Source organism: Pongo abelii, chromosome 5 (assembly GCF_028885655.2).
Source record: "Pongo abelii isolate AG06213 chromosome 5, NHGRI_mPonAbe1-v2.0_pri, whole genome shotgun sequence".
Lineage (NCBI taxonomy): Eukaryota > Metazoa > Chordata > Mammalia > Primates > Hominidae > Pongo > Pongo abelii.
The window spans coordinates 142,298,052-142,370,140 of record NC_071990.2 but is presented as its reverse complement, the minus strand read 5'-3'; the positions used below and the strand labels follow the sequence as shown (position 1 = coordinate 142,370,140).

At 34.5% G+C, this 72,089-nt stretch overlaps 1 long non-coding RNA gene across 1 annotated transcript; it reads left to right on the top strand.

The window, feature by feature from the left end:
* Nucleotides 1-16,072: 16,072 nt before the first annotated feature.
* LOC134761562 (uncharacterized) lies at nt 16,073-61,188 on the top strand. Its single transcript, XR_010140362.1, has 2 exons — nt 16,073-16,302; nt 58,066-61,188. It is a non-coding gene; the product is annotated as an uncharacterized LOC134761562 (long non-coding RNA).
* Nucleotides 61,189-72,089: the final 10,901 nt, after the last annotated feature.

Genomic DNA, 72,089 nt, shown 5'->3' with positions numbered 1-72,089 from the left:
TAGCCAGAATGGACAAAAAAAAAAAAAAAGCAAAGAGGATCGTGTGGGAAGGATCTATGGACCAGACCTGAGGATAGCACATACCATCTTTCTCTTGTATAGAACTCAGTTTCAGGCCACATGGATGCTGGGAAATAGAGACATCTGTGTGCATAGGTAGAAAATAACATAGTTCTAGTGAAGAGCCAGCAAGCCTGTGCACACCCTCAGATGTGTAAACTCACAGTCACATGTAGTAACTTTCTTACCTATCAACCAATATCTCATCTGATACCACCCAAGCCAACTCAAATAGTCACGACATCAGCTAATACCATCATTATCTGGTACTTAGGAAATTGAGCTCAGAGAGGTGAAGTGACTTGCAACAGTCAAAATGGAACTGACAGAAGCCACGGTAGAAGCTGTGCTCATAAACATATTTGGTTGAAGTAGGTACTCTGCCTCAGCTTACCTCCCTTCTTCCTTACCCAAACATGCTGTAGCAACCTTAGCATATCCCTGGAGTTTAAGGGCTATGCTGAAATAATGGCCATTCTGTGTCATCTCTGGTTAAATTTCTCCAAGCTGGCTCAGGACTCCCAAAAACCTCTCTTTCAGCAGGTAAAGCTCTCAAGACGTAAGATAGTATGGCAAGAAATCAGTAGGGATAGAAGAAATTATTTGGTTTCATCTTAAATGGTTATAGCATACTGCATCATTAAACTTTTACATGAATTTGTTTGGGATAGTTTTACTAATGGTAAAAATAATATCTTTACATTGAGCTAAATTTGCCTCCATTTAATTCCTATGGATTGTTTCCTAACTGAATTGCAGGGAAGAATAATGTAAGTGTATTTCTTCCAAGTTACAAATTTTTAAATATTTAAAAGTGACCATCTCACCCCAGTTTTCTGTTTTACACCAAATAATTACAGGTCCTTTGCCTGACTATTTTATGGCATCAGTTCTACAGCCTTTATCTTCCTCAATACCTTTTGAAAATATGGTACCTAGAAGGTAATTTAATTTCCCAGGTGTGCTCTGAGCGTTAGATTAGGAATGCCCTCCATTATGGACTATGCATTCTTCTTTATTTCTTTTTCTCCCACTGTGGGTCCCTCTGGGAAGGCATTGCTTTTTTTCGTCACAGAATTATTATTACTATTTCAACACTGAACTTCCTTTCTCATTATATGTTTTGCCCTGAATACTGTCTCCTACATATTGCTATTTCTACAACATCATTCACAGTAATGAGACCTATTTTTACTCATGTGGTTATTAAATCAGCTCCTGTTGTCTATAGGTTTGTATTTTCATCGTTAGTTCTGTATCCTAAATACTTCAAGTAAGCAATTCCATTTGCCCACAGTAATCAATATGCATTTAATATTTCATTGGTTTTTACCACTATCAGTTAACCACGATTTTGACTAACTAGTACTTCCTTAATTACAAGGTACTAAAAAAGATTTTTTTCTTAATCTTTGGCAACATCAATATCAGCATATTTGATTATGAATAACAATATATTTAAAGATAAAGATGACTTCCTGATTTAATGCTTGATTCAATTTCCTCTCTAGACCCAGGAGGGAGTTATTTAAGAGATCCCAATTAGGAATGATTTGAATTAATTGGAGCAACATAACGTACACACTGCATTGCATTCCCAATTAAGTTAGAAAGAGATGGAAGATATTCTGCTGACAGCATGTCTTTATTGGGCTAATAGTCATTATTTACGTATCATCAATTCTTTTTCTAATGTCAAGTATTTTGTTTCTTCCGAACACAAATAAGCATTATTAAGAAACAACAATACCAATGAATAATAAATTTAGTGAATAGGAATAAGATTGGAAAATGCAGCATAAATTGACGAATCCTCAAGTACCCAAATCTTTACTTCTGTCTGCACATAAAAATTAGATGTCAACACTATGTAGGATTTGGATGACTCCCTGGGGCCAATTCTGACCTCAGATAAAAGCTAAATTTATTGAGCCTTAATTGATTTCCATTTGATACTGAAGTTAAAATGTATCATGGAGCATGTGGAGATTCTTGAAGTGTTTAGAATATTCATAAAACTAAATTATTCTCAGAGGGAAAAATGCTTTAATAATGACACATTAGAATGGTAAGTATTCTTTTAGTAATAAGAATCATTGGCTCTTAATCATAAAATACTAGCTTCAAACTATTACACTATTTTTAAAAGATTGTTTTTATTGTGTTTAACATCAAGTTTTCCAATTTAATTCTAATTGTTGTTTGATGTTTTTATGTAATATGAACAAACATATGACTTGAATTAACAACATCAATGCTTTAAATCTCAGATTTGCTACTTGTTTTTGTGTGACAGTGTATAGGTCAGTTTAGCTTGTATGATTCTCATTTTATTCATGTGTAAATTTAAGAATATACCATTTCTTTCACCAAATGTTAGTTGCTGAATAAATGCATAGATGTGTGTGTGTGCACACACATGCATGTGCACAGAGGTTGGGGGACAGAGAAAAGAAAGGGAGAGATTGTTATTTTGTTTTGGATCAAAATATTTCTCCCAAGGGATGTTCTTTGCACAAAGGCAAATCCCTATATGTAAGTGGTAGAACACTTGAATAAGATACTCTGGTTTTATGGGAGAATTTTAATCAAATAATTTAATTTGATAATATGTGCCTATTGCATGTATATAGAATTAGATTAATCCCTCCTCCACGTGACCCCTCTGATTGAAGTCAATTCCAAATTCTAGCTGATACCTACAAAATGTAACTCAATGGATTTGAAAAAACTCATTTTAAAAGAAATCAATTAATTTTTTTTTTCAAAAATATATCTAGAGAGCCAAATTATCAGTTTGATCCTCCCATCAATTCACCAGTTGACTGGTTGTGGTTGTCAGTTATGCAGGCCTAGACTTAATTGAAGCTGAATATAGTGTTTTTCTGAAAGCGGAGGAAGCCATCCTGGATCCCAGAAGCTATTATAGTTTCATTACATGTAGTTTTGTGAGGCAAGTACCCAGACTAATGAAGTCTAATTTCCTGCAGATTAAAAAAGAGAAGTGATAAGATATCACTGATGTTAGGTAAAGAAATTCTGAATATAGCACATTTATTCTGTTAAATTACTCATGAACACATGAAAATGTGGTTGCAAGCTAGTAGGAGGGCCACTAGTATTTTCTTCCTTTGGGAGCTGTGGGGGTGTGGGAAATTCAAGAGCCCATTCTGTAATCTTAAAGCCTTTCAAGTAAAAACTCTGTGGGTGATCTCATTTCAAGATAAAGTTAAACTAATATCACAGGTCAAAACGTGCTAGCCAAGAAACCTAAAGAAAATATACAATTATCACTACCAGGAATGCATGTAATATTTGTAACCTAGAAAACCACTAAAGAAGAATGCTATTTGTATTGAGCTTAACATTGCATTCATTTTGAACAAATGAACAAATGTATGGGTATAGGTACCTTCATTCTAAAAAGATATCACACCTACAAATTTATAGCACTAGGAAATATCAGTAGAAAATCAGCTGTCAGTTTACTAGAAATATCAGGTAATTCAGACTGTCCAATGTTAAAATCAGTCTTAAAAAGCACATTATTGCTATCATAAACCATTAAAGGTGGTTTATAACCAGGGGAAAAATCCTTTAAAATCCTTCACTACTACAATTCACAAGCCATTGCTACAATTCACAACTCGTTTGTTAGAGTCTTAACCGCCCTCAGCTTTGCCTTGGGCCATTAACTAACAAACCAATCATTAACTGCTAGTAATGACCATTTTCCCAGGGATTATTGCTTAATTGAACTCTTGTGTGGGACCCATTATTTTCTGAGATGTCAAAATAACTATGCATTAAGACATTTTTCTGTAATAAAAGCACCTCCTGAAATAATCAATGTGAATGTCAGAGAATTAAATTGTTCAGTGTACACACTATTTAAAATACATTACTTTAATGAACAATTCTGATGTTTCGAGGGAACATTCTCATTTTTTCATTCTCCTGAGCATATCCATCATGTAACTTAGATGCAGAATTAATGTGTATTTTTCTTCAGTAAAACACACAATGTCAAGACATTTATATAAGTAAACTGTGTTATATATTCATCTGAGTAAGGCACATTTGATTATTAGCATTCTGCTCCTGAGAAACAAGGCAGGTTTGCTTGTCTGTTGCCATGGAAATAAATTAGGAAGGATAACCTGCCTGCTTATCAATTTTTATTAATGCAATCAGCCTACCTGCTTAACCCATAAGTAACAATAGCACATTTAAACTAAGCCAATAAAGCCCTGTAACTCTAGGGGTGCCAGTTAAAGTAAATAGGATAGAAAATTGCTGAAATAAAAAGTCTGAGTTATGTGTCATAGTTATGGGCCCCATTAATATTACAGGATAAAGAATGTTGCCATTGAGAGGGCTCTAATGGTGGAATTACCTTCAACTAACATTTACTGAGAGGAGGAGAGGCAACTGAGACAAGAAGTCAAGAGGTATGTAATAAAACACAATTGCCCTCCTACTGTATTGAAGCAGTTTATAGCTGTATGTGTTAAAATTTGAAACTAAAGGAATCCTAATTCAATGCTAGCCAAATAAACATGAAAAATATAGCATATGTTTGATTGTGATTATTTAACATGTGCTAGAATAAAGTTCACTGTCCTACAATATAAGAAGAACAAAGCTTTCTAAGCCAATCAATATCAAGTTACAAGGTCAAAAAATAGTTAACCTTTGAAATACAATATACTCATTTTTAAGTACTCCAGACCCATGTTTATTCATCACTGCAGGTCCAACTAAGCTTAGAAATAATTGATGTTTTCTCCCAGTAATTCAGACTGACTTGATCCTCAATGCCTACAAATTACTGAGATTTTACAAAGATTTTGCATTACTGTCAGGGAAATAGCAAATACACATACATTTATTTTCTGAAGTGGGAGAAAAATTACTTGAGTATCATTATCTAGTTACTAGATTAAGGAAACACTTCTCATAACAACAGAGGCAAAAATCTAATATTTATAAAATAATGTTTAAACTTTAGATGAGAATATATACTTTTAAAAAAGATCACTTAGTCATAAATTTTTATTTTTCATCTTCAGCTATATTCAGTTGCTCAGTTTACTATTCAGAAAACTGAAATTTAACGACTGATCATTATGACATTCACACAAGAGATTAATCATAAATGTGAGAATTAAATCAAGTTACTTCTTCTAATTTTGCAAAAACAAAAAAGTTTCTGTTGTAATTCATAGTTATTTGAGTTATAACATCTCATAGATAAATAATTTTTTATTTTTTTTGAGACAGAATCTCTCTCTGTCATCCAGGCTGGAGTGCAGTGGTGTGATCTCTGCTCACTGCAACCTCCACCTCTGGGCTCAAGGGATTCTCCTGCCTTAGCCTCCTGAGTAGCTGGGAGATAAAGAACTTTTTAAAAAATCATCTTATATTTACACTAATAAAAGCAGGTTATCAAATACAAAATCATCCTTTTTGTGGATCCCTATCTATCTAATCTGTGCAAAAAGATGGCTATGACATCTTTAACATTTAAAGGATAATGTGGGTAGACAGTTAATGTTTATTATCCATCAAGCCCAAGGTGAATCCTTAAATACACACTGTCCCATTTGTCTCTAAAATAAAACAAGGTGGTAAGATACATACATGGTATCAAGTTTATAGATATGAAATTATGTCTTAGAAATGATAAATGACATTCCAAAGTTTACAAATGGTAAATAGCAAAGACACAACTAGAACCACAGTTGATCTTATTAAAAGTAATGCAAAAAAAGCAATTACTTTTGCACCAACCAAATGTTTTGTAGGATATTAGATATGTAAGTCCCATTTCCTGACTACATTCCTAATGAATACACAATAATACTAGTGTCATATATTTTTGAAGATGTAATTTATGAAGAGATTGTGCTTGACAGAGTGGAAGTGATGGGAATTGAAAATATATCATAAACAGGATTTCTGTTATAATAAAAATATTAGCATCCAATGTAGATAAATATATGTGGTTAACCATGGTTATAGGCCTATAAATGAGTCTATCAAAAAAGTTACTTTTTTTCAGTTTCTTTTTACAAACATTTATATTTAGATGCAGATCACATGCCATGCTATTCATCCGTTTAATGTGTGCAATTCAATTTTTTTAGTGTTTTCACAAATATGCACAACTATCTTCAGTCAGTTATTGAATAATTTCATCACCTCAAAAAGAAACCCCACACCTTTATTCAACATTACCCTAGCTCCTCAAACCTAAGCAAACACTAATATGGATTCTGTCTCATAAATTTGGCTACTCTGGACATTGAATATAAATGACATCATATAATATGTATTATTTTGTGACTAGCTTCTTCCACTTGGTATAATCTTTTCAAGCTCCATTCATGCTATAATATATATTGTTATTCCATTGCAAGGATATACATATTTTTTACATTCATTGATCAACTGATAAATATTTATTTGGGTTGTTCCCATCTTTTCACTATTTGCAGTTCCCTGATGATTAATGACATGAAATACTTGCAAGTGCTTATTGGCTTTCATATATCTTCCACGGGGAAATTTCTATTTTGATCCTTTACCCATTTTTCATGAGATTTTTGACTTTTTTATTTACTTTATTGAGTTGTAATAGTTTTTAATATAGATAAAACTTTCAGATCAGATAAATGATTTGCAAATATTTTCCCATTCTGCGGGTTGCCTTCTCCCTTTCTTAATAATGTCTGTTGAATGGAATTCTATGCAGCCATGAAAAGAATGAGATCATGTCCTTTGCAAAGACATGGATGGAGCTAGAGGCCATTATCCTTAACAAACTAACACAGGAACAGAAAACCAAATACTGCATGTTCTTGATTATAAATGGGAGCTAACTTATGAGAACACACAGACACATAGAGGGGAACAACACACACTGGGGCCCCTCAAGGGTAGAGGCTGGGAGGAGGGTGAGGATCAGGAAAAATAAGTAATGGGTACTAGGCTTAATATCTGGGTGATGAAATAATTTGTATAACAAACCTGCATGACACAAGTTTACCTATATAACAAACCTGCACATGTATCCCTGAACTTAAAATAAAAGCTAAAGGAAAACAATGTCTGTTGAAACACAAATTTTTTTATTTTGATAAAGTTCAATTTATCAATTTATCAATTTTATTGGTTTCTCATCATTTTGTTTCATTTCTAAGAATGCACTGCCAAATCTAAGGTCAGGAAAATTTTACTCTGCTTTTCTTCTAAGAGTTCTATTGCTTTAGCTCTTAACATTTAGGTCATAGATTTAGTTTCAGTTAATTTTTTTATACAGTAGGAGGTAAGAGTATAACTTTATTATTTTGCATGTGACTATTCAGTTTTCTTAGTACAACTTGTTTTTTGTTTGTTTTGTTTGCTTGTTTGTTTTTATTAGAGACAAATTAGTGGTTCGTATCACTTGTTGAAAGACTTTTTCTCCATTGATGGAATTTGACACTTTTTCAGAAAATCAGTTGACCATAGACACATGGGTTTATTTGTAGAGTCTCAATTCTATTCCTTTGAACTACATGTCTGTCCTCATGACATTACCACACTGTCTTGATTACTGTTGCTGCATAGTAAGTTTTGAAATCAGGAAGTGTAAGTCATCCTATTATGTTCTTTTAAAAATTTGTTTATTTTGGGTCCCTGGCAATTTCATATAAATTTTAGAATCAATTTGTCCATTTCTACCAATCAATCCGTTGGAATTCTGACAGAGATTGAGTTAAATCTGCAGATCAAATTGAGGAATATTGATATCTTAACAATATTAAGTTTTCTGGTCCATAAACATTGGATTTTTTAAATTCATTTAGGTATTTAATTTTTTGAATAATGCTTTATAATTTTCAGAGTATAGCTGTTCTTCTTTTGTTAGCATATATCTGACAAGGAATTAATATCCAAAATATATTAGGGACTCACATAACTCCATAGCAAGAAAATAAGTAATTTTAAAATGGGCCTGTGATTTTTCTTTTCTTGCGAGGTCTTTATCTAATTTTTGTGTCAGGGTAATACTGAACTCATCGAATGAGCTGGGAAGTACTCCCTTCTATTCAACTTTTTAGAAGAGCCTGCAAAGATTTGGTATTAATTCTTTTTTAAATGTGTGGTGTAATTCAGCAGTGTAGTCAACTAGGCCTGAGCTTTCTTTGTGGACCTGTAGTGTTTTGATTATTAATTAAAAGCCTTCACTTAATATAGGTTAATTCAGATTATCTATTTCTTCTTGAGTGTTTTAAGCAATTCATTTTAAAATCAATTTAGCAAAGACAGAAGAAATATGCATTCATATTGTCTTTTATAATTATGTAATTGCCTTTACTAGGGTTCTTTGTTTTTTGTGTCAGTGTATGGATCTAAATTCCTGTCTGGGCTAACAGCCTGAGAAAAGTATTTTTAGTGATTCTCGTAAGGTGTCTATTTTAAAAACAAATTTTCTTAGTTTGTGATTATCGGGTAATATTTCTATTTCACTTTCATTTTTGAAATATAGCTTCAGACTTTTGGTTGACTGTGTGTATGACCACTTTGTATATGATATGCTATTGCACTGCCTTAGGCTTCCCTTGTTTCTAATGAGAAGTCAGTTGATAATCTTATTGGAGTTCTCTTGTAAGGGATGAGTTTTTATTTCGGGCTTTTCTTTTCTTCTCTTGGTGCTTTCAAGAGCTTGGCCAGGTGCGGTGACTCACGCCTGTAATCCCAGCACTTTCAGAGGCCAAGGTGGGCAGATCACCTGAGTTCAGGAGTTCCAGACCAGCCTGACAAACATGGAGAAACCCCGTCTCTTCTAAAAATACAAAATTAGCCAGGCGTGGTGGCACATTCCTATAATCCCAGCTACTCGGGAGGCTGAAGCAGGAGAATTGCTTGAACCTGGGAGGCAGAGATTGTGGTGAGCCGAGATCACACTATTGCACTCCAAGCCTGGGCAACAAGTGGGAAACTCTGTCTCAAAAAAAAAAAAAAATTTTTTTTTGTCTTTCGACATTTTTACTGTGATATGTTTGTGGATCACTTTGCATTTACTCTTCTCGGAGTTTGTTGAGCTCCAAGGATCTGTAGATTATTGTTTTTCAATAACTTTAGGAAGTTTTTAAGTGAGTTTTAAAATATTTTATGTGTTCTTTTCTTTCTCTTCTCCTTCTAGTACTCCCACTATGCTTATGCTAATGTGATGAATAATGTCCACATTTCCCAGACGCCCTCTGTTCATTCCTTTCTTCATTTTTCTGTTATTCAGATTGAATAATCTCTATCAGTCTAACTCCAAATTTGCTAATTATTTCTTCTGCCAGTTCACCTCTACTGCTGAGCTGTCTTTCTACATTTTTTCACTCAGTTATTATACTTTTCTAGTCCAGAATTTTTTACTTCTGTTTCATTTCTATTGCTCTATTGATACTTTCTATTTGATTAGATATTGTCCTCATATCTTCCTTGAATTCTTTAACCATGCCTTTCTTTCATTCTTTGAACACATTTATAATGGTGTTTTGAAGTCTATTACTGTTAAATCTGACATCTGTTTACTCTCATAGGCAGTTTTTGTTGCCTGCCATTTTTTTGTTTTTGCACGTCTCATTATATATTTCTTGTGATCTTTGGAAAGTGAACATTTTACAGAATACATTATAGCAACTCTGAGTAACCTTCTCCCAGGTTTATTTGTATTTGCTTATTGCTTATTTATTACTAGCTGGGTTTTTTTAGTGGCACCTACTCCTCTCCCCACTTAAACCTCTGATGTTATGCCTGTTATGCCTCATCAGGGCAGTTATGGATTGAATTGTGTCCCCTCAAAATGTATATGCTCATGCGCTAACCTCCAGTGCCTCAGAATGTGACTTTATTTGGAAACAGAGTCATTGCTGATGTAATTTTTAAGTTAGGATGAGGTAATAATGGAGTAGAATGGGCTCCTAATCCAGTGTGCCCAATGTCCTTATAAAAAGAGGAAATTGGCCAAGCATGTTGGCTCACACCTGTAATCCCAGCAATTTGGAAGGCCGAGGTGGGTGGATCACCTGAGGTCGGGAGTTCGAGACCACCCTGACCAACATAATGAAACCCCGTCTCTACTAAAAACTACAAAAAAATTAGCCAGACCTGGTGGTGGGCACCTGTAATCCTAACTACTCAGGAGGCTGAGGCAGGAGAATCGCTTGAGCCCAGGAGGTGGAGGTTGCAGTGAGCTGAGATCTCGCCGTTGCACTTGAGCCTGGGCGACAGAGCAAGATTCTGTCTCAAAAAAACAAAAACAAAAACAAAAAGAAACAAACAAAAAGGAAATCTGGAGACAGACCCCCACACTGGGAGAAAACCACAAGAAGATAAAGATAGGGATTATGGTGATGCTTCTACATGACAAGGAAGGTAAAAATGTCCAGCAAACAACCAGAAACTAGATGGGAAGCATGGAATACATTCTCATTCACAAACCACAAAGGAGATAACATTACTAACACCTTGATCTTGATCTTCTAGCCTCCAGAGCTGCAAGGCAATAAATTTCTGTTGTTTCAGTTTGTGTTACGTTGTTACGGCAGCTCTAGGAAAGTAATATAGGGCATAGCCTTGGTTATCTCATAGTCATTCTGGTATAACAGTGGTTTTGACAGCTCTCTTTGAACTCTTTCCTTGACCTCATTCAGCTGTTCTGTTCCAGTAATTGCCAGTTGATTGCTCTATAGTTTTCAGCAATATTCTGAATCATAGATTGATCCATAGACAAAGCCAATCAAGTTCAGGCTCCTTGGAAAGGACAATTTGTGAGATCACTGTTTGAGATTTTATTTTTTCTGATCCCAAGTGGGCTCCTCCCACTTATTTCTTTTTCTGGTTCTCTCAAAGTATCTGGCATAAAGTTTTGTCTATGTCAAATGAATCCAGTAATCTCTTCCCAATTTCCTTTCACTACAACCTCTCTTGCGTTTGAGAGCACTCTTAGACTTGAATTTCTCCACATTCTATTGCATGTAAAAAGAATTACTTTGAGAGAAGATTAAGAGCTATGTGTTCTAGGACATGCTTCTCTCCAGCCTCCAGGCAAAATCTCTGAGACACATCTCTGGGGTTTGATATGGAGACAGTGGTGTTCTTCACTCTGAGTGACACCTTGCTTTAGTAACTGAGTGTTCCATGGTGGAGAGTAGGGAAAGTAGCCTTAGATCTTCCTGCTAAGTCTTCTGATATGAAATCACTATCTTAGGAACAAAAGCAAGGGCCCCAGGATCTCAGTAGTGCCATGCCCAAGGTAGAGGTTATATCTCATAATTTAGAATGAATGGAAGAAACCACCATCATTTGGCTAAACTCATAGTCTCAGTAACATATAGCTGGGTTCAGGATGCAAAGTGCGCATGTCCTGCCTTTCCTAGGAAAATAATACTCTAACGGGAAGCTAGGGGAAGAGGTAGACCTTTATTTTTGGTTGCACCCATTTGGAGTTGACACAGATAGGAGACAGAGAATTACTGGGTAGAAGAGGGTGGTTCCCCAGCACAGGCCCAACCCTCAAGCCTGGATACCTGTAGCCCTAAAATGAGGATAGGCATTCCGTTTTCAAGCCCAAAAGCTGCCTTTGGCCTGCCATTCCCCCTATCCTGTACCCATATAAACCCCTGACCCCAGGCTCCAGAAGTAGAGAAGGAGATGAGCATATCAACAGAAGAATGGTGTGGCAGAGAGAAGAGAAGGGACATCTGAACACTGAGTGGACTTTGGCTGGGGATGGTCAGAGAGGAGATTGGCTGTTGACTAGCCAAACTCCAGCGGAAGACCATCTTCCCACTCCATCCCTCTTCCAGCTTCCCATCTAACACGCTGAGAGTCTCCTCCACCACTCAATAAAACCCCCGTATTCATCCTTCAAGTCCGTGTGACACAATTCTTCCGGGATACTGGACAAGAGCTCAGGATACAGAAAGCTGTCACACCGGCCCTCTGCCCTTTCAAAAAATGGTCCACTGAGCTGGTTAATACTTGAGCCATCCGTGGATGGCAAGGCTAAAAGGGTGAACTGTAACACATGCCCATTTGGGCTTCGGGAGTCACAGCCTCTCATACCTGGATGCTGCCATGGGGCTGAAGCCTAGGGGTGCTCACTCCAGCTCCTACACCAGCCCGTCTGTATGCTCCACCTCCTGTAAGGGGTTTGAGCAGCAGCAGCGACCTAACAGACAAGTCACAATCCTGTTGCATGTCCTCAGAGGGGAGTCAGGGAACTCTCCTCTTTCAGAGTGATGTTTCTATTTTGCTTAATATAAATGGATGAGTAGGAAGAAAGTCTCAGTTCCAATACCTCAATTCTCACTGTTCTTACAAAATGCTAGTAGATTTTCTTCCATAAATATCTTGTCTATATGTCCCTCATATCACTTCCTGAGACTTTAAATGATTGTTTTTAAGTAATTTTCACCATTTCTGCTGGAGTGTGGGTTGATGGAGCTCCTCATTCTGTCATACTGTAAATGCCTTTTAATATTTTTGAGTATGTGAAAAACACTAATAAAGATTAATACAAGACACCATGGGCTTGTGCTTTATCTTTTAAAGATTTTAAGTCAGCAGTTCTCAAGGAAAATGCTACCCTGGAAAGAAAATATAACCTTAAAGTCTGGCAACTGCTCTAGACTTATTCCTGAGATTTTCTTTCAAGGTAAGCCCAGGCTGTCTTAATTCACAGTAACCTATGCCTAGAGATTTAAAGCTCTGAAATTGACCTTTTAGCTTCCCATTTCCAAATTGTAATGTAATTTATTTGATACATCAAATAATTAAGTTTTGAATAGTTAAGTGGCCCATTTACTATACAATAAAGTATGGATTGTCTTGTTGTTTTATATGTTTGTTTGTTTATTTGCAGAAAGTAAAGAAAACCAAAGATAACACATTATTTCCTTGTAAAAATAATTTAATTGGAAAAAGGCTAATAGTTTTGCCAAATTTGGGGTTGGAGAATTTGATATGTTTAATCTAATATGCAGTAAATTAGAAGAATGGGAGCTATATCTTTTTTTTTTTTTAGGTTTAATGTTCTACTGGTTTTAAGAAATGAATCATTTAATTTGTTTTATGCGAATTATTACTTAAAAGTTTGAAAATGGGCCGGGTGCGGTGGCTCACGCCTGTAATCCCAGCACTTTGGGAGGCCGAGGCGGGCGGATCACAAGGTCAGGAGATCGAGACCATCCTGGCTAACATGGGGAAACCCCGTCTCTACTAAAAATGCAAAAACTTAGCCCGGCGTGGTGGCGGATGCCTGTAGTCCCAGCTACTTCGGAGGCTGAGGCAGGAGAATGGCATGAACCCGGGAGGCGGAGCTTGCAGTGAGCTGAGATCGCGCCACTGGACTCCAGCCTGGGCGACAGAGCGAGACTCCGTCTCAAAAAAAAAAAAAGTTTGAAAATGTTTATTGTGTTTTTCTAAAACCTACTTAACCAGGAACATTTATTTATACTCAAAGGATAAAACATCTATAATGTCATGTGAAATTTAAGCTCAGTTATTCTTATCATTTTAATTGCTCCTGAAAAAAATAGTAATTGTTAATTTTGAGGTGCATCGTTTTAGGCTGGAAGATAAAGTAGAAAATAAAGTGCAAAATAGCATCATAGATAATGCCTAGAATTAATTGGAAAGTACTAGGCAAGGGGCAGCAAGCAAATCAGTGGCAGAAAGCAAATTAGTGTTAATGACTTCTGTCAATACAGTTGACTTTTGGCTCCCACCACATCTGTGAGTGTGACTCATTCCACAATAATTGAATACAATGGCATTCCAACTATGTTTGAAATCTTTGACATTGGCTTAAGGAAGATTTTTCAGGAAAAGAGATTTTAGACTACTATTTTTGATACCAAGAAAAGAGAATGACTTTTGAAAATATAAGGTCTAGATAATGACATAAAATAATTTATAATAAATATTAATATTATTATGATTTGTATTAATTATACTTAATATGTATTGATATATACTATAATAAGCACTATATGTGATAGATACCAGATGTCAATTATTTTATGATGTATACAGTTTTTTAAATTTTAATGATAAGAAGATTAAGATCTACCAAGACTAAAGGGCCAAAGGCACACAATAGAGCATTCAAAGGCATGCAGACAGTTCAAGGCTTTGAGTGTGTGTACAATAAATATTTACATGATATTTTAATCTACCCTGAAGATACAGGTATAACTTATATCACCAAAAAAAACCAACATTCCATGTGGCATCTGTCAGCCAACGCAGAGGCAATAGAGGAATTTGTGTGTGTATGTGAGATTAAAAGGATGTTGAATAATTACTATTCTAATTTATAACATATTGCACTGTTGTGCTGCTTCATTTTAAGCCTATTTTTAAAATCATCTCATGATACATTTGACTTTCTCTCTTCATGAACTTAAAGAAATCTCTTTAAGTGATTTATGATAACCTAAGATTGGTTATGAAACACTATTCAATTTTACAGAATAATTAGCTTTCGAATTCTTAGACAAGATATATTCTGAAATATATCCAAATCGCCAGACTTTAAAAGGTAAGAATTATTATTTATATGCTTCTATGTTGATATATAAGATATAGTTTATCATATGTGAGAATCTTATGTAAATTTATTAGGTAATACATTCTGAATGTTCTGAGTACACAAAAGCAAGAGATCAATTAGTAATTTAAAAACAAGATGGTACCCAAGAACAGTGGACAGCAGAAGCACTTTAAGCAGAATAGTTTTATTTTTAGTAATTGTAAAAACATGTGACATCCAAGATGCTAATAAATGCAAGCATAAAATTAAAGCAAACACAATATTAACTCCCTTTTGCTACCTGAAGATGTTGTAAAGTTAAAAATAACTAAATCATAATTAATAGATGTCATTCAATAAGAAACCTGTCAATAACAAAACTCCACAAGAAGAAAACTGCAGAATTTCTAATTTCCTACAAATATTCGACATTTTAATTTCAGGTTCACTAGCTGAGTTACTAAATTCTAGGTAATCTTAGAAGATGGATTCTTAATAGCACAGACACACACATGCACACATGTATTACAATGTATAATAGCTATTATAATTATTACATATCTCTATATCTATTTACCTATCTATGTCTATCTCTAATAGACCCTCCATTGAAGGACTGGCAACTAAATACCTGTCTTGCCAGTACTCATTATTTAGGAATGTGTTACAGCAATGTGTCCTGATAGAAAAATCATTATCCTTATTTCAAAAATACAGTATCTTGAATACAGAAACAAATAGGTATCTAGGTAGAGGGTACAAACAAATACTCATGTGCATTTAAAACAGCATCCTAGTTTTCAAAAAAAATATCTATCTATCTATCTATCTATCTATCTATCTTACAGAGTCACCAAATCAGATACGTTGAAAATAAATGATACTATTTTCCAGGTTTCATAGAAAGCCTAGGGATATTTTTCAGAGAAAATGTAAATTTTATCTATTCTAAGAGCATTAGCAGTTTTTCTTATTGAGTTCAGAATACCTTATTGAGTATCTCTGAAGTTCTGAATTTAAGTACACAAGAATTCAATATTTTTCTACAGATATTGATTTTGTTTACAAAGATCTCCAGGAAGGAGCAGAGTGTTTGAATTTATGTTGCCATACTTGCTTTATCCTTTGCCAGTCAGTTTGCAGACATAGATAACAAGCTGGAGGTTAAAAAGCCTTAAAACAAACCCAGCTGTATAAATGATTATATGCATAATTTTGCATTATTGTTTTTATTTCTTTGATCAAAAATAGATGCAGAGTCTAGTCTTGTAGGAAATGAAAAGGAATGGGTGTGGTATCATAGTGATCTGAGTCTCTTTGCCATGCACACACTTGTATTCTGTGCCTTGATTTTTTGTTGTTGTGCAATGAAATGCTGCTTTTCCTCTCAAAGGTCATTAACAAATCCAATGAATGAGGGCATAGTAATGCATTTAGAGACCAAAAATGGAGCTAGAATTCAAGTACATATTTAGCTTTCTGAAACCCCCTCTGTCTGCTCTATCAACAATCACCAAAAGGAGACTGAACAGGAACTGCCTATCCTATTCCTACACTGAGCACAAATCAAGGTATTGGTGAATGAAATGATTGCTTAGAAAACTGAAAGCACTCATCTTTGACTGAATACAGCTTGATTTATTCATACATAATGTTTTAAGGTAGGAGTTGTGTTATTATTGATTTGTTGTTATTGACATAACCTACATCAAGTATAACAATAATTAATATTCTAAGTATTTCAGTGATATGAGAAAGTCTTATTAACTATTTGATATATAAGAATATTTTTAAAACCATGTAGAACTGTTATAAGATTTTTGCAAAATTATCCTGTCAGAAATGGTACTAAGATTTATCACCTGGCACTGTGTCTTACTGTGTTTCTAATAAGTTGTTTTGTGCACTATTTTTTAAGAATTTTCTGATAATGATTACTTTTGGAGAACTCTGTAAGTTATTATTTGTTATCTCATTTTCTTAGAGGTTTACATATAAATTTGCTATAGTTTGTTTTTTCACACATAGTATAAAAATATTATAGTTGCAGCATGGTACTTAATTTAATTCCATTCACTTTTTAATAAGCTATATTTGTACTCAAAAGGTATTTTTAGAAATGTGCTCACTAATATAATCTCTCATCTATAATTTCTACCATAAGGCAGCTAAAATTCTCTTTTGAGCAAGATAGATGTGCAAATTTAGTATTTTAATGAGGAAGTTTAAATTTATTTTCAAGAACACTTCACTTAGGCTAGGTTATTTTGAACATGTATAAATACAAGCACTCAATATTTTAAGTGGGAAACCACTACTTGCTTATAGTGCTGGGATGTAGATAGTCAGATTGAGTTTAAAAATAACCTTCCCTGAAGATCCTTTGATTAATTTATCCCAGAGCAAGTTTTCTTTACTGACCTTTGCATGAACTTCACTCACTGCTGTATGACCTCTGTTTTGCTTGTGCACAATATCTTTCTGTCCCTGGAGCTGGGCTGGTAAACACCAGGAGGAAGAGCATCCTCTCCTCCACGACCTAGTCTGAAGTCTTACTCTCTGGAGAAATACCTTGTTTCAGGGATGAGGATGCAATACTTCACCTAACCATTGTACATATGGCAGAATAACTAAAGCCTGTGATCTAACAATTGCTTCATCACTCACTTGCAGAATAGTTATGTGAAAAGATATCTTTCTCTCCCATCAATACTAATATTAGAATACAGTTTTCTATAATCAACAATTAAATATTTATCGAAAGTATGTAAGATGAAGATTAAAAATGTATATACATATGTAAAACAGTAAAAACATCTTTCATAAGGGAAGTATTATACCATGATTTTTCTGATTTCTGATGTCTTGTCACAAACACAAAAGAAATATATAGAAGTTGACAGATTATACTTAAGTTACAAAGACAGAGTATCCCCAGCGTGTATTGAAAATGATGGTTCATGTATGCCAACTGTCTACATGTATCAAAATAACATTGAATGTACCAATTAATAAAAGAAAAAAGAAAGACGAAACTGGGAGAATATAAAGACAAATTTTCCACATAAAATCTAGTGATGGGTTACAAAGATATTTTTATTTAAAGTATACATGCATTTTTACATACATATACACACACAGAAAGATTTATATATGTAATGTATAAGGATGACATTATTTTATTTCTAAGAGATGTTCATGTGAATTTAAGGTCTTGATTCCCTAGGGACACCAAATCCCAGATGAGCAAAATACAGGAGATATTTATTATAAAAATTACTTTTTAGGGCTAGATGAATTCCCCTTCCAATCAGCACTAGGTCATAAGCTATATTTTCAAATGTAGAGTTCACTGCTTATTTGCATTTGATTTCTCTCTCTAATAAAAAAGGAGAAATAGATACAAGTAAGACCAACTTCTTTTACGGTATCCACAAATCTTTACAACAATTATACATAATATTTGTAAGAATAAAAAATAATATTTTCTACTAGGACAATGTGCATTTCAGAGGGTTCCCCGTCATTTCCTACGATGAAAAATTTTAAATGCTTACAAACGTGGAGAGAATAATATGATAAAACATGGCCATGTACTGATAACCTAGCATTAACAATTGCCAAATTTGGGCTAATTTTATTTTATTTATATCCCTCCCACACTCCCTCAAATTATTTTGGACCCAATTCCATATATAATGTTATTTAATCCATAAATATTTCAGCATATATCTCAGAAATATTTCAAAGCAGCCACCATAATATTGCTTCAATAATAATTCTGCATCTGTTTGAAACAAATAAAAAGTTTAAAAATCTCAGCAAAGAAATAAAAGTTATAAGAAAATGAACAGACAGAAATTATAGAACTGAAAGAATATAATAACAGAAATAAAGAGGAGAAAAAACCTTTGGGGGGTGAGTTCCATAATAGAGTGTTGGTGACAGAATCACTGAACTTGAGAACTGATCAAAAGATTTCACTCAATTCAAACAACAGAGAGAAAGTATACTTTAAAGAAAAAAATGAACAAAGTATTACGGACATTGGGAATAATAATAAAATATCTTACATTCATAATATCAAAGTTCTAAAAAAGAAGAGAAAGAATGCATGGCTGAAAAATGTGTTAAAAAATAGCTGAAAAACCCCCATATTTGGCAAAAGACATGTACCTACAGATTCAAGAAGCTGAGCAAACTCCAAATACATTACACCCCCCAAAATTTACTCACACAGCATAATTAAACTGCTAAAAACTAAAGAGAAAGATAACATCATATAAGTAACCACAGAGCACATCACCTATCTGGGAATTCTGATTTGTATGATAATAAACTTCTCTTAAAGCATGAAGGCCAGAAATAATTGGCATTTTTTAGGTGTGAAGAAAGAGATCTGTCACCCATGAATTCTATATCTAACAAAAATATCCTTAAGAAATGAAAGAGAAATCAAGGCATTCTCAGACAAGGGTAAAATAATGCCTACTCTTTAAAAAGGGCTACAAAAACTCTCAGCAAATAGAAAAATATAAAAGAGTAAAGCTGAGAATTTAAAAAAATAGAAGGACAATTAAATATGTAACAATAAGGATATATATACTAGATTATCTTATTTCTCATGAACTTCTTAAGTCATATTTGGTGACTGAAGTAAAAAGCATAACACCATCTAATGTGGAGCTCAAAAACATAGAGGAAATACTTCAGACAATTACATAAGTGCAAAGAGAAAGAAACCTAAATATAAATAAAATTTAAATACTTAAATAGTCATACTTCAATATGAGTACGTTGTAATAAATTACATATGTATATTGTAATATCCAGAACAACCACTAAGAAAGCTATAAAAAGAGATCTAGTTTAAAGCAGTATAAATAAAATAAGAAAGAATCCAATGGGAAAGCAAAGAAAGAGAAACAGAATAATGATAATCCAGAAAGAACAGCAGACTCCTGGTTCCAAAATGGCAACATAGTAGCAATCTGGCTTCACTTCTTCTTCACAAAAAATAAAAAACAAATATACAGCACAGAGGTTATTGCCAGCAATATCCCAGAACTCAAACAGGAGGATGAAACAGTTCCTGGGGCCACAGACAAGTAAAAAAACTCCAAACAGATGGTAGAAGAATCTGACTTCCATATCCATTATGCACCCCCTTCCCCACAATCAGCCCTGCACTGAGTGTGTGGAAAAATTCTCCCCAACTCACAATTTCTATACTAGAAAAAGTGAGATCAAAGTGAAAATAAGTTTCTCTACCATCTTGAGTTCTCTGACAGGAGACCTGTCCCTGCCTCCACCCACAGGAAGCATTAAGAGTCCCTAAAGGAGAAAAATTTCTGAGAAAGCCAAAAATAAAGGGGAAGGGAAGGACTACGATTCACAATCCAGGAAACTGTGCTCTGTAACTCAGCCAAAGGAGATACCAAATCAGAGTGGCTGTTCAGCACCTCCACACTAGGGAGGTACACTTCATGGATCTTCTGGGCACAAATTCCTAGGCAGCTGTCCCACATTGCAGGGATATCCCCTTTGAGATCTGTTTATTTGAGATGGGCAGAGCTCTCATCCATTACTAGAGCTGAGGCAAACCAGGGCTTATGAAGTCATCTAGTGCTTAAAAGGGGGCAGAAACTAAGCTGGAAAGAAATTTTAAAATTAAAATGAACCTCTAAGCAATCATGTCAAAAAACAAAACAAAACAAAAACAAAAATGAACAAACAAACAAAAAAAAAACAGAGAAGATTGGAATAAATAACTAAACTTTCAATGGAAAGACATAGACATACATCTACAAGAAACAACACCAAACCAGGAACCATCACTCCTCAAACAGACAAAGCAAGGAACGAGTGATGGATACCAACAACATAGCAATATGTGAGCTCTCTAACCAAAAATTCAAAATAGCAGTTTTAAGAACACTCAGTAATCTCCAAGATAACACAGAAAAGCAAGTCAGATATTTATCAGAGACATTTAACAAAGACATTGAAATATAAAAAAAGGGCATATATTGGAACTGAGAAACATATTTGCTGAACTGAAAAATTCATAAACAACTCTTAACGGTAGACTCGATGAAGCAGAAAAAAGACTCAGTGAGCTCCAAGATCGGCTATTTGAAAATACACAGTCAGAGGAAAAAAGAAAAAAGAATGAAATGGAACAAATATGTACAAGATATAAAAAATTAGCTCAAAAGATCACTATAAAATGGTAAAGTGGTCAGTTCAGAAAGAAGATATAAATATCTCTGCACCCAACCCTGTATCACTCAAATCTATAAAGCAAACATCAACAAAACTAAAGGGAAATAAATACTGCCATAGCGTAACAGCAGAGGACTTCAACACCCCACTCTCAGTAATAAACAGATCATCCAGACATAAATCAACAAATAAATATCTATACACTAGACCAAATAGGGCTAATTGACATTAACAGAAATTTTCCCCCAGTTGTGGCAAAATACACATTATTTTCAGCAGCACATAAATAATTCTCCTGAATAGACCACAGACACATGGAAATTAAACAAAATGCTCTAAAATGACCAATGAGTTAGTAAAGAAATTATGAATAAAAATTTAAAATTTCTGAAACAAATGAAAATGAAAAAACAGCATACCAAAATCAATGAGATACAAATAAAGCAGTACTAAGAGGTAAGTTTACAGCAATAAATGCCTATATCAACAAAGTAGAACTACTTTAAATTATGTGATACTTTAAGTAAACTAAAGATATACCTCAAGAACTAGAAAAGCAAGAATAAAGCAAACCCAAAATTACTAGAAGGCAAGAAATAATACAGATCAAATCAGAAATAAATGAAATTAAAACTAAGGAACTATTACAAAAGATAAACAAAAAGTTGATTTTTTTGAAAAGGTAAACAAAATCAACAAACTTTTGACTAAACTAAATAAGAAAAAAGGGGAGAAGACTCAAACACATGAAACCAGAAACAGGGCCAGGCGCGGTGGCTCATGCCTGTAATCCCAACACTTTGGGAGGCCGAGACAGGCAGATCACAAGGTCAGAAGATCGAGACCATCCTGGCCAACACAGGGAAACCCTGTCTCTACTAAAAATACAAAAAAAATTAGCTCCATTCGCTTGTAGTTCCAGCTACTTGGGAGGCTGAGGCAGGAGAATCACTTTAACCCAGGAGGCAAAGATGGCAGTGAGCCAAGATCACGCCACTGCACTCCAGCCTGGTGACAGAGCTAGACTCCATCTCAAAAAAAAAAAAAAAAAAAAAATCAGAAACAGAAAAGGTGACAAAGCAACTGAGACCATAGAAATACAAAGAATAGAGAATGTTATGAATCACTGTATGCCAACAAATAAGAAAACCTAGAAGAAATGGATAAATGTCTGGACACACACAACCAACCAAGATGGAACCATGAAGAAATTGAAAACCTCAACAAACCACTAAACTGAAATGAGGTCAAAGCTGTAATAAAAAGTCTTTCATTCAAGAAAACCCCAGATCTGATGAATTCACTACTGAATTCTACCAAACTTTTAAAGAGCTAGTACAAATTCTACTCAACTGCATCAAAAAATCAGAAAGGGGGGAATACTTCCAAACCATTCTACGAGATCAGCATTACCCTGACACCCAAACCAGACAAAGAAACAACAAAAAAAGAAAACTACAGGCCAGTATCACTGATAAACACACATGCAAAAATTCTCAACAAAATAATAGCAAACCTAATTCAAGAACACATCAAAAGATTATTCACCACAATCAAGCATTATTCATTTCAGGGATGCAAGTATGGTTCAACATATGCAAATCAATAAACATGATACATCACATTATCAGAACCACAAAAAATAATCCTGTGATTATTTCAGTAGATGCTGAAAAAGCCCTTGATAAAATTCAGCATTTCCTTTAGAAAAAAACACTCAACCGGGTATAGAAAAAACATACATCAAAATAATAAAGGTCATATAGAACAAACACACAACCAACATCACAGTGAAAGAAAAAATTGAAAGACATCTCTCTAAAAAAACATGGCCACTTTCATCACTTTTATTCAACATAATACTGGAAATCCTGGCCAGGGAATTTAGGCAAGAGAAAGAAATAAAAGGCATTTAAATTGGAAAGGAAGAAGTCAAATTCACATTGTCTACAGATGACATAATCTTATATTTAGCAAAACCTAAAGACTCCATCAGAAAACTGTTAGAACTGAAATAAATTCAGCAAAGGTGCAGGATACTAAAATCAATATACAAAAATCAGTAGCATTTATATATGCTAACAATGAACAATCTATAAAAGAAATTAAGAAGTATATCCCATAGCTACAAAGAATATCAAGTATCCAGAAATAAATTTAACCATAGAAGTGAAAAATCTATACAAGAAAACCATAATAAACACTGATGAAAAAAATTGGAAACAACACAGAGAAAACATATTCCATGCTCACGAATTAAAATAATATTATCAAGATGGGAATACTATCCAAAGCAATTTATAGATTCTATGAATTTCTGTCCAAATACCAGTGATATTCTTCATAGAAATTAAAAAAACTTCAAATTTATATGGAACACAAAAGACCCTGGATAGCCAAAGCAATCCTGAGCAAAAAGAACAAAGCTGGAGGCATCACAATGCCTGACTTCAAAATGTACTACAAAGCTATAGCAACCTAAACAACATGGTACTGGCATAAAAATAGACAAATGGGCCAATGGAACAGACTAGAGAACCACAAATAAATCCATGCATTTACAGTCACATACTTTGCAAAAAAGTTGCCAAGAGCATATATTGGTGAAAAAGAGTCTCTTCAATAAGTGGTGTTGTGAAAACTGATATCCACATCTAGAAGAATGAAACTAGATTTCTATCTTTCACCACATATAAAAATCATACTCAAATGGATTAAAGACTTAAATATAAGACCCCAAACTATGAAACAACTAAAATAAAACATTGGGGAAACTCTTCAGGACAATGGCCTGGAAGGGTTTGTATGTAATACCTCAAAAGCACAGGCAACCAAAGCATAAATAGACCAATGGGATTATATCAAGTGAAGAAGCATCAACCCAGCAAAAGACACAACCAACAAAGTGGAGACACAGAATGAAGACACAATATTTGGAAACTATCTGACAAGGGATTACTAACTAGAATATGTGAGGAACCCAAACAATAGCAAAAAAACTGATCAAAAAATTGGCAAAGTATCTGAATAGACATTTCTCAAAAGAAGACATACAAATGGCCAACAGATATATTAAAAATGGTCAATATTACCAATGCAAATAAAAACCACATCTTACCCAGGTAAAATGGCTTTTATTTAAAACAGGGAATATCAAGCCTGAGCAACAGAGCCAGACACTGTCTCAAAAACAAAAAAACAACAACAAACAGGCTGGGTGTGGTGGCTTATGCCTGCAATCCCAGCACTTTGGGAGGCCTAGGTGGATGTATCATGAGGTCAAGACATCGAGACCATCCTGGCCAACATAGTGAAACCCTATCTCTACTAAAAATACAAGAATTAGCCGGGTATGGTGGCACAGGCCTGTAGTCCCAGCTACCTGGTAGGCTGAGGCAGGAGAATCGCTTGAAACCAGGAGGCAGAAGTTGCAGTGAGCCAAGATGGCGCCACTGCACTCCAGCCTGGCAACAGAGCGAGGCGAGACTCCATCTCAAAACAAACAAACCAACAAAACACAGAATAACAGATGCTGGTAAGAATGCAGACAAAAGGGAATCCTTGTACACTGTTGATGGAAATATAAACTGGTAGAGTCACTATGGAAAATAGTATGGAGGTACCTCCAAAAACTAAAAGTAGAACTACCACATGATTTTGCAACTCCACTCCTGAGTATATATCTAAAATAAAGAAAATCAACATATCAAAGATATATCTGCATTTCCATGCTTCCTGAAAAACTTCATAATAACCAAAATATGGAATGAACTAAAGTGCCTATCAGTGGATGAATGAATAAAGAAAATGGAATATATGCACACAATGGAATACTATTTAGCATTATAAAAGAATGAGATACTGTCATGTGCATCAATATGGATGGAAATGGAAATAATTATGTTAAATGAAACAAGCCAAGCACAAAAAGATACATATTGCATGTTTTCACTCATATGTGATATCTTAAAAAGTGGATCTCATGAAGAAAGAGAGAAAATTAATAGTTACCAGAAGCCAAAGAATGGTAGGGGGAGGGGAGGAGTTGAAGAGAGGCTGTTGATTAATGGGTAAAAATATATAGTCAGATAGAAAAAATAAGACCTAGTGTTGTATAGATTAGTTAGGAGATTATAGTTAACATTACTGTACATTTCAAAATAGCTAGAAGAAAATAATTCAAATATTCCTAGCATGAAGAAAAGATTAATATTTAAGGTGATGGATATCCTAATTACCCTGATTTGAACTTCATACATTATATGACTATATCAAATTATCATATGTATCTCCAAAATATGTACATGTATTATATATTGATATGGTTTTACTGTGTCCCCACCCAAAATCTCCTCTTGAGTTGTAATCCCCACATGTTGGGGACGGGACTTCTTGGGAGGTGATTAGATCATGGGGCAGTTCCTCCATGCTGTTCTCATGATAGTGGGTGAGTTCTCACAAGATCTGATGATTTTCTAAGGGGCTTTTCCCCCTTTGTTTGGCACTTCTTCTTGCTGCTGCCATGTGAAAAAAGATGTGTTTGCTTCCCCTTCTGCCATGATTGTAAGTTACCTGAGGCCTTCCCAGCTATGCAGAAGTGTGAGTCAATTAAACCTCTTTCCTTTCTAAATTACCCAGTCTCAGGTATGTCCTTATAGCAGCGTGAGAACTGACTAATATGTATATCAATAGAAAATAATAATAATAAAGAAAAAAACAGAAAACAAAAATGGATGATGTAATGTCTAACATATTAATCATTACTTAAAATTTTAATAGTCTAAATACAATAATTGAAAGAGAGATTAACAGTGGATTTATTTAAAACCCCAACTATATGCTATATATAAGAATGTACTGCAAATTTAATAATACAGGTAGACATAAATTATAAAAGCAAAAAAGACAGATAATGTGAACTTTAAAATGTACCAGTAGCTATATTAATCTCAGATAAAATAGACATCAGAGCAAATAAAATTACTAGAGACAAAAAGGGACATTACATGATAAAAAGATAAGTCCACAAGGAGACATAATGATCCTAAATGTGTATGTAACAAACAACAGAATTCATGAAACAAAATACACGAAATATAAACCAATATATATTAAAGAAGAAATAGTCAAATCCGTAATTATACTGAAGAATTCAACATCCCATTCTCAGCATTTGGTTAAAAAAACTAGCCAGAAAATTAGCAAAGATATGGAAGAAATGAATAACGCAATGAAACAATAGAATGTAAATCAAACAGTTTAGGCAATAGCAAGAGACTACACCTTCTTTCCAAGCACCTATGGAAAATGTACTAAAATACACCATATTCTGGGCCATAAAGCAACCTTAACAAACTTAAAAAAATTGAACTCATATGAAATGTTTCCTGACCATTATAGAGTCAAACTATAAATTAACTACAGAAATAAAACGAGAAGATCCTCAAACAGTTGGAAATTTAATAACACACTCTTAAGCAATCCATTGGTCAAAGAGGAGGTCACAAAAGAAATTTCTTTAAGATACATAGAAATGAATGAAAATATTATATATCAAAGTTTGTGGATCATAGCCAAAGCAATGCTGAGAGGGACATTTATAGCACTAAATATTTACATTTGAAACGAAGAAAAATCTTAAGTAATTTAAGTTTTTTTCCTCAGGATAATAGCAAAAGGAGAGCAAAATAAATCCAAATCAAACAGAAGGAAGAAAACAACAAAGAGCAGAAACAAAACGAAAACAGGAAAAGAATAGAAAAAGTTTAATGAAATCAAGAGTTGATTATTTAAAAACATCAACAAATTTACTAAACCGATGTTTTTAATTTTTTCCCTTTGATAACTTTGGTATTAACAAATTAATAAACTTATAGTAAGACTAACAAAAATAAAAAAGAAGACACACATCTCCAAGTTACCATGGAACCCAGTATGCTTGTCACAAACTAGATATAATAAGAGCTACCAAGCATTAAGGTTGGCTATGCACAGCAAAACCCCACCAACACATGAAGTGTTAGATACTAGTTTGGGCACCAGCAGTTCCCAAAGGCACAAGGACATCACATAAGAAAGTGACTCATATTCTCATACTCCTACTCCAGTTATGTTGCCTCCTTTCTTGCAACCAATGCCTAAAACCTCAAGTAGAGTTCTTTGTGACCTGTTGACTGAGGATCTGGAACACTGGGCCTGATTTGTATATGGTTCTACACAACCTACAGTCTCCATTCAGATTTGAATAGAAAAACACAATGGTTCTTATGAGAATTAGTCTTAAAAGACAGTGGTTATAGGAAAGTAACACAATGGACAGAAATATGCCATGAACTTGATAGTCCATTTTGCCTGAAAGTACAGATGGTTAGAGTTACGGCTCTATGCTATTCAGAGCAAGTATCTAATGGTTTGACTGAATAGCCTGAGATTTAGAAGAAACAGCAGAAAATGAGTGACAAGGGGAGGCTAGAGAGGAGCTATGTGCACAGGCATTTTTAAATAGTCAAAGAGGGGAAATATCTGTGTCCTTTGTAAATGGTCAAAAAAGTACAATATTTAAAAGTAGAATCTTAATTTTCAATTGGAGAAAATAATCTGTTCTGTGGACATTGGCGAGACTCTTTGCTCAGACACCTCTGTTCTTAAAGGTCTCATGACAAAATGGCATGGCAGTTGAAATGAGGGTTACACTTGGGCTCGGTAATGTGCACTTTATTTACTGGTCCTTCCACATTTCCCCTAACTCTGAAGCAGCTGGCCTGATAGAATGGTTGGAAAGTATTTTGAAGACTAAGTTATTACAACATCTAGATGACAACACATTGAAGGGCCTGGGTAGTATGATCCAAGATATATGCTAAATATTAGAAATTAATATATTTTACTATTTTTTCCTAGAAAAGATGTACAAGTCTGAAATCAAAAGACAAAATGAGAATATTTTCAGTCATTATTAACTCTAATAATCCACGAGCAAAACTTTGGCTTTTGTCCCTTCAAATTTGGGCCTTGCCGGTTCATAGGACTTATTCCCAAAAGGGCAATGCTTGCACCAGGACCACAGCAATGACTCCATTAAACTAAAATTTAAGACTTCACTTAACCACTTTATAATTATTATACCAGTGAATCAATAGGTAAAGAAGGTGGTTAATCTGAAGACTGTATAATTGATTGTGACTGTCAAGTGAAAATTGTATTACTTTTACAGAACTGGGAGACTAGAGTAGTTTGTAGCACAAGGAATATGCATAGCAATGTCTTAAAATTATTATATTCTATGAGAAAAGTTAACAGAAAATGACAACATTTCTTACAGGCAAGGAACTACTAATGTCATAGATCCTTAAGGAATAAAAGTTTTGCATTATTCCATTATTCCATGAACAGTTCAAATGATTTATATGGAAAAAGAAATAATGGAGTAGATATAAACTGGAAATTACAAATATCAAATACCACCCTATGACTCATTACTGAAATGAATCATAAGTATTTATTTTTCAATTTTATATTTATGTGTGTGTGTGTGTGTGTGCGTGCACACGCACACGTGCACAGGCACGTGTGCACAGTCAGTCCCCAATTGAGGATGGATACAGGGCTATCGTGGCTTTTATATTATGAAGGATAACTGTAGTAGGTGTGTATGATTTTGCCATTGTCTTCAGTTGGACAAGGAGTGGTATGGAATGCCGAATTGACAAGAAGTGGATGTGGCAGCTGTCTTAGCCCATTTAGTGTTGTTATGAAGGAATGTATGAGGCTGGGTAATTTACAAAGAAAAGGTGTATATTTGGCTGATGGTTCTGCAGAATGTACAAGAATCATGGCGCTGGCATCTGCTGAGTTTCTGGTGAGGCCCTCAAGCAGCTTCCACTCATGGTGAAAAGTGAAGGGGAACTGATGTGTCCAGAGATCCTATGTTGAGAGAGGAAATAACAGAGAGGGGAGGTGTCAGGCTCTTTTTATAAAACAGCATTTGAAGGAACCAAGAGAGCAAGAACTCACTCAGTATTCATCCTAATTTCTGCCACAGCCGCCCAACAATGATTGCAGGCCCTGAGCTAGAAAGAGAGGCATTAGGTTTCCTTACACTCTGCCCAGATTTTCCTCTACAGCACCACTCTCATGGCTAAACATGTGTGGCCTCAGGAGGACTGGTCAGTGACTTTGATCCTTGAACTCCCTATATTAAACCTTGGTTTCCATTTTTTCTCTATTTCTATAATCATTCCTTTGTTCCATAAGACTTACCATGGTTCAGTCTTCCTAACTGAACCTTGACTATTACAGCCTGATTTTGGAATTTCTGAGTTACTATTGCTCTTGCTGGAGACTCTGTGACACTTTGGGACAGAGCATAGGTGTGTAATTGACTGTGTGAGGCACAGCAGCGGCACACTTTTTGGAGACCAGTTTCTCTGTATACATTTAAAGTTCGTCCAAAAATTTATTCTTCTTAACTACTTATATTATACTGATGATAAATTGGTTGGGTACAAGCTGTCTGTTTTCTTTGTAGCTAAAACAGAATTGTATATAAAAGTACTCCTCAACTAGGTCATACACACATATTATGTATATACACACGTATTCATATATACATATATAAATATAGAGTTGAATGTTACCTTTTTCTAATGCTTTCTTAAGGTGAGAGACTTTTTTTATCAAAAATTGCTATAATGCTATTTGTACACTGTGTGAATCAACAACCATACTTAAAATATTTCCTCCAATATAAGGGTTAAAACAATGCTATTGGTATAGTTCTTTTTGACTTTACTGTCTTTAAGTTCACATAATAAATCTTAGATGACAGACTTCAAGTATTTATTAGATCATATATTTAATTTACCAGTAGTTGCTTGAATATAAAAAACTATTTGTCATGCACAAAATAGCAAAAGCAAACTCAATATGATGTTATTTTACATCTCTTAGAATGTTAAAGACTAGAAAGCTGAATATCATAGGGATATAGTAATCTTTTTGCATTCCTTGTAGGAAGGCAGGCTTGTGCATTCACTGGAGCAATCTGGCATCGGGTGATTAAATTAAATGTACCCATTTGTTGTGACATTGCAGTTCTTCTTTAGAGTATATATCCCAAAGAAAGTCTTACAGAGCTGTATCAAGGGACAGGTAGGAAGATGCTTGATTATTGCATCATTATTTGTGGTAGTAGAATGTTACAGGCAAACTGGGGAATTATTGCTTGAACTGTAGTAGGTAAAATGCAATAAATCCACACCTAGAGTATTATTCAGGACCTCGAAGCAACACAGTTACAAGCAACAAGGTTAACGCGCCCACAAGCACATGAAGAATGATAGATCTTAAAGGTATGGTGATGAATGGAGTAAGTAAGAGATATACTTAATAAGACATGTAAGACAATAGAATTTATGTAAATTAAAAATGCATATAAAACAATTCAAAATTTGTTTTAGCAATAAAGAAAACCAAATAAGTACACATTAAATGCATTAGAATGTTCCCTCTAAAGGGAGGGGAATAGGAGTAAATGAAAATAAATGTGTGATACAAGAAAGGGATTTTGAAGAGGCCAATAATGTTAATCTGCCATGACCAGAGAAGGGCTATTAAATCAGCCCCATGCAGTTATAGTCTTATAACTCACAGAAATATTAAAAAATATTTTAACAACTGATATAGCACAGCTATCAACCAATTAGAAGGTTAGCCACATGGGCACTCAGATAATCACAAAGAACACTGGCTATCAAAAACCAATATAGTCACAGTAGTGTGTACCAGCTAATAACAGTCATGCCTATAACCATAAAAGAAATTGAAACAGCACATCAACTATTGCATCAGAGAAAACAGATGTGTGTTCCAGCAACGTGCAAGTAAAAGAACATTTCAACCATAGAGAAAACTTCCAGAAAATAACAAAAAATAAAGTCCATAGATGAGTAAAATTATAGCCCAGTTTTCTCAGAATAAATAAAATATTTGAAAATATTATCAAACCAAACATACAAAGATATATATAAAAATATATATATAATATAAATATATATATATAAAAATATATATATATATAAAATGTAAACACATCAGGACCAAATTAGGTATCCAATGATGTAACTTTAAATTGATGAGTAAAATTAATTAATGTCATTATTCCATAAACAAATTAAATTCTGCAAAACATCTAATAATAGATAAACAGAGTATTAAAAACTTAGTATGTGCACTTTAAAAATATCAAGAAACCAGGAACAGGAGAGAACTTCCTTAACTTTAAAATACACTGTATAAAAATACCCAATAGTAAATCCAATATAGGTGGTCCCTGACCTACAATGTTGCTATTTATGACTTTTGGCACATACAGTGGTGCACATGCATTATGCATTTAGTGGAAACTATACTTGGGGTACCCATACAACAATTCTATTTTTCAATTTTTAGTACGTTATTCAGTAAATACATAAAATATTTAACACTTTACTATAAAATAGGCTTTTCTTTAGATGATTTTGCCCAAGTGTGAGTTAATGTAAGTGTTCTGGGCACACTGAAGGTAGGCTAGGCTAAGTTATGATATTTATCAGGTCATGTGTAACAAATGCATTTTGACTTGCAGTATTTGCAACTTATGATAAGTTTATCAGGATATAACCCCATCATAAGATGAAGAGCATCTGTATATTTAATTGTGAAATGTCGAGAGAATTCCCTTTGTGACTGAGAAAAGACAAGGATGTCTTCAATTCACACTTCTATTCAAAACTGTACTAAAAATTTCAAACAGTTACAGAAGATAAGAAAAACATAAAGCGTAAGTATTTGAATGAAGAGACAAAGTTATGCTATTATAATATTTAAAAACACAAACAGATGTTCATCAGAGTCAAAGACAAAAAAAAAAGTAAATTACAGACAAGTATTACTGATAAACATAGATGCAGAAATCCTCAACAAAATACTGGCAAACCTAATTCAACAATACATTAAAAAGGTCATTCAACAGGATCAAGTGAAATTCATCCCAGTGATGCAAGGAGGATTCAACATATGCAAATCAATAAACACGATACATCACATTAATAGAATCAAGGATAAACATATTTGTTTAGCCCCGTTCATATTCTATGATAGAAATTTTTCTTTTCATTTGATTTTTAGTTTTTGTAAAACATTAACATGGTTCAAAAATTTAAAGCCACACTGAAAAAAAAAAAAAACTCTGTAGTTACTCTCTTGATTCCTTCAACCTCATTCCCATCCCATTGATCTACTGATTTCTAATCTATGCTTCCTATGTTTCTCTTTGCATAATAGTTACATTTGTATTTTTATATTTCTGCTTTATTCTTATCTAAAAGTTAGAAAACTAGATATACTTTTTGCTTTTTGCTTTTTATGAACTCACTCTACTTCAGTTCATAAATATCTTCCTCATGGTTTCTACATCTGTGTAGTTCCCCACTGAGGAGATGTACTATAGTTTCTGCACAATTATTTATTTCTTTAGCCAAAATTGGCATGTGCAAGTTTTCTTTCTTTCATAAAATCAAGTTTGATAAACTGCATTTTCCAAGAAATAATTGACTGCATTTAGTTGTTCAAGCATATTTAAAAGTAGAGAATCTATATTATTATATTTCTCCCATCCTTTCTTTTCTTCTTTTATATTGTGTGTTTCTATCTTTTATTCTTGATTAAATTGGTTTTTTAAAATTTGGGTTTATCAATTGGTATAATCATTTGCGTTTTTCTTGTTTCCTTATTTATGATTTCTTTATACTTATATCATTTTCTTTCTCTTGTTTTTGAGTTACATTTGTGGTTCATTTATTATCATTCTTTTATGTTTTTACTGATATAAACACGGGTATAAATATTACTCTGAACACTGATCAAATGCTTATGGTAAGAGTGCAAGGAAAAGCTCTACTGGAAACTGTTTATTTTTTCTATTTAAATTAATTCTTCGTGTTTTCTATCTTTTAGCTATGCTGAAGATGTAGAATGTGTGTTCATTTTGTTCTTGTGGTTCATCTCTACAGTTTTTGAAATGCTATGCAGAGAGATTTGCATTTAGGCTATTAGTATGGCTATCTGAAAGTTTAAATATTTTGTTTGATCTATTGTGGTTATATGTATTAATTCACTTTGTTAAACTTCATGGAAGTGTGTATTGATGATATGTACATTTTACTATATGTGTGTTATAATTAAATGTAAATAATTTCCCATAAAAGAAAAATTAAAAAATTAATGCTTTGTATTAGGGTTAGGTCAAGACACTTTTCAGGAGGATCAGGTAAGTGACGGTTGTAATGGTGAAATTAGCTGATCATACCAGAAGCTATAATGGTGATAATGAAGTTTCAGAGAAGGAAGTGGCTATAACGTGAACAGAATTTGGTAATAAAGAATTCTGTCTCATTGGATGTAAACAATGATAAAAATGACAAAAATAATGATTATTCATAATTTTTTATTTCAGGGACTTCATTGATTTAAACTATTCATGTTGCGGCTAGTTGTGAGCATTGGGGATGTGGATGGGTATGTGAAAAATCGGAAAACAGAGTGAACAATAAGAAAAAGTATTGCAATTCAGTGAATGTTGTAATTCAATGAATATTGAATATGTATTAAGCAGCTATCATGCTGTAAAGACAGTAAAGAACTACCATATGACCGGGCGTGGTGGCTCACACCTGTAATCCCAGCACTTTGGGAGGCAGAGGCAGGTGGATCACCTGAGGTCAGGAGTTCGAGACCAGCCTGGCCAACATGGCGAAACCCCATCTTTACTAAAAATACAAAAAATTAGTTGGGCATGGTGATGGGCACCTGTGATCCCAGCTACTCTGGAGGCTGAAGCAGGAGAATCGCTTGAACCCAGGAGACGGAGGTTGCAGTGAGCTGAGGTCATGCCATTGCCCTCCAGCCTGGGCAACAAGAGCGAAACTCCGTCTCAAAAAAAAAAAAAAAAAGCTATCATATAAGATCATTTTTAGAAAAAATTAAATTTTATACCAAGTAAGTATCTAGGAACAACCAGGCATTATGTGTTTTAGTGTATGCACTAGGAAGCTCACCTTAGAGTTAAGATGTAAGTACTCAGATTGGTCATTGATGCAAAAGATGTTTCATGCTAGATGTGCACACAACATTGAACAGTACACATTTTATGGCTCTCTTCTTTTGGACCTCTGATGCCACGCTTCATGATAAGAACATTACCCTCCCCTGGCATCCTGTGTGCTGAGATCCAAAAGCAGTATGATATGGCATAATCCTACCCTCCAGCTTGATTCTTCCTCTTCAGCATTCATGGTTAGGGAGAACTGTATTTCCTCTGATACAACCAAGGGCTGACTTCCAAGACTCATAACCGTAGCTTTCGGAGGTGTTATACCTTTGGCCTTGGATCCTGGCCTGCCATATCTTTAGAGTTCATGAAGTCTTAAAAGTCCATCTGTCTTTCTAGAAGATTACAAGAAGTCAGTCTTGAATAATTAACAATTACCACCTTGAAGCAGTGTGCAACCCCTGAATCAGAAGACATGATACTTACTGTGAGGTGATAATTTTATTTTTAGTTTCAAAAGACCTGATGAAAGTGGAACAAGTAGTAGAAAAGCAGGAAATAACATGGGAGGGATAGATATAGATGTAGATATAGATATATATATAGATATAATCTCCCACATATGTATATGTATGTGCGTATATATATATATGTATGTATGTGTGTGTATATGTATATGTGTGTGTGTGTCTATATATATATATATATAGACACACACATATAAAATGTATGTGTATATCCCTGACTCTCTGCCAATCAGTTCAGAAATTAAGGAGTAAGCCTGAATCACCAGGACAAGTCATAGTTCTATGGAATAAACAGGTAGCCAAAATAAAGTACAAAATAAAAATTTTGGCAAATGTTCCAAGTTCTCCCTATTTGCAAAAATTAGCGAGAGAGAGAGAGAGAGAGAGAATTAATGACCAAAGGCCCAACTTCCACCTACGGAATAGAAGAAAGAAAGTAATTTAAATATTTTCCTGAGCCAACACAATATATTTTCATTTCTACTTTATATTGTTTTTGTTGTTCTTTTCACATCATTTATTTTATATTGTCATAATTTTGTTAGTTTCCTAGCTTAATATCACTACAGTCCCTTACCTTTTCTCTTACCTTTTTTGCTTGTCTTGAATATATATTCTTTTCCTTTGAATTAAAAGAGACCTTCTCTGTGTCTGTCTTTAATTTGTATAATTTCTCCTGAGATAACTTCAGGTGCACAGGCAAAGAGCCAGATGTGCAATTTCTGCAGAGCTCTGCAAATTGTGTGAAAACAGGGAAGGTTAGATTTTTTTAGACTTGCTCTAAAATCATGAGAACACACCAACCAGGAAGTTTAGATTTTAAATAGTAATCCTTTGGGAAATTCTATTCCAGTACTATTTTAAGAACTTGAAAACAAAACTTTATTTTTTAAAAGGAGATACATGTGAAAGAGAGAGGTGATTGAGTTATAAATTGACAATTGTAAATATTGGAGTTTGATTTATGATATACTATTCTTAATATTCATGTAGAAGGGAAACATTCCAATATTGAATTAAACCTGTTTCCCATTGTGTTACAAGTCTCTTAATATACATGTTTCTGTCACAATCAGTGTGCATTCTTTGACCTTTACTTCCTGCCTTCCCCCATGTCTTTTCCCATACAACAGTTTTGCATGGCTTATGGAGTGCTCACCTCATGAACGGGCATGCTGAATCTGAACATACTGCTATTTCTGAGTCACTGGGAAAACCATTATTACTTCAAAATGATGCCTCATCCATCATGTCACTGATGCCACTGTTAAAGCTTTATTCTTTGATTAAGTTGAATGTCATAAAATACAAGTCTCCCTGGGAAAGATAACACAAAATGTTTAAATGAGTCTCTTGGAATGTAGTATAAATTCAATTTGGGTCTTTTCTTGAGAGCAGAGGTTAATAGATAAAGAGGGGATGGAAAGGATTATAAAATCACTGGGTGCCTAAGGAATAGGGAAGTATCACTAAAGAAGGAAATAAAAGCACAGAGAAGAGGCCAGAGAGGTCAAAGGTTAATTTCCCCTACTTTTCATTTGGGACAAGGCCACAGAATATAGAAGGAATCAGTCATAATTTTGTTGGGTGCTGATAATATTTTATTTTATTTTATTTTAGCTCCAGGATACATGTGCAGGATGTATAGGTTTGTTACATAGATAAACGTGCCAGAGTGGTTTACTGCACCTGTCAACCCATCACCTAGATAGTAAAACCATCATGCATTAGCTATTATTCCTGATGCTCTCCCTTGCTCCTTCTCCACCCCCTGACAAGCCCCAGTGTATGTTGTTCCCCTTCCTGTGTCCATGTGGTCTCATTATTCAGCTGCCACTTATAAGTGAGAACATGTAGTGTTTGATTTTCTGTTTCTGCATTAGTTTGCTAAGGATAATGGCTTCTAGTTCCGTACATGTCCCTGCAAAGGACATGGTCTCATTCCTTTTTATGGTTGCATAGTCTTTCATGGAGTATATGTATCACATTTTCTTTACCCAATCTGTCATTGATGGGCATTTGGGTTGATTCCATGTCTTTTCTATTGTGAATAGTGCCGCAATGAGGATACATGTGCATGTATCTTTATAATAGAATGATTTATGTTCCTTTGGGTATATATACAGTAATGAAATTGCTGGGTCAAATGGTATTTCTAGTTCTAGGTATTTGAAGAATCACCACACTGTCTCCCAAAAGGATTGAACTAATTTACATTCCCACCAACAGAGTAAAAACATTCCTATTTCTCTGCAGCCTTGCCATCATCTGTTGTTTCTCAACTTTGTAACAAACGCCATTCTGACTGGCGTGAGATGGTATCTCATTGTGGTTTTGATTTGCATTTCTCTAATGATCAGTGATGTTGAGTTTTTTTCGATATGTTTGTTGGTTGCATAAATGTCTTCTTTTGAGAAGTATCTGTTCATGTCTTTTGGGAGGCTGATAATTATTAGTCATCATTTTTGGTAACTAATTCTACTCAATGGAGAACATTTCCATATTTTTAATGCCTCTGCCGTAGTAATATTACAAAATGAAAATACAGAGTTGACAATCAGAAAGGTTGGTCATTTAAATAAAGACAGAATTTACCATTTTGGAGAGATGTGAATTTGAAGGAATTCCAAATGGGCAGTGGTTTCCTCCCTCCTTCCGTCTTGTTACACTCAATGTACATTGAGCTCAAAAGAGCTATCTTCGTTTACCAGGTCAGCTTAGGATCTGTCCTTAATTTTCACATACCTAAAATAGCCAAAGTATACAATCAAAGAGCAGAATGGTGACTGCCAGGGGCAGAAGCAGGAAGGATTTGGAGCTTCTAATCAACAGGCAAAGTTACAGTAATGAGAGATGAGTTAAGTTCTAGAGATATGCTGTACAACACTGCCCCTGTAGTTAAGTGTTGCTTTGTATACTTAAAAGTTTATTAAGAGAGCATATCTCATGTTGTGTTCTGGCTATAATAAAATACTTTTAAAAAAATGAGATAATTCAATGTCTTTAAAATGCCTTTTAAAAGACTAATATTGGCTTGACTAAGTGTATGTATAGTTACCATAATCCCAATATGTGGGTTAGTGCATAAAACTTCCATGCAAAATTCAACTCATTATACACCACACAATTTTGTCCCTAAAAAGAATCATCTTTGTTCATAGACATCCAAGTTATGTTTCTATACTCTCCCTTTGAGTCTACATTAAATAAATATACTCTAAATACTACTTTTTAAAATAAAAGAGACTAATGCATTAGAGGATTATCCTTGTACATCCTTGAAACTGAAGAAATTTGGACTGAGCAAGGTGGCTCATATGTGTAATCCTAGCACTTTGGGAAGCCGAGGTAGGAGGATTGCTTGAGGCCAGGAGTTCCAGACCAGTCTGGGCAACATAGTGAGAGCCTATCTCTACAAAAATAAAAAATATATAAATAAAAATAACCAAGCATGGTTGCACTTATGCCAATTGTATTCCTAGCTACTCAGGAGATTGAGGTGGGAGGATCACTTGAGTCCAGGAGTTCAAGGCTGCAGTGAAGTATTATCATGCGACTATACTTCAACCTGGGCAACAGAATGAGATTCTGTCTCTAAGAAAGGAAAGAAAGGAAAAGAAATTTGGACAAAATAGCCAAAGCTATTCTAAAACTATTGATAAGCATAGACTACTTTCTAGATATACAGATATTTTCTGGTTTAGAATATGAAACATCAAACTCAATCACCTAATGAGAAAGGATAACTTAAAGAAATAAGGCAGCCTGAACCCTGGACCTAGAGATTCAACTCAGCACTAATGCTACTGACAGTTTCCTATCTGTTCTTGAATTTCTTCTCCATGTCACATGTCCCTAAGGTGCCTCAAGATCAGCTACTGTGTAGCATTAATCTTACATTTTAACCTTTCCATGTGAAGTCTACCATTTAGCTTACATGAGTGTAGATACATGGTAAGTTTTTTAATCACTGAATTTGCACATAGGGGACCTATGTCATAGATTCTAAATAGGTGATTATCTCCATTATAGGTCATATTTGATGACCTTGAGATGTCATATAATTATGGTCAGAATGACTTTGACTTATTTAAAAACTCCCAGTTCTTTCAGAAATATCCTCATTTTTCTAAAACTGTAGAAATATAATTTGATGATTTGATTTACCTGGGACTTTTTTTCTTGGGAGCCAAAAATCTTTACAAAGGACACGTGTCTCAGGTTTGCCCTAAGCCAATTACAATCTTATCTTGGATTCAATAACTATTAACAAACATATGTGAGATGACTAGGTAGATCAAAGTATAATAAATTACTAGTCATGCATAGGTAGTTCATTTCTTTTTTGTTCATGTACTACTCTCTAATCAACAAGGCTTTCAATATTTATTGTAGAATCATATCAAATTGTTAAATAGCTTTTATCATCTCAGGCCTTAACACTGTTTTTAATAAGCATTTAAAAATTTACATAATATTAAAATATTTAATGAGTTGCTATAAAATAATGCCATTTGAATCCCCATTCAAAATAATAGTGCCTAGGTTAATATTCAAGTAGGTTTTAATAAACACATTTAATTAGTGGTTAAAATCAACACTCTATAAATACATAGATCCCACAGTCCTATTTACTTGAGATATTGATAGAAAATAGTAATGACATATGAGCAAGTTAAAAGCATTTTGTTTTGAGAGTTTTTCCCACTCTTCCTTTCCCTTTCCAAAGACAGAGGAGCCTCACCTTGTGGCCTCCACCACCACAGGCCCATGGGGACAACTGCCAGACTACTGCCCATGTTCCCTTAAGGCCCAAGGGCTTTTCAGTTGGCTTGGAGTGAATGCTGCCTGGCTTGGGATTCACCCTTAAGGGCTGGGAGCTCTGCTCTGGCCCAAGGCAGGTCCAGAAATGCTGTCCAAGAGCCAAGTCCTAGAGGCAGGGACTCCAAGGGCCTACTTGGTACTCTACCTCTCTGTGGCTGAGCTAGTACCTAAGCAGAAAGGCAAAGTTCCCTTTACTTTTCCCTTTGCTTTTCATAAGCAGAAGAAGTCTTGTCCCATAGCTTTCATAGCTGGGAATGTGCTGAGTCTCACTTGAAACCAGCAAGTCTGAGAGTCTCAAACAAGGCCCTCAATGTACTACCTGGGTATCACTGCTGGGCTCTTCAGTTAGCAGATGCTGAATCCTGCCAGAACTGCATCCTTCCCTTGAAGGCAATGGGCTCCCTTCTGGCTCAGGGTGTGTCTAGAAATGTTCATTGGGATCTAGGGACTGGAATAGGGGCCTCATGACTTTGACCTGTGTTATATCCTGCTGTGGCTGAGCTGGTATCCACGATGCAAGACAGAGTCCTTCCCACTCTTCCCTCTCCTCTCCTCAAGTTAAACAAAGGGGTCCCTTTTGGACCCAGGAGCTGTGCAACGTGGGGTTAGGGGAGGGGTCAAGCCAGCACTCCCTTAGCTGGCTCAACTGATGTCTCAGTAGGTAGTAGGCCCTACTCACCCAGTCCCCTGGCTCTGAGCCCAGTTCAGCACTAGGACTCACCTAGGAATTGCAGTCTGTGTGGCTTAGACTGCCTTTCAAGATTATTTAGAACCCCCGAGCACTTTAGCCTGCAGTGGCGAGGCTTGTAGAAAGGAGTTCAGACTACTGGGATCGAAGACTCCCCTCTGGCTAGGGCTGGTTAAAATGCTACCCCTGTGGGCGAGTATCAGCTGAGTTTGCTCTGGGTTTCCTTTCTGATCTAACAGGACAGCACTGATTGCTGTGCTCTCTCTCCCTAGTGCACAGAAACGCGCCCCTTGCACCATACTGTGGCTGACAGGGGATGGGGAATGGGTGGAATCATAATTCAAGACTGTTTTTTCTACCACTTCAGTGCTTCTTTCAGCGATATGAAGTTAAAACCAGCTCACCAGATTGAGTGCTCACCTGATTTTGGTTTTTATGAAGGTGCTTTGTGTGTGTGTGTGTGTGTATGTGTAGATAGTTGTTACATTGTTGTCCTTGCCCAGGGGGTTGTTGTGGGGAACGATTGGTGGAGCCTTCTATTCTGCCATCTTGCTCCACTAACAAAGTAGAGCTTTTAACTTGTTTATTGACCATTGGATATCCCCACCAACAGTGTTTCTGTACAACTCCCTTGACATTTTTCTATTTGCTTGGATACTTTTGTCTTAGTTAAAATTTATTGTAAAAGCAGGATATGAGTATATTTTCCCATTATATACCTTGTTTTGCATTTTGAGATTCTTAATTTATGTATTATTAGTTACAACAGAAATCAATGTTTTAATTTTTTCTTTATTACTAATTCTTTCTTTGTCCTGTTTATGTGGCAATGCACTTATCCTGTTTGCATGACACATTCTTGGTTCATGCCTCAGGATATTTGTTAATAGCTCCTCCCTTTCTCTGTCAAAACTTGTTCCAGATAGAACATTGAATTGCATAGTCATACTATGTTTAATAAATTTTTACCTTGAGTATAGTGATTTTTTCTTATATTATTGTCTAAAAGATGTGTTGTTTTCTCTTTTATATTTATATAAAAATCCATTTAGAAAAGTTTTTGTTTATGTGATAAGAAAAAGTAAATTTACGTTATTTTCTTCTATGGTTAAACAATTGATACAATATTATTTATTGAAAATATTATCCTTTATCTTTATCCTTATGCCACTTCAATACATTGCCATATGTTTAGTAAATAAACTAATCAGAATATTCTCAAGTCTATTTCTGATCTATCCTGTTCTATTGGTCTTTTTATATATATCCTATATATCCTGAGTCAATGCCATGCTATTTTATTTAATATAGCTTCATGATGAGCTTTCATATCCAGGAAAGCAACATTTTCCACCATGATCTTCTCCTTCAAGAATGAGTTGATTCTTCTTGATTATTTATAGTTTCTTGATAACATTGTGAAATTCTTTAAAAAAATGAAATTTTGAGTGGAATTGCATTTAGCTCATTTAAATTTGGGGATATTTGACAGCTTTAAAATTTTGAATCTTTCAATTTTATGTGAACATCCTGTATGTACTAACATTTTAGAATATTTAGTATCTTCAAGATCTGTGGTAACATCCTCTTTTTGTATTACTGACACTGATTTTTTGTACCTTCTCTCATTTCTTGATCACTTTCATCAGACAAAATCATTAAAGAACCACATTTTTACTCTATTGACTCTATTTTACAACACTTTTATATTTACTAATTTATATGCTTAATTTTATTTTTCCCTTCTTGCATATTTTGGCATTTAATTTTCTGATGTTTTTCTAATTTAAGAAGTTAAGTCATTGAGTTAGCTTTTCTTGTTTTCTTAAATAAGCATTAAAGCCATAAATTTTCCTGTAAGTATAGCTTCTCTATATCTCATAACTTCTGATGTGTAGTAATTTATTATGATTAATCTAAACTATTATTATTCCCATTTTGATTTCATTTTGATCTATGGCTTATGTAGAAGTACATTTCTTAATTTCCAAATTATGATTTTTTGAGTTATCTTTTTTGATTTATAGTTTGAGTTATTGTACTCATAAAACATATTGAAATAATTTTACTTTTTATAATTAATTGAAACTTGCTTTGTGGTGAAGGGTACAGTCAATTTTTTAAAAAGTTACATGTGCAATTGAAACTATTGAGCAACTTGCTTTGTGTATATTTACAATGTTTCACGTTTATCAAGTAAGTCAAATTTGCTAATTACATGAAATTTTCTATATTTTTGTTAATTTTTTTGTCTATCAGTCACAGGGAGAAGTTTATTAAAATCTCTCACTATCACCGTATATTTGCCCTTCAGTTTTGTAAATATTTGTTTTATTTCTATTTGAGAATATGTTATAGGCTTATAGACCTTGGGATGTTTACATGTTCTTGGTGAAATTAATATTTTATCTTTATCATGTGTTTCTTTATACATATATTTCAGTGTATTTGTGTTTGTGTGAGTGTATACGTGTGCACACACTCTGATAGCCATTGTCTTTTAATTTGCACAATAGCTGAGTTAAAATGAAGGTAATTATGTATATGTTTGAGTTTAAATCTACCATCTTGCTATTTACTTTTTATTTGTCCCCCCTGCTCTGTTTTTTTTTCCCCCTCGTTCCTTTATTCTTTAGGACAGTCATGTGTGCATATGTGTTTGTATGTGTATGTACTTAACTATATTTCCTCCTCTATTATTTTAGGAATTTTTTACTCTTTCATTATAGTGTTAGTGCTTAGCCAAGAGATTACAACATACCTTTAAAAACGACCTATGTATACTATTCATGTGTACTTTTGGCTTATTCCTGGGCAATGTAAGCAACTTAGAACAATTTAAATCAAGTCACTTTCTCACACATCGTATGCCTTTGAAGTCCTATATTTAATTGGGTATATACTTTAAAAGAAACAAGACATAATCATTGCTTATACAGTCAATATTTATTTAGATTTGCTCTTTATTCCTCTGATTTTCCAACAGAGATAATTTTCTTTATGCTTGAATATTTTTTAGTATGCCCTTTAGTATGGCTCTTTAGGGATTAGTTCTTATAACTTTTATTTGTCTAACAAATCTTTAGATATTTTTCGTTTTGCTCATCAATTTGCTTAGGAATAATTTATGTACAATAATTACATCTATTTAAAGTGTATAACTTTTTGAATTTTGACAGGTATAGGAACTCACAAAAATAGCACTAAAAAATAAGGTAATAGAACTTTTACATCACCCCAAAAATATTCCTCATAGCTCCTTGTTTCTCTCTGTGTCCCTGGGCCTAAGCTACCACTGGTTGGAATTCTTCATGCAATATTAGGCTAGTTTGCATGTTACACAAATTATAGCTTTGTGTTTTTTATTTATCTGGCTCCAAATCCTTCTTCTGCCTCTTATATAATGGATCTACTCAGCAATCATGTCCTTTTTAATATAAAATTTATTTTTCTTTAAGGGAAAAGTTATTTTGGAATTTTTATTAATATATAATATCATCTTGGCCGGGCACTGTGGCCGGGCACTGTGCCTTTAATCCTAGCACTTTGGGAGGCTGAGGCAGGCGGATCACAAGGTCAGGAGATCAAGACCATCCTGGCTAACACGATGAAACCCCATCTCTATTGAAAATACAAAAAATTAGCCGGGCGTGGTGGCGGGCGCCTGTAGTCCCAGCTACTCAGGAGGCTGAGGCAGGAGAATGGCGTAAAACCTGGGAGGCAGAGTGCAGTGACGCGATCTCGGCTCGCTGCAAGCTCACTGCAATCTTGCAGTGAGCCGAGATTGCACCACGGCAATCCAGCCTGAGGGACAGAGCAAGACTCCGTCTCAAAAACAAATATATATATAGAGAGAGAGTAAAATTTAGCAATTTGTTTTTGTGTCCTGTTTGATCCACATTGAAGATATTTTCTTTTGTTTCTATGTCTATTTGTTTAATTTGTTGGTTTTATATTTGATTGTCTCTTTAATATTCCTATTAAGTAATTGGTTATTTGCAAATAATAAATGACCAGATTATAAACATTTTATATTGTGTCTCACAGTTATTTACCAGAGATTCACAGTATTGGCAAGGTTGATGTGGAATCTATGAAGTCTTTAAGGTTTTCAAAGTGTCTAAGAGGAAATCTATGTTTCAAAAATACAACAAATTTGTATTACGTATGCTTTACAAGTAGTATCTAAAAAATGAGTTTTCTGTCCAGAAAACTATTAATATCTAAACCAAAACACTATAGTTTTATAAATCTGTAAGAGTATTTCATAAAATTCCAAAAAGATCCAGTATCTCTAAAAAGAAATCTTATTTAAGATTTTCTTTTTTTAATAAAAGGGCAAAAGATAGATGTCATATAAACTTGTATGGCAAGACTTAGAGATAAAATATTTCATCTCAGAACCCTAGTGAGTACTCTTTCATTCATTCAGCAAGTATTTAAAATCACCTTCTGTTTTTCAGAAACTATTCTGTTAGCAGACAAAAGACACTGCCTTCATGAAATGTATATTCTAATTAGAGGAGATAGAGCATAAACATAATTATATGCAAATTACATAATATTTATGAAAGAAATAAGTGCTACAAAAATAAAGCAAGATAAACAGAATGAAGGAAACTGGCAGAAGAATTGCAATTTAAGTAAAATTGTAAGTGGGAAGTCCTCATTGAAAAAGTAATATTTTTGAAGGGAAGGATTTATTTGTACTACAAAATTATAATAGCTAAGTAATCAGATTGGTAGAATATATGTTAGAGGCATTCTATTTTGATGGAAACTGGACCTCTGCCTGTAACTTCAGTGGTCCAGATTTCCTTTGAAGTTTTTACATTAAGGAATAAGTACTTAATAATAGCAGCAGGAGACACAATATAAAATATTTATAATATGGTTATTTATTATTTGCAAATAACCATTTACTTTACAGGCATATTAAAGAAACAATCAAATATAAAGCCAACAAATTAAACAAACAGACACCGAAACAAAAGGACATGTCTTCAACGTGGATCAAACAGGACACAAAAACAAACAACAAAAATGAATGCATTCAGACTTGTACACACACGTGTGGAGTAAGAAGACTACAACTGGTTTTATGACATTAACATGCAGTCAGTAAAAACTCTGATTTAGATTATAGGCTTGAGAGCAAAGGGCGGGAATGGTTTGGTCACTAACTTGCCTGATGACTAACTGACATAATCTTGTTCAACTTTTCTATTTGTGGGCAATTGTATATGTGGCCATTGAATTAAAAAATGAAAACTTATGTTGTTTTGGTAAAATATAGAGCAGAAAAAAATTATTTCTACAGGACTACAGTAAAGACTAATATTTTACTTAACATATTTTATGAATACTCACTTTTTGACATTGGCAGGTGTTCATTTCTTACCACATTCCTGAGCAAAATAATGTATCTTTTTTAATATAAAAGAAAATTAACCTTATTTTACATTAACTCAAACTTTGAACCTTTTTATGGCAAATCCCCCATACATAACTACTCCAGCTGACACCGTCTCCATAAGAAATATTCATTGAGTTCTGTTTGAATACCATATATCCAGTGAACAAGTGAGTGTCCTCATTATTCATGAATCAGATAGCACCCCAAGTGTACCCAGCATTAAATTGCTTTTGAACCATCTGTAATCTCTAGAAATGTCTCCTTCCAAAATGCATTTTGCAGGGAAACTCAATTTGAATTCTGCATTTACTCTAGCAGCACACAAAAGTCTATAGATAGGCTTGAAGGTCATTTTGACATTGTTCCTTTAAATAAAACTTTTCTGTATTTATGGAACAAAACGCAGGAATGTTCTGCATGTCACAGAATAAGATGATAGGATGCCAGATTGGTCCTTTTCTGAATAATAATAAAGCAAACCCACCCTTCCTTTAAAAATAGATGCTTGTTCTTTCTAAAACAGAAACAACATACAGCTTTGAAAGAGACAAGCAGAAAGCCATGAAATGAGTCATCAGCTGTGTTAGGTTACAGTGGGTTTATCTATGACTGTGTGTGAAAAACCACTCACAAGAAGTCAGCAAAAGTGCAGCCAATTGCTGAGAGCTAATCATTCTGGGTTATTTTTGGAGGAACATGGTGTTTGTAGGTAGCATTGACAGTTACCAATTATTGCCTCTACCTGGCAAAATGCACGGGTTTGGAACACGTATCATGAAGGTGTTCTCAGCAAGAACTATATTTAAACTGCTGACGCCAGTAATTGTGGATAGCTCACCCAATCCTGAATTTGATCTTAAGTGTTTTACAGTATGCAGACAAATACACTTAACTGGGGCTTTCTTCATCCTCAAAGTATGCCTGATAAACAGCTTGCACCAAAATCCATGTTTTACAATGTTCCTTTAACTGTCTAATTTCTGTTGAGTATCATGGTATTGAAAGGAACACTTTTACTATGGTTGCTTCAGAAATATTTAGGTGTAAGATGCTATCATCAAATCATTTATAATGCTCATATAAAGGCACCCTGGTGCATAATAATATCTATATTTGGTTTTACATGGATAATTTATAGCTATTGAGATGTAATAATAAACTTGCCTTGGGAAATATAACCAGGAAAATGAATGCATTTGTTTTATTTCTGTTGATTACCTTGAAGGTGCACAATATAAATGAAAACATATTGTTGGTATCTTTGCCTTTATGGTGGGAAAAAACCTTCCTTGTTTGAAGTTGTTGTGGTGATTATTGCCATTAAGAGCATGTCAAAGAAGATTGTTACTTTTTGTTGAGACTTTCTACTTCCAATTCCCAGGGTACAAATAAAATTTAAAGGGAAAGAACTAATAAATTATAGGCACAGCATGATTACAAAGGAAACATTTAAGTTCAGTTTAAAAAAAATAATGAATTAGTTCACAACATCAGTAGAGTGCAGAGCAAACAATTACTGACTGCACCTCAGTGGCTCTGACTCATTTCCACCCATGCCTACCCTCTAGGATCAGTGAGAGCAGTATTATTTTCCTCTATTTTTATCTCCTTCTTGGCTATAAATGTACTATATTTTACAATGACTCTCAAGAGTCTTTATTCTAACTTTATAGGAGAAAGATTTCCCAGATATATATAATTGTTTATTTTGATGAAAAGTAGTTCTATTTCTGTTCATTTAGATTTTAGCTGACAAAACAAAGTAAATTTGGAAAAAATACATGGAATTATAAAGAGGAAGTTTTAAAATAAATGATTTCCATAAAAGGATGATCTCCATTGCCTAAAGTATTTTAAGTACATCAAAGAAGTTAATAATTACAATAGTTGACTCTGTTGACTACCATAAATGACACTAAAATGTGGAGAACAACTCTGACTAGGTTAACATTATTTGATTGGTTATCTTACCCTTGTTCAATTCTTTTTTTTGCCTATGGTTTTGTAATTTATGAAGTTGAAAAAATAACAATTACCTTAACTTTTTTTTGCTGTTGATTTTGGAATAAGTTAGTTGCATATGTTAAAATGGCTTTCTTGAAGAATGAATGTAGCAGCCTACTGCTGCAATAAAGATGTCCCTGGGAATTGTCATTTTTTCACTGTAAAGATAACACAAGATGTTATCTTGGTTCTAAAGAACACGTAGTTTCTTTAATAGGAACTATTTTAAAGTAACTCTTATTCAGCTGCTGGGATTGTATTACATTCCAAATCAAATCTTGCTAATGCTTTCTCATCAGATAGAGTCCTCCTGTCCTTATATTGTTAATGAACGACCATACTGCAGGAGTCTCTGAAGAGCCTATGAATCTTGGTTTGCATAGGGGGGAGTCTATACAATAAAGTCTCTTGTCTATTTTAAACAAAAATAAGAATGTGGTCTGCTTAATATAGAAACTAATGTGTAAATTTCTGAGCAGCTGAATTGTGTATAAATTTAGCCATCACTCATTAAGGAAACAAACTTTTTCATAAAAGTGAATCAAGTATTTTCTCAATTCTTAGTATTATCATTCAGATATGCAGTGTTTCTTTAATGTATTTTATGACCAAGTTGTCTTTGTCCAAAAAGTCTGAGATAAAAAACAATTTTATATTTTGCATTACTTAAAATACTACCTGATATGGTTTGGATCTACCATATCCCCACCCAAATCTCATGTCAAATTGTAATCCCCAATGTTGGATGTGGGGTCTGGTGGAAGGTGATTGGATCATGGCAGTGGTTTCTCATGGTTTAACACTACCCCCCTTGGTGTTGTCCTGGAGAGAGTGAGTTACTGTGAGATCTGGTCATGTAAAAGTGTGTAGCACTTTCCTTTGTCTCTCTTCTTCCTGCTCCATCCATGTAAGATGTGCCTGCTTCCCCTTCACCTTCTGCCATGATTGTAAGTTTTTTGAGACCTCCCATCCATGCTTCCTGTACAGCCGCAGACCTGTGAGCCAGTTAAGCCTCTTTTCTTTATAAATTACTCAGTCTCAGTTACTTCCTTATAGCAGTATAAGAACTAATACAATACCAATCTACAACTGGATCACTCAAACATTTCTGCCAGAAATGTAAAATGGACAGTCCCACTGACAGTTTTGTAACAGCCTGTTTGTTTAAATGTTAAACATGTTAAACAACTTGTTAATTTTTGCAAGTTCAAATGTTAAACAACCAGTTTCATAAAATGTTAAACAAGCTGTATTAGTCTGTTTTCGTGCTGCTGATAAGGACATACCTGAGACTAGGCAATTTATAAAAGAAAAATGTTTAATGGGATTTACACTTCCACATGGCTGGGGAGGCCACACAATCATGGTGGAAGGCAAGGAGGAGTAAGTCACCTCTTACATGAATGGCAGCAGGCAAACAGAGAGCTTGTGCAGGGAAACTCTCATTTTTAAAACCATCAGATCTCATGAGACTCATTCACTATCATGAGAACAGTGCAGGATAGACCCGCCCCCATGATTCAGTCACCTCCCACTGGGTTCCTCCCACAACATATGGGAATTGTGAGAGTTACAATTCAAGATGAGATTTGGGTGGGGACACAGCCAAACATATAACATATTCATAATACAACCCAGTAATCACACTCCTGTGTGTTTATCCTAGAAAGATAAAATCTTGTGGATAGGAAAATCTTTATGCAATGTACTCAGCAGCTTTCTTTGCAAATCACAAACTAGAAACCACCCATGTGTCCTTCAGTGAATCGATATGGATGGATTTAAGGAGGCATGGTACAGTCATACAATGGAAAACTACTCAGCAATATAAGAAACAAATAAATTATTGAGATAAAAACTTGAATCAACTCAAGGACATTATGCTCAGTGAAAAAAATCTCAAAAATTGCATAGTGTTGCATGACTCCACTTATATCATATTCTTGAAATGACAGAAATACAGTGATGGAAAGTGATCAGATAGAAGTTGCCAAGAGTTAGGACTGGGATAAGGATGTGACATAAAAAGGTAGCAAATGGGAGTTTCTTTGTAGTGATCAAGCAGTCTGACAGTGGTGATTACATGAATTTACCCATACAGTAAAATTTCATAGTACTACATTCCTGGACCACACACATACTCTCTCACACACACACACAGACACACACACAAAGTATATGTAACAACCTACGAATTCTGAAAAAATCTGTAATTTAGTTAATCATTTTGTACCAATGTTGATGTCCTGGTTTTGAAATGACTTCTGGGTAAGCGCAACACTATCATTGTAAAAACGTGGGTGTAGGGTCCAGGGACTCTCTGTACTGCTTTTGTCACTTCTTGTGATTCTTAAATTTTTCAACATGAAAATTTAATCTCTATATTACCAAGATGGTATGAAAGTTTGCAGTTGCTTATTAAGTTGCAGGCATTAGCTATTTTATACCTCTAAAAGAAGAATTGTTTTATCCCCATTTTATAATTGAAGAACTTAAAACTCACCAGTATTTTTTTCATAAAGTCACACACATAGGAGCTGGGCCTATGAACAAACCCTGGAATTTTTTCCCCAAATTTGTACTATTTTCAGTCTTTCCATTCTACTCAATTGTCTCCTATTGTCACTAAATCAATATTTTTCTTTCTTTCTATCTTTCTTTCTTTCTTTTCTTTCTTTCTTTCCTTTTTTTTTTTTTTTTTTTTTGAGACGGAGTTTTGCTGTTTCACCTAGGCTGGAGTGCAATAGCACAATCTCGGCTCACTGCAACCTCTGCCTCCTGGGTTCAAGCAGTTCTCCTGTCTAAGCCTCCTGAGTAGCTGGGAATACAGGTGCCCACCAATACCCTCAGCTAGTTTTTGGTGTTTTTAGTAGAGATGGGGTTTCACCATGTTGGCCAGGCTGGTCTCAAACTTCTGACCTCACGTGATCCACCTGCCTCAGCTGTCACTAAATATTTCTAAGAGTGGTGAAACTCATTTTACCACTTCATATCTAATTGGTTATCTAAGGCTTTCCTTTCTTGTCTTCCATGAGAATTCAAATATAACATGTCCAAAGTTCTTTCTCAAATTTGGGAGAGGACCCAGGCACTCCAGATCTATACATCTGTCAGTTATTATCTAGAAGATTAGTAAAATAAAAGATCCCCATCTGAATTTTTTTAAAAATGCTGCAAATAGTAGATCTGAAAATGAGCCATGGTCTCCTGAGAACAATTCAAGACACTCCCGCAATATCATCAACAATGTTCTTGAAAGCAGATTTTATTGGATGATCAAAATGTTAAGTTTTATGTATCATTCTATAACTTTTTTAAAAATAAAAGTTTTCATTGCTCAAAATCCTTAAAAATAAGTCAAGTACTTCATACATGTTGCAGAACAGTTGATAAATCATATTCTCCTATAGTGGTATTCTAAATATAAGGCAGTTCAAAAATACCTTGGCATAGCATAAATAGGGGAGGCAAAACATCTGTGTACCATAAAAAAAATTGAAGAATATAAAAACGATGACAGGATGGGCCATATAGTAAAATATTATGCATGGCATATTTAAACTAAATGCTAATATTGAAAATACAATACTAAAGTATTCCATATGAGTATTTTGAGCTTTCAGACTAATTTACCTAAAAAGGTGTGCCGGGTTTACATGTGAACATCCCAGTTTTTAATAGAATTTTGCTATTTAAATCTTGATGGACTTGTTAAAAAGAACTGTTAGGAAAATAGCTATGTCTAAGTTAAAAATAAAAACATATAGTTGTATAAAATCTTTAAACACAAATTTTACTTAATGATGCAACATTAAAAATACACAAATTTGGTACTTAACTTTAAAAACAGTTTAGTTATTGATGAATGCAAGAGTTTTAGCATGCTCATTATTTAGTTTTTAATCAATCCAAGTGTTTGTTCAAACTCATTAGCAAAGATTATTAAATGTGTTTTCACTACTTTTAATTAACCATTGATTGCTTTTGAGAAATATTTGATTTGGGGAACAGGATAGTTGTCTCATTTGAATTTTGTTACCTGTGGGCTAATCTACCTTTGTTTGTCATGTTATTTTTCCAAGGATAACCCAAAACAGATAGTCACTTTCAGATCCCTATTTGATGCTCCCATGCTAGATAATTAAATAACAAAAGACAGGAAAATTTAACCTAGATGTACAATATGGGCCTTTGCAACACTATAGAGAAGGCCTGGAAGTTAATTGAAGTCACCCCTTTAACAATTATTTCATTTAATGAAAAAAATAGAAACATTTAAAAGAAAGATCACATAATGGGTAAATGATCTAACATGATGTGGTAGAAAGCTAGCATTATATACAAAAGCTATAATGATAAAGAATTAGGTAAAGAAAGAAACCAAATAGATCATCAGTCTCTATTCTCAATGGATTCATGGATGATCTTCCTCCTTCTGCTTTCCTTTTCCTTTCTTTTATCTCTTTTATCAGTCATTTGCATGTTTGTGTGTGTGCATGTGTGTTGTTTGTTACCACAATACCAGGGGTTTGGTCTAGGTCCTGCTGCTTGCTGCACAGAAAGCAATCACTGAGAAGACAAGTATTGCCAAGGAAGAAGGCTTTAATCGGGTGCTGCTGCAAGGAGATGGGAGTTCAGCCTCAAATTCATCTCTCTGACTGATTAAAACTAGGGTTTTATATAGCAGGGAAGAAATGTAACAATGTTTAAGAAAACAGGAACTAGGGAGGAGCAAGGAGTTGTCTGGTATGGTGATCTAGTGAATTTCAGTTCTTCGATACTTTTTTGAGAGAACTGAATATCCTTTCCTGAGGAAGGAACTCAGATAAAACAAATACAAGTTTGAAGCTTTAACAACAGAAGGGTCAATTTCTATGTTTATCCAAAAACAACTGTCTATGGGACTAATATGGTTACATAATACCTATCAGATATAATTGCTTTATCTGCAAAAAGAAGGCAGTAAAACAAACTATCTTACTTTGCTAAGGCTACCATAACAAATAGCATAGACTGGTGGCTTAAACAACAGATATTTATTTTCTCACATTTCTGAATGCTGGAAGTCCAAGATCAATGTATTGGCAGATTTGGTTTCTCCTGAGGCCTTTCTCGTTGGCTCGCAGACAGCTGCCCTCTTGCTATGTCCTCACACGGCCTTTTCTTTGTGCACATGCATCCCTGATGTAAGGACACAGGTAAATTTGGATTAGTATCCCACCTTTGTGACCTCATTTAACCTTAATTACCTCCTTAATCTCCAATTTCACTCACATGAATGGTTAGGGCTACAACGTATGAATTTTGAGGGGACACAATTTAGTCCATCACACAAACCTTGAAAGATTTCTTTTTCAGAAGTTTATACTTCTTTTAGCAAGACACCTCAACAAATGAGCTGGCATGATTTATATATTTTTCTTGAGGAATTATAATGAAATGGTAAGTTGTAAAACAGAAAGATTAGTAGGTTTATCAGTTATCTCTTGGTACATAAGAAAACAACCCAATACACAGTGGCCAGAAACAACTATTTATTTAGCTCATAATTTTATGGTTGGCTATTTGAGCTGGATTCAGCTGTGTAATTCGTCAAGTCTCGGCCAGGCTTGGTTGATCTCAGCTAGGCTTGTTCAGGCATATGCAGTGAGTTGATGGATTGGCTGGGGCTGGGAGGCTTATCATAACCTTGTCTGGAAAGGCTGGGATCTGTGGGGTCTCTCTCCATGTGGTCTCTCATCTTTCAGCACATGAGTCCAGGCTTGTCCACATGGATGTGAAAGAGTTCCAAGAACCACAAGAGAACAAGCTCCACGTGCAAGTTCTTTTCAAGTCACTGCTTGTTTAACATTTGTTAATGTTCTTTTGGTCAAAGCAAGTCTCACAAGTCTCACAAACAACCCAGATTCAAGGGGTGAAGAAATAGAAGCCATGTGATGGGAAGATCTGCAATATCCCAATGTAAATATGTGATGACTGAAAGAGAAAGAATCTGTGGCATTTTAAATAAACTATCACAGAATCCCTGATCAATAGTCATTAACAGAATGCCTCTGATCATCAATCAGGATGTCTGACCAAACCATGGAGTGCTAAGATCATAGATCTTACATCAATAGAATTATGTTCTGTAGTTATTTGGGATAGATAGGTAAACATACACAGAACAATGTGTTGTTGCTTTAGGTGTATTTTCTGAGGGCTGCTCAAAGAAAAGCACTATTTGTCTATCCACTTTCTGGCCTCCTACTTCCTATTACCAGTATAATAGGTACAGAAAGTAGACGGATAATATAATGGTTTTGAGATCATCTTTGTGATAATACTAAAGTGTTGGGAACCTAACCCTAGGAAACCAACACCTGTATACAAAGCTGTACTCATTTAAGAATAAGATTTTTAAGTCTTAACATATGTGGTTTATATTGCCACATTTTTCTTTTTATTCTTTATTCCTTTCACAATAAGTGTTACACATTGCCTCGGAAGAGATTCAAATTCTGGAATGAAAGAAAAGAGTTAGATCTTAATGTTTTACTTTAAAAATGTTTCTTGTGGTTAGTACTCAGAGGATACAGAAATATGTGATCAGTCACAACAGATTTTTGTCTTTCCCTTGGATTAGAAATGGGTCTCCAAGTTCTGGAAGGAGTAGAGTTTTCATCTGTACTGGAATCTGAAAACAGAGGACATCTGTGACATAATACCCACTGATGAAGTCTGGAAAATAGACAATGTACCAGAGCATCTCTATGCCCTGTATGTGGGTAGCAGAATAAATTTTAAAGTTCAGTATGTAGGCAAATGGGCCAACGGCACCTCTTCTGAGTTTCAGTATGCTTCGGATGAGGATTACACTCAGCTGGGGCACAGACTTCATCGAGGAAGATTAAAGGATTTATAGAGGCTCTGCAGCTGTTATTGAGGGACAACAAAACACCTACCTTCAGCCATTGAAGCTGAATGCTCAAAGAAGAAATGATAGATTCTTGCAGATGTAGCTTAAGCAGGTGAAGACTAGGGAGCAGAAGTCCCTACCAGAGCTGTGAACCTAGGAGCATAAATATCCTAGTCCTCATAGTCCTCAATGAGAAGTTGTATATCTTGAACCACAGACCTTTTTACTAATTTTAACAATAATTTATCAAGGTGAAATTCATATACCGCAAAATTAAACATTAACAATTCAGTGGCATTTAAAGTACGGTATCTAGTTCCAAAACATTTCCATCATTTCCATCACTAGAAAGTAAAACCGTTACCCATCAATCAGTTTCTCTCCATTCCTTCCTGCACCCAGCCCCTGGAAACCACCAATCTGTGTTCTGTCTCTATGGATTCATCAATTCTGGATATTTCATGTACCTGAAATCATAAAATGTGTAAATTTTGTGTCATGCTTTTTTCACTTAACCAATTTTGGAGGTTCATTCATGTTACAGTTTGTACCATATATATCAGTACTTCATTACATTTCATGGCTGAATAATATTCCATTGTATAGGTATATCAAAATTAGATTATCAATTCTTCCATTGGTGGACATTTGGGCTGTTCTACCTTCTGAGTATTGTGAAAAATGTTGCTATGAAAATGCGTGTACATATACTTGTGTTAGTACCTGTTTTCAATTATTTTGTGGTTATACACTAGAGAGAAATTGAGGAATCATGTCATAACTATGTTTAACTTTTTGAAGAACCACAAAACTCTTTTCCACAGTGACTGAATTATTTTGCATTTCTACCAGATCTTTCTTATTAAGCAGCTATTTTTAAAGACCTTGAGAATATTATATTTAATTTATTTTTCTATTCAGAACTGATGCATAATAATTGTACATATTTATGCATACAATGTGATGTTTTAATGCAAGTATACATACTATAATGATCAAATTACTATATCCATCACATTGAAAACCAAATAGATTAAGTTGATGATCATAATTATCTCAAATATGACTCATAGAATATGGATGTAAGTTGAACATTTTTAACACTCACACAAGTATCTGTCAATCTGTATCCCTTTATCTGTCTTCTATTAATTTGTCATCTATGTATCTATCACTCATCATCCATTTATCGATCTGTCTACATGCACTATTAGAGGTGAAATAATAAGAAATTTGCTTTACTACATAAAACAAAATAAACATTAATAAAAACCTGTATCATAACATAATACTACTGAGAAAACTCCTAGAACTTGACTAAAAGGTATATTCAGAGGCTGATAAATTTTTGTCAAATCCTCTGATGACAACTGGTAGAAAATGCTCTTTGAAACTGAAAACAATCATTGATTCTTGAAAAACCCCAATTTCATAGAAACACTCCATATAATTTTTCTAAGCATTTTAAGAAATTTAGATTTATGTGGCATCTATAAAAATACCTTTGTTTAGTTCAGACAGCAGATTTTTTTAAAGTACCAACCAGTAGTTACTTAAAAAATAATTTTAGTAAACTACTTTATATTCATGGTCTCACTTATACTGTGAAACTTCTAAATGAAACAGTGACAAGCATATTTTTTCTAGAGTATTCACAAGCTGATAACAAAATTTCATTCTTCCTTACTCATAATCTTATGTCCTGTTCATTTTTTCCTTTAACTTAGGTGGCAGTAAAAAATGTTTTCCAAATATGGCTATTTACCAAACTAATAGAGTAATTAGTTTGATTAAATTGATGACCAACTCAGGCAAACAAATTCTGTCAACACAATCTGTTTATTAACTTAGGGAATATTTATGAATTAATGCAAATTGTGTCCAAATGCAATAATTTATGTAGATAGATCCCTGGCCAACCATGGAAAGCTAAACCACTTTTTGGAATATGCTTAGAAACCAATTAAAAGATAAATTTGACAAAAAGGAAAGAAAGTCAATCACAGATAAGAATCCGATTCGTGTACATTAATTTCTTTTAAAAATATGTGCAACTTGATTTGAACCTGAAAACATGAGTGACAAGGAAAACAGATGTGGGAAGCAAAATAATAGCCTACCAAAGTTGTCCAATCCTAATTCTCCCACCTGAATCCTGCTAAATGTTACGTCGTGGCAAAGAGACTTTGCTGACGTGATTAGGGTAATGACCTTAACTAACCTGGAGTATCTGGTGGACCCAATCTGATCACTATGAGTCCTTTAGAAGTGGAAGATGGGGCAGGAGAAGACAGTCATATTGATGCCAGGTGAGATGAACTTGACTCACCATTGCTGACTTTAAAGGGGGATGTAGGTCAAGGAATGTGGGAAGCTTCTAGAACCTGGAAAAGGCAAGGACACAGAGTGTCCCCTGGAAACTCCAGAAAGAAGTAGAACGATGCTGACACCTTAGTTTTAGCCCAGTGAAACCTATGTCAAACTCCTGATCTAGAGACTTGTAAAACAATAAGGCACTAACTTTGTAGTAACTTGTTCCAGTAGCAACAGAAAACTAATACTTCAAATAAAATAGCAGTGAGTCAAGAGTGCAAATTCTAAGTTATGCCTTCTTTGTGGCATTATATTCATTATGTAACTACTTTATTTCCATTATAACACTCTAATAAAAGTAACAGCATTCGCACATCCAAGGTTTACCCCTGTAAAAAAATTAACAAAATAAACAAACCAGGGAAACCTGTTAATGTAAATAAAGAAAATAAAAACATAAATATAATATATTGTGCAAAATTGCTTTCATGATTAATTTGCTAAAGTTGAAAACATCAATGAAATGGATGATTTTCTAAATAAATATGTGATTTTATATACTACACAGAGAAGTCAGTGAATCAATAACTGACAATAACATTGAGAAACTTATAAAAATGTTTATTAATTTTTACTGAATTATTTTATTTTCTCACAGAAATGAATTAATTGGCATTTTACAAGCTGTTCAGGTCATAAGAGATAAGAAGCTACATAAATCATAGTATGAAAAAATAGATAGGAATCCTATAAATAATTAGCACAGAAATAGAAGCATGAGTTAACAATTATCAGTGTACTAATTTTCAAAAAGAAGTATAAAGACAATCAATATAAGCAAACTACTTAAATAATTTATAATATAAGTAAGTTAAATAAATACAGTTCATTCTCATGCAGTTTGACCAACTTGATTGGATAAGCTACAACACAAATTGGTATTCAAAAATGTTATAAGGAAAATTAACAAAAGATGTTTTATTTTCAAAGTAAATACACTTTAAACAAAATACATTATAATGAATGATGGAATATCAATATCTATTAAAATTATCAACTTGAGGAAGATGTCTGTTATTATCACTATTTTTAAGATTCCTTTTGAAAGTTATGTTTCATGAATTTAGAATAAAACAGAAATAAGAGAGCTACAGTGGAAGAAGACTAAAAGGTCATTATTTTATACAATGTGTATATGCACTAAAATACCAAGGAAATAAATTTAAAAACTTTGGACACAAAGAAGAATTTAGTACAATGTCTGATAATAGGAGGTCTATGAATAGGTTTGCTGAGGCAGAAAATAGATTGCTAATATTCCCAAACAGAAAAACAATCAAAAGTCTTATCTATAGGAAAAGGGATGTATCTTTCTTATAATACAACAGAAAAAAATTATATAGAAAGCAATATCATGATCCTTTTTTTTTCTTCACATACAGGAATTTGTCACTATTAAACATCTGAATTTTAAACAGATTCTTGGACTGGCCAGTTCATATCTATCAGCTTTTCAAGAACTACTACCTTCAAGTTTTCCCAGTTCAAACTTTGAGTTTTCTAATGAAGACATCATTGAGAGTATAAATAAATTGGCAAATCTTTTTATGACCTTTTTAATGTATTTTTCAAAGCTGCATGGGATCCATTTATTAACTGCTTCTTTCAGGAAATCTCTCTTCACCTCTTGGGTGGGAAGTTTCATCATCTTCTTCTGGATTTGGCAGACCTGTTGGTGCTGAGAATAAGAGGTCTTCTGTATCTGATTGCTGTATTTTTTTTTTTGTAAAACTAACACAGAATGGACAAATCAAATAGCCATTGGTAGTCTTGACATTGACATGAACTTCAGGTATGGTCTGCCATTTTTTGACCATGAAACACATTTTGTCACAAGTAAGATTCATGCCATGGACGTTAAGCAGTTTTTATCCTGAACATCCTCAATAATTAGCTTGAACTTTCTAAATACAACATCATTCTTCCGATCGGAAAGGCTCACTTCAAAGATAGTACCCTTGAGTTCATTGGATAAAATTTAGGTTCCTCGAGTCCTGGTGGCAAGCGTTTTTCTAATATTTCTTATATTGAACGTAGTTAGTGCTTTCATGTCATACCAGTCTTTCTTAGAAAATGGATCAATCTGTTTCTTCTTGGCTCCCTTTTGCCACCATTTGTAAGGCATTTGTTGTTGCAACCACGGTGCTGCCACTCCTATATGTCATAATTTTTGTCAAAATGTTTATTATAAGATTTAATTAATCCATTAAATTCATAGGTTAATTCAGTCCCAATGATTAGCCTATGGAGACACTCTGGCTACTCAATAATAAGTTTCTTAACATTTAGCCATATTCTTGACAGAAGTAACAGCGTTATCAAGACATAATGAGAGAGTTTTAATGGAAAATTATAAAATAAACTCCATTTGTTATATTCTTACTGTATTGAAAAGTATAAGTCAAGTCAAGGTATTCTCCACATGATGACTACCTGTTTTTGGCTAGAAAGCTCCAATATTAAGCCTTCTAATTAAGACTGGATAAGTTACATGTTATGGACTGAATGTGTCACCCCACAATTCATATGTTTAAGCCCTAACATCCAATGTGATGGTATTGTGAGGTTGGATCTTTGGAGGGTAACTATATTTAGATGAGGTCATGAAGGTGGTGCCCTTATAAAAATCAATGTCCTTAAAAGAGGAAGAAACACAAGATCTCTCTATCCTCACACATACACTGAGGAAAGCCTGTGTGAGGGCACAGCAAGAAGGCAGCTGAAGTCTGGAAGCATGCTTTCACCAGAGACAACATCTACAGGCATCTGGTTATTGGACTTCACAGCCTCCAGAACTGTGAGAATACGTTTCTCTTGTTTAAGCCACACAGTCTGTGGTACTTTGCTATAGCAGTCCAAGCAAACTAAGATATTAAAGACACTACAGGCCGTGGGCGGTGGTTCATGCCTGTAATCCCAGCACCTTGGAAGACCGAGGCAGGAGGATCACGAGGTCAGATCAAGACCACGGTGAAACCCCATCCCTACTAAAAATACAAAAAAAAAAAAAAAAAAAAAAGAAATTAGCCAGGAGTGCTGGTGGGCGCCTGTAGTACCAGCTACTCGGGAGGCTGAGGCAGGAGAATGGCGTGAACACGGGAGGCGGAGCTTGCAGTGAACCGAGATCACGTCACTGCACTCCAGCCTGGGTGACAGAGCGAGACTCTGTCTCAAAAAAAAAAAAAACAAAAGAAAGAAAAAGACACTACAGCTTATAAAATCTCATTCTAGATGCTAATTTGAAATATATGTTTCATTCCTGCCCTCTTCCCAGCTCAGAGCCATCTCTGCAGGTTAGATCTTTTAGTTAATCATCTCTTACCACTTTTTCAAAACTATTTTAAACAATAGAATATAGTAAGAAGCATGACCTCTCTAAGCATGACTTTCCTATTGGTACCAGGATTCTTCCTGCCTCTAGCTTTGGTTGCACCATGTTTTATTTCTGACACTGGGTTGTACTACCATGAGATCTAAGATCATTTTGATAGGTCAGTGGAATTTTAGTTTTCCAAAGTTTTGTTTTGTTTTGTTTTGTTTTGTTTTAAACAAGAGGTGAGAAAAGAATGTTTTACCAACAGAAAAAGTATAAGCCCAGTTTTCTGACTGGAAGAGACACAATGTTTCTAAGTTAGTAAGAATTTGGGAGTACATAGTTTCTTTTTATCTTTGAAATCATCAGGCAACATAATGTACTGTGAGTCAGACCACAATTTCTACTAGAAAACGTATTTGCATTTTAGCCTGATCTTTCTGCATGCAAAAATGTCATAAGTTTTATGTAATAGTTTCTCTTTTGTAATTTATCATAACTCTCATTTAATGTGTAAGAACAATCTTATAGTAAATAAAATAAATATTAACAAAGGTTTATTTTGCAAAGGTTTACTTGTTGAAAAACATTCTTAAACCAGAGTAGCAAATAAGTACCGTCAGGCCAAATTCAGCCCCCATTTTATTTTTGTAAAGAAGTTGGATTGGAATACATCGCAAATTCATTAATGGGTGGTTTATGGCAGGTTCATGCTACAACAGCACAGTCAACTATTTGCTGCAGAGACCATGTGTCTAGAAAAGTAAAAAATAATTACAATCTGATGCTTTGTGGAAAAAAAAGTATGTTGACATCAATCTAAATAATATCTGATATTGAATTCAATGATTTTGGAAAACTTAAAATATATGCATTCACATATTTCTTTAAAATGAAATACAATAGAGCAGATGAATACTCCATATGTTTGTCAAATGATATTTTGTAAAACAATCTTATGTTTCTACTGTTTCTGGTAAAAAGCAGAGTTGTCATTAAACATGCAACATTGAGAAACTACATCAACAGCCTGTTGCCATTTAAGTAATGTATTTCAGACATATATTAGGTGACAAAATAGTTTTATATAATTATCTTTTGTTTCATTTTTGAGGTGATTGGAAAGAAAAAATCCTTTAATGTTCATTTCATCCTCCAAGTATAAATAAAAATGTTAATATTTTTAAAACCCTATATTTTTATAATTTGTTTACAGTGTGAATAAATGTATGAGGACAAATGTTGGCTTAAAAAGGGTACTGTTGTGTGTACTATTAAAATCAAGTTTCAATCGGACCTGTGTAAAGCAGTTGAATTGTCATAGAAGATTTTAGTTTAGAAGCCCACAATAGTGACAGAGTTATCTTTTTTAATTTATTGTTCTTTTAGTGTATGCTTGGAATATTTGCATAAAAATAAGTGTTTTATTTCTTGGTTCATCTGCTTCTACAAATGTCATATTCTCATGATTATGATGCCCCAACTAGAAATTATAATGACATTAGAAACTGATTATGACTTCTGAATGAGACAAGCTGGAGGACCAGGCTAAATATACAAGTAATGAAAAGAATGTGTTTTCATGCAAAGTCTTGAGTATTATTAAAGAACAAAGGGAAAGGGAAACAAGGAAATGGGAAGATACAAATAAAAATAATGAGCAATTATATTCTGCTTACCAAAATTCCCCCTGCAGTTTCAATCAATGTCTCTGCTTTTGCTTTCTCTTCTAAATAATTATGCTACTTCTGGTAAATAAATCCAGCATGATCCAAAGCAGCTGTGACTGTCTTTCTGTGATTAATTAATTAATTCTCACTATTTTTTAGTTTACTGTTTCATTGCATTGTTTTAAACACCCTACTTCAGCTTTTACTTCTTGGTCAATCTTGCAATGCATAAATGATTTCAGGAGAGAAATTTGACCCTTGACATTAGACTCCAAAGTTACTAAGGAGTCTCATATTCAAACAAACGCCCCACAAGGAGAGGAAGTATGCATGATGCAATACTTGTGTGACTTAGGCAGGTCTCTAAACTTTAGCTCTGCTTTCTATAAAATGGGCACAAAAATATCACCTAACCCAAGGAGTTGTTGGGGGATTACATGAGACAACATATGCATAAAGTGGATAAGACAATGTGTAGCACGTGGTCAATGCTCAATAAATGTTAACTATTACAGTCACAAACTTGTAATTTATATGCTTGTTCAAAGAATGGAGCAACCATTAAAATTACGGATAACTTCTTGACTTAAAAATTAGAAAAAGCTTTATACTTACAATTACGTATTTTGTTTACAACCACCAAATAATATTTTATGTTCATTTAATATCTGCTTTTCTCTGCAAAGCTGATGTTGACTTGCTGTTGGCTATGTTAAGAAATCAGATCTACGTTGGAAAAGAGATGCTTGGCATAGACACCAGAATCCTCACATTGGACCCCCCTGTCATGGCAGTGATGAGGCAAGACCTGCAAAGAAAGCAGACTCAATGAGTGTCCCAGAGGTTCTGTGAAGAGCATTAGTTATTAGTTGATGTTGTATACCTTCTGCCTCCCAGTTAAAAATGGGTGGGCCTCTGAGAGAAAACGTGTAGTATAGGTCTCTATTGAAAAGAGTCATTGGAATTAGATCTACTAAAACTAGTTTCACCCTATTTGCATGGCCAGGTTGATTACTCCCACCCAAAAAAATGTATATTGATAAAATATTGCTAACTAAAACTAGTCTACATTAAATTTGCACCACCTATAAGTAGACTACAGGAATGACCAATTAATTAGTGTATGCCCATCATCAGGGCTGCTACACTCAGTTCCATAGTCCACTATTATCTAAAAATAAAATATAACTAGGCCACCTCCCTCCACACTCAAAATCTGTTGGTGTTTGCACATATAAGCTAAAGCTCAACCTTCATAGCATCCATACAAGCTTCTTGCTCACCTGGACCTTGCCTTCTTCTCTAGCCTCATTTTTCAAGGCTCCCCAACCCTACCCTCACCCGTGCCTCTTGCTAGGAGGCTTTTCCTCTGAGAATCTCAAAGTATGGTACTCTGAGCTGAATTTACTTGGTGTGACTGAGGTTTCATCAGACTTATTTCTGTTTCAAAGCAGACAATGTTTCTCCTTATTACATTCAATAAACATTTATTCAATAAATGCATTTCAGTTTTCTTATTATTCTTAGTCATGAGGTGTTTCCTAATGATTTGCCTAGGACTTTCTTTTAAGAATTCAAATGCTTTTCTGGCAAGCCACCCCTTAAGGAAATGTAGAATTAAATCAAAAGACATTGCACACATTTCTTCATATACTAAAAGATGTTGTAAAGCAATAATATATTGTCTTTTTTTAAACCATTCATAGTGTCTATCATAGAAATTTGCATCTTAATAGATGTTCAATAAACTTTTGAATAGTGATTATGGGTGAAGTATCACTTTGTTTCACTAGACTGATATAAACAAAACTTAGAGACTTAGATTCTCATCTATTAAAATGGATAGTAACTGTTGCTTTGTTAGAAAATGTAAAAATTACAAAATAATTGAGAAAATATCCTCATATGCCTTAATATGTCAAGATATTGATTACTATAAGCAAGTACCAAGTGTGGAAAGCTTGATACGTATTTTGATTTATTCTCCTAAGCGTTTGGGCACCCTTGAGCTAGTATTTCTCTAGAGAGCAACAGTAAAGTGGGCAATTGCTACTCATACTGGATCCATATAACAGCTTTCCCACAACTATGATACCAGTTTCTACATAATTGGATTTTTGGATGAGATGACAATTACTTCCAAGTTTTCTGTCAGTTATTCTCCAGGGTGTTATTCAAAATATTGTATATAACAACTGGTACAACAACTGCCAACCAATCAGAGCACACACCCATCCATTCAGAGCAGACAACAGCCATAAACAACCAGTGCAGCAACTTGGCTTGAGCCAGTTCTGACTTTGCTGGCATTCTCATTAAAAACAGAAGCCATTTACCTTTCATGCACTAGGGCAGGGCTTCAAAATATACCTTTCTAAACATCAAGAGAAGAAAATTCGTCTTGGACTTTCTTCCCTTATTATTTTTCTTCAAGCACAATAATCTGTTAAGAGCCGTTATTGTGACAGAAATTAAACTGGGACTGGAAAAACTGCTAGGCGTGCTACATTTTAAGCAGGTAAAATTTTAACAGTGCATGTAAAAATGTAGGTTTTTTAATAGTACTAAGTTTCCATAGAATATGATCATTTGGCTGGTAAATTTCAGTTAGAGTAAAATAATGCCTTCTTTGGGAAACTTCAGCTTCATGCTACTAATTCTGTAATTTCCCTCATATATCTTCATTTGTTCCTGTAAGTCAAGATAATTTCTGTGAATATTTTCAAAGAATTTCAAAAAATACGTAGTAAGTACTCTAAATATTCCACTACTTCTATTATATTATTGGTCTTTGTGTTTTTGTTGTTGACACTGAAAAGTCATGAATAGGGCAAACTCAAGATGAAATTGTGCAGCAGGGGAATGGTATTTCATGACATAAATCATGCTCCCTTCCCTGGCCTGTGCACTTTGACACACTTTCCCTCATTGCTGCCTACATCTGGACAATAGTTCATACACCTAATGTCTCCCTTTCTTCTCTTTTCCATGTGCCAATGACAAGAAGTATGTATTCATACTTCTTGCAAGGCTCTGTTCACAAGCCTTGAGAAGAAAGTCATTCAAAAATTTTAACATGGATAATAATGTATTTTTGTGTCCATGTTCTTCAACATGCTTATATTTTAACAGGGATCTTATGGAGACATAGTGAGTATATTATTTAAAAAACCCTCGTGGCTATTGAGAATTTCAGAGAGGGTGGCAATCAGTAAGAGAAAGAAATATTGCTATTTGAACATCCATTCACCCCCACAGTATATAAGGCCATGTATGTCTCTTAATTTTTGTTAAAGAGAAATAGACTTCTAGTTTATTATATTTATATGCATATGATATTTATTCATTTAAAACTCCTATTAATAGTGAGACAAAACCTCAGGTCAGGAAAAGGTCAGCATTCTTTGAATCTTTCCATTGTGTTTTCAAATAAAACTTCTAAGAATAATTGAAGGAATACAAGCTATGGAAACAGTCTTACTAAATTCAGTTGAATATTTTCAGTTTTATTCATAAAATTCTTTCTCCTTTTTTGGTGAGGTGGTTCGGAATAAGAACTGTGGGACTGGACCCATTAAGTTTATTTTATCACTTTTAATGCAAAGATTATTACTGTAATTTACATATCTCAGTAAGAGTCAAAAGCTTCCTGCTGTGGCTTTTTCCACCAATGTGCTACAAATTAACAACCCAGCTACCCAGCTACATTAAAGTAAATGAAAAAAAAAAGTTAATTCTTTTCAATATAAGGAAAATTATCTGCCCAGGGGACTATATAATTTCCTCAATAAGATTCCCAGAAACAAGAAAACAGAGTTTTTGCATAAACCACAATAATGCTTTACTCCCATGTAAGACAGTAACATAAATCTTAAGAAAATGTAGTAAAATCTGTATTGATCACCAACAATAAAAGCATTAACTTTGAGGCTGTGAACCATGCCAAAGTTGCAAGAGAAAAAATATGCACCAACAATATTTTCAAAAATCACTAAGGCCTTAGTAATATAGAAATTATTATAGTATGACTTTTCTTCCTTATTTCTCATTGGTATCAAAGCACCAACTTCTGGTAAACAACTAGCCCAATACTTCAATAAGGAGCTTCCACAAGGAAACACCATCTCTGGAAGCTGGGTTAAGATGTCACTACCCAAACTAGACCAGTGGAGTAATGAACACATGTTATGCCTTATATCTTGATGGGAATCACTAGATCACCCAATGATACTTGTGCCAATATCACTTCCAGGCTTTTCCATGATAATAGAAAAATAACCAAGGGTCTGTCAACAGTGAACCAGTCTCCCAATGACCTGTGTTTATTTCAGATACCATTTACACCCTTCATCTTGTTCCTACATCTTCACTAATTTGTCTAAACCTAGTAAACATTATCCCTCAAATTTTACTTTGCTCTGCTCCCTTTTGAAGCCAAAGTCATTCAGTTAACTTTAGGATATACAATATAACGTAGTCAGTTAATTGATGAGTTGATTATATAAATGAGAGAATGGACAGTATTTGAACAAACATATCATAATATTTCAATAAATTTTTGTTCCATGTTTTCCCTAAGAGCTATTTGTTAGGACACCATATTTAATTTTAACTATTAGTTGATGCTAAATAATGTAAGAACATAATATCTAAAGTTGGGTATAAATTCACAGAAATTCTGTTACTCTACAATTAACATAATAGACTGTCCAAAAATAATATACAACCTCTCTGAATTGAGATCATCAATTTTTTAATTAATACCTAATTTTGTTCACATACTGGGCTAGGCCTTAGGAAACAAAAAGAAAATATATATTTTCCCTGAAGGATTTCACAGTCACCCTCATAAGAAACCATTTCAGTACCAACACAATTCTTTTTATACTGAGAGATATTAACTACATCTTTGTAAAGACATCCTTACAAATATGTGTTATATTGCTATTAATAAAACCAAAACAATATAATGAAATCTCAAACAGCACTGAAGTATGTAAATCAGAGAGTGAAATAATCCAACTACCTGTAATCTTCCTTTTGACATCTTATAGATAAGTATGGGTAATGTTTACCTGCATGTATCCTCTTGTCTTAAATATGCTGAATCACATTATACAAACTTTTCTATAATTCCCTCAGTATCCCGTTTTATAGATGGGCAATAGTAGATTTAACTTGTATTATTTAAACTATTTCACATGCAAGTCAATGTATTTAAACACATGGAAAAATTCAGTAGAATGAATTTCCTTTCTCTATCGCATTTAAAGTTACCCTGGCCATCAAAAAATCATTAATATATCTATCTTTAAAAATATTAATTCCACACCATTTATACTTGATATTTATCATGTATGTAATACATAATAATTTAACAAATTAATTAAACATGTTTAAAGATAAGAAGATTCATTATCTTGAAATAGATTTTGAGGAATAAGGCAGATATTGTTAAAGAACTTTTATAGATAAAAGGAAACACAGTAAGAATGTGTCTAGTTCTCTACTGATCATAACTGATCATAAAAAGGAATATACACCAAAATGTTGGTGAATGCTTTTTTTAAAGAGGATAGCATTAAATTTTCTGCATCAGCTTTAAAAGCTTCATTTTATGTCTATAATTGTATTTATTCCAAAGAGGTATGTGTTTGTATGCATGCATGTGCATGTATATAAATTCACAAATTTCCTCCAAAATTCATATACGGATGCAGTGTACCTACATTATTTAAGATGATCTTGAAGGAGAACAAAGCCGAAGAAATTAAATTACCTAGATATCAATAATTACTATAAAATTTCAGTCATTGTGCTATTGGCACACTGATAAATTATTTGATCAATGGAAAAGAATAGGTAATCCAGAAAAAGGCTCACTAATATATGATTATATAATCCATTTCAAGAGTACTGTAGAATTCAGTGACAGCAAGGGTGGTGGGCTTTTCAATAAATGGTGCTGGGTCAATTAGATAGCCACATAGGAAAAAATTAAAACTTGACCATTTATTTTATACCATTTACAAAAATTAATTAAAGGTGGATCACAGACCTATGATAAAAGTGAAACAATAAAGTTTCTAGAATAAAACATAGAAAAATATCTTCATAATCTTGGGGTAGGCCAAGATTAACAACTAGGGCACAAAAGCACTAACTTTGTCTCTTTTTTTTAAAAAAAAAAAAAGAGACTGATAAATTGGATTGCATAATTAAACTTAGCACTTTTGTTGAGCAAAACTGACCATTAAGAGTGAAAAGACAAGCTGCTGACTTGCAGAAAATATTTGCAATATTATATCAAAAAATCATATATCTAGAAATCAGTAATATAATAGGAAACCATATCTTAAAATTAGCAAGGGACATGAAAAGGCACTTATTAGACAATGAAAATATACATACGGTTGATAAATATGTGTAAAGGTATTCAACATGATTACTTGCCTGAGAAATGCAAATTAAAGCCATAATGTGGTATCAACAGGTAACCACAACAACGGCTAACCTTTAAAGAATGCATAATTCTGTACTACTCAGGATTATCCAGAGAAATAGAACCAGTAGTATGGTTAGGTAGGATATATCACATATATCTCAGAAAGAAATATCCTAGAATCATATATCCACAAAGAGATTTATGACAGTATACTGGTTTTCTGATTATGGAAACTGAGAATTCCCATGATCCTCCATGTCCAACTTGGAGATTCAGCAAATCCAGTGGTATAGTTCGAAGACCTTAGAGCCACAGAGCTGATGGTGTAGATTCCAGTTCGAGTCCGAAGGCCTGAGAACCAAGAGCATCAGTGGCAAATCGGATAGATGTCTCAGCTCAAGCAGTCAGGCAGAGACCTTCTTCCAATTTTTCTTCTACTTAGACTGTCAATGAATGGGATAACACCCACCCACACTGGGGCCATCTGCTTTAGTTAGTTCACCAACCTAAATGCTAATCTCTTCCAGAAAAATTCTGAAGACAAATCCAGAAATAATATCTAACCAGATATTTGCACAACTTGTGGCCTACTCAAATTGACACATAAAATTAATCATAACAGTCCGCCTCTTGTAAACTTGGCACTCATACACATGCCCTTAAACCATGCTTAGTCTCTATACTTTCATACATATTATGAAAGTAATAACAAGGTCAAAATTTCACTTAACATGATACAACTATCCACAATACAATCCAAAACATGCCACCCATTCCCCAGAAGTGGAGGCAAAATCCTTGAGTGATCTTTACTCTTTTCTTTGGCATCATATAATTTAAACACTAATGCAAAATTATCAAATACTATGATAAAAAGTCAACATATCTTATGTGATAAGGGAAGAAGAGAGAAAATAAAAAGATACTTAAGAGTTACACACACACACACAAACCCAATTACAGTAACTGGGTCATGGGTCATAATTGGTATTACAACTACCTTCTACTACCCATTTTGTGTTCTCTTTGCCTTCAGCTAGCACCTCAGCCAGTAGTGGTTCATTACCTGGTGGCATGAACCCCTTTATTGACCACCAGCAAACATTTATTCCTGAAGCATCTAAGCCATTAGTATTGAATTCTTGTAGTTTTCTATTTACCTTAATCACAGGGCATGATAATACTAAGAGATGCCCGAAGGGATCTCTTGTATTTCAGACATACTCTTCCTTACCTTCATGGTAGAGCAGTCGTATAATTTCCCCTTTGTTGTCTGGACAGATCACCTTAGCCAGGACAATAACTCCTCTTCTTGCCTGTTGATTCAGAGTCATGAGGAGCCCAAACAAGCCAAGTATCAGTCTTAACTTCCATTCCAAAGGGCTTCTTGTTGTGTTTCTTGGTGGAAGTATTCCTCTCTTTGGGAGTAAGATTGTGAGGCCAACAGAGCATAAACTTGAGATAACAGGAAGCAAAAATTGTGCAATTGTGTCACTAGGGATAACTGTGAGTGGAGCCACCCCCTTTTCCAACTCCACTCCAGGTACCAATTTCTGTTTCAGTTCATTGGGCTGCTACAACAAAAATACCACAGACCAGGTGGTTTATATAACAGTATTTCTCACAGTTCTGCAATCTGAGAAGTCCAAGATCCAGGTGGTGTCATGGTTGAGTTCTGGTGAGGGCCTTCTTCTTGGTTTGCTGATGACCATCTTCTCCTTGTCTCCTCACATAGCGGGGATGAGAGGGGTGGGGAGAGAGAGAGAGAGAGAGCAAGCTCTCTTCAATTTCTTCTTATAAGATTACTAATAAATTAGGCCGGGTGCAATGGCTCACGCCAGTAATCCCAGCACTTTGGGAGGCTGAGGCGGATGGATCACAAGGTCAGGAGTTCGAGACCAGCCTGACCAATATGGTGAAATCCCATCTCTACTAAAAATGCAAAAATTAGTCAGGCATAGTGGTGGACACCTGTAGTCCCAGCTACTTGGGAAGTTGAGGCAGGAGAGTCGCTTGAATCCGGGAGGAGGAGGTTGCAGTGAGCCGAGACCGGGCCACCACACTCCAGCCTGGGAGACAAAGCCAGACTCTGTTTCAAAAAAAAAAATAATAATAGTACAAATACACTAACGCTATCATTAGGACTCTACCCTCATGACCTAATCACCTCCCAAATTTCCTGTCTCCAAATACCATCACATTGAGCATTCAAAATTTTTAATTAAAAAAAATTTGTGGGTACCTAGTAGTTGTATATATTTATAGGGTACATGAGATATTTTAATACAGGCACTCAATGTGAAATAATCACATCATGGAGAATAGGGTATCCATCCTCTCAAGCACTTATCCTTTGAGTTACAAAAAAATCCAATTAAACTATTTATTTTAAAATGTACAATAAAGTTATTATTGACAATAGTAACCCTGTTGTGATATCAAATAGTAGTTCTTACTAATTGTTTTTGTATTTATCCCCACCTCCCCCTCACCCAAGCCCCCATGACTTCCCAGCCTCTGGTAACCATCCTTCTACTCTCCATGTCCATGAGTTCCATTGTTTTCATTTTTGGATCCCACAAATAAGTGAGAACACACAATGATTTTCCCTGTTGTCTGGCTTATTTCACTTAACATAATGATCTCCAGTTCCATCCAAGTTGTTGCAAATGACAGAATCTCGTTCCTTTTTTATGGCTGGATAGTACTCATTTGTGTGTATGTACCACATTTTCTTTATCCATTCATCTGTTGGTGGACACTTAGGGTGCTTCCAAATCTTAGCTGTTGTAAACAGTGCTACAACCAACATAGAAGTGCAGATATCTCTTTATATACTGATTTTCTTTCTTTTGGGTATATACCCAGCAGTGGGATTGCTGGGTCACATGGAAACTCTATTTTTAGTTTTCTGAGGACCTCCAACTATTCTTCATAGTGGTTTTGCTAATTTAAATTCCTGACCAGGTGCAGTGGCTCATGCCTGTAATCCCAGCTCTTTGGGTGGCCGAGGTGGGTGGATCACCTGAGGTCAGGAGTTCAAGACCAGTCGGGCCAACATGGTGAAACCCTGTCTCTACTAAAAATACAAAAACTTAGCCAGTCATGGTGGCATACGCCTGTAATCACAGTTACTCAGGAGGGTAAGGAGGGAGAATCACTTGAACCCAGGAGACGGAGGTTGCAGTGAGCTGAGATTGCACCACTGTACTCTAGCCTGGGCAGAGTGAGATTCCCTCTAAAAAAATAAAAATAAAAACAAATTCCCACTAACAGTGTTTAAGGGTTCCATTTTCTTCACATCCTTGCCAGCATTTATTGCCTGTCTTTTGGATATAAGCCATTATTACTGGGGTGAGATAATATCTCATTGTAGCTTTGATTTGCATTTCTCTGATTATCAGTGATGCTGAGCACTCTTTCATAGGATCGTTTGCCATTTGTATGTCTTCTTCTGAGAAATGTCTATTCAAATCTTTTGCCCATTTTTGATCAGATTATTAGACATTTTCCTATAGAATTGCCGAGTTCCTGAAATACTCAGGGTGTAAGTTCCTTGTCAGATGGGGTAGTCTGCAAATATTTTCTCCCATTCTGTGGATTGTCTCTTCACTTTACTGATTGTATCCTTTGCTGTGCAGAAGCTTTTTACCTTGATGTGATCCTATTTGTCTATGTTTGTGTTGATTACCAGAGCTTGTGGGGTATTGCTCAAACAATCTTTGCCCAGACAAATGTCCTGGAAATTTTCTCCAAATTTTTTTGTAGTGGTTTCATTGTTTGAGGACTTAGATATAAGTCTTTACTCCATTTTGATTTTATTTTTGTATATGGTAACAGATACGGGTCTTGTTTCATTCTGCTTCACATTGATAAGGTTTTCCCAGCAGCGTTTATTGAAGAGACTGTCTTTTCCCCAGTGAATGCTCTTGGCAGCTTTGTCAAAAAATGAGTTAACTGTAGGTGTGTCAATTAGTG